The sequence below is a fragment of the Mytilus trossulus genome, chromosome 13, assembly GCF_036588685.1.
Source record: "Mytilus trossulus isolate FHL-02 chromosome 13, PNRI_Mtr1.1.1.hap1, whole genome shotgun sequence".
NCBI lineage: Eukaryota > Metazoa > Mollusca > Bivalvia > Mytilida > Mytilidae > Mytilus > Mytilus trossulus.
In genome coordinates, this window is record NC_086385.1 from 25,216,347 (window position 1) to 25,288,435 (window position 72,089).

Genomic DNA, 72,089 nt, shown 5'->3' on the forward strand with positions numbered 1-72,089 from the left:
TAGGAAATATCCGTATTGAAATTGCAAAGAATATTTCCACCGTGAGTAGCATAAACATTTTCATTAGTCTCTAAAGAAGCAATTCTATCGGCAAGAAACTTGAAAATTCCGTTTTGTTGTCATCTTCACACAGAAAAGTATTCCAAACCCTTGGCGTTCTACCAGAATCAACAACTTTCCGTCTAGCACCAGTACTTTCCCTTTTTCGTCCCAGCCTTTAAATAAATAATTTAGTAATCATCAAATCGATGTTTACTCTTGGATACTTATGGAAGGAAGATTTCATGTAAAGCAGTATGATATCATTTGAATAATCATCAAATATGTTTGCCTCAAGTGGTGGCAATAAATTAACCATTGCTGCCCCAGCAGCGATAAATTCGTCAGAATTTGGATCATTTGATGGCAAATCGTTTCAAGTATACCCATTTGCTGCAATTTAATACCACATCCTGACACAAAGACGGAGTAGCAGTTTGGTTTTCATGGCTAACTAAGAAATGAAAAGTCTAGAAAAGAGCTCGCAATCAGTGTTCAGGTTCTCTAGCTTTGTTTTTTTGACAAAGAAGTTTTAAGTTTCATTTAAAGGCTTTTATAGGGACACGTTCTTTTTCATCTGGGTAAAAAAGCAGATTCTCCTTTGTTTTGCATTTGCTTCAAAAGATCGTACTGTTTGGACCAAATATCTTAGAGTTTATATACATATCTTACCTACTACTATGAATCACCAATTTCCTTAAAAGTGTCATTTTTTTTTATAAATCTGACAACTCTTCTTGAAATGGATTTCCAAACTCGTTCATCCTTTTAGAAAGCCGTTAAAGTGTTTCGAAGAAATCCTTTTGTGTTTTCGTATAGTTTTCATGACGTCGTTCATTTGTTATAGAAAGACTCAAATCACTAAGTCTAAAACTAAAACTACTGACTTCTGGTCCATCTACCATCCATCGTCTCGAAGTGATCTTCGATTAAATGTATGGTACCAACATCGCCGTTCACGACTCATTATTTTGTATTTGTGCCTGATCAATTGTAATATAAGAAATCAATTGCAACTTGCTGGTCTTGCGTACAGTAAAAATTACAATTTGCAAATTGCATTGCCACCCGTGGGGGATATTTGGGAAGGGAAGCAATATCTTTGAGATAGATCGGTAACCATCGAGCATTATTTACACAATCAAGACCAATATTGGTATTATGCTTGACATGGACTGTTTGTAAAGAACGATATATGACTCATGAAATCAGCGTAATTACTGCACATGCATGACATGTCTAGGCACATGAAGTTCTTAATTCATATGACTCTCTTTCCTTTCACCCGTTGATCACAAACTTGAACATCACACAGTCATGAACTATATTTTCTGTGTTTACGCTTTCAATACGGCTGACATTATCGATTCTTGAAAGCAAACCACATGCAATTATCTGATGTGCTTGTCTATTTCGAATTACATTTGAACATACATGAAAATCATTTGTCATTCTAGGTGTTGCAATATTGGCTTCCGTGAGGGCACATGTCCTTCCACTTTCACGCAATATATCACTCAGAAGCCATTTTAATGTACACTCCACCAAATATGACGATAAACTTATGTTCTCCGTACAAATCTTGCCATTCCAACTGAAATTGCTAAGCCAATATCAAAGGGTTTATCTGCAGCTATAATTGATGTTTCTCCGATATTTTAGAAAGTTAACCACCTTTTTCACCTTATCCATTAAATGCTTGATCTTTGCAACTGAAAGGGCGTGTTTTCAAACAGTGACATCAAAGAAGTAACACTTTATACTCAAACAGAAGAGCATAGATGCTTAGAGGAATGAATGACGACAAAGATATGTTTAAAAAATTCAAATCCTTATCTGTTAGATGTACTACGATTTCCATCATTGTGCCATTATTAATAAAAGTTTGCGCATGCGCGAAATTATTAAACGCATGTGTATCATAACCTTAAAAAAATGTCATCAAACAAATTCATAACATCATTACAAATTCAAAAGCGATAATTATGTAATAAATAGTTCAAATGTGAATTTTGTAACATTGTCACGCATGTGCAAACCCAGAACATGTCAAATATTCATTTCTAGTATACACGTCACGTGTAAAGAAGATATCCACCAAACCTGATGATAAAATTACTGAAAGAAGGTCAAAGAAAACCTTTTCTTTATAATTTGAAAAAAATGAAATTTTCTTATGGCCAGCATTTTTTTCTCAAAAAGTAAATAATAATGATGCTTCGTGCTAATTTTCATGCTTGTATCATCATTTGCACAATTCGCTTGATTTTGCTTGCTTATATCGTCCACTACAATGTCCACGAGATGATGAATTATATGTTAAAAATGGTTATTTTGAAATCTCAGGAAGAGATTTTGTATGAATTTATAGGGTTTGCTATACTTACCATGAAATTACATTAATATTATAAAGAATATGTTTGCTTTCACAACATGTTCTCATCGCAATTGACTAGGTGATTAAAAATTACCTCCATAAGATGTACTCAACTACGCCATAATTTACCTGTGTAAAAGAGGGACGAAAGATACCAGAGGGACAGTCAAACTCATATATCGAAAATAAACTGACAACACCATGGCTAAAAATAAAAAAGACAAACAGACAAATAATAGTACAGAAGACACAACATAGAAAACTAAAGACTAAGCAACCCGAACCCCACCAAAAACTGGGGGTGATCTCAGGTGCTCCGGAAGGGTAAGCAGATCCTACTCCACATGCGGCATCCGTCGTGTTGCTTATGTTATTACTAATCCTGTATATAAGTCTGATTCGGTAGGTAACATTCGTGAAAAGGAAGGGTATTGTAGTTACGACATAAGGAACATATCCGATATCATCTGTGAAACGGTTATTCCATAACGGTCAACCAACTCGTGATGGCGTCCGTAAAATTACGAAGGGATGATTTCAACTTCGCCACTTGGAACTCTTGGTTTAATAGCTTCCTTGTGAGCAGCAATCCTCTATCAAGGAAATCATGATAGGAAATACAAGCCCGGGAATATCATACAGTAACTTCAGTTTTAATTTGTCGTTTAATTAAATAATTACAATTGTGTGAACAAAAACCTGAGTTTATTATAGGGTTGGTGGTAGATTGTGTTAAGTATATTTAACCCTATAAATTCATATAAAATCTCTTCTTAAGAATTCAAAAATAACCATTTTATATGAATTTGGTTAAATATATTACCAATGTTATTTCAACTGATCGGGCGGAGCTTACGTTTTAATTTGCATAAGGACAGTATATGTGAAGATGTGTGTGATAAGGATGATTACCGTTATAATTATTATTGATTTCTAATCACCTATCAGTGTCATCAAAGGAATTTACAAAACAATGACTGTACACTTCATTTTTGAGTTTATCCTTAAACCCCTAACTATAGATGGACTGGTTTATTATGAGCGAACCGGTTAAACTCCGCCCAGTCAAGTGAAATAAATTGAGTAATACTTACTATGAAATTACATTTATATTATATAGAATATTTACTGATTAACAATTAGAATTTCATTTAGGTGGAGGGTGAATTCTCTCACACATATACAATTTCCAACATACATGTATATAAAAATCTATGTCAAAATTGTTAAAAAATAACTCGACTTAATTTTGTAAATACGGAAGTTATTCAAAACCGAAGTTACTAAATTTAAATTTATTACACAAAAAAGTTATGCTGTATAACTATATGTACCAATGGCAAAACTCTGTAGATTGCATTAATAAATGCAAAAATAGACTTGAATAAATAATCTGAAGGCCAGTATGACAATTATTTCATTGAAGCTCCTTCATAATGAGTTAAATGTGTTGTAACATTATTGCAACAGTAAAAAAACATTTTTTTTTAATTTTTTTTTTTAATTTGTCATGTGAATAGGTTGTTTTTATTGCTTGTACAAATCGACAAGAACTAATTCAACCTTAGTATCATTTACTTTTCATCTTTGAAATATTAGTTTTCCAAACTTTAGTTTATTTGAAAACAATAAGCTTCTCTCTCACTTTCCATTGTTTTCTCTAAAATTCTAATATAATAACAGAGTTTATATGATTGCTGTCATCTTTTGATAACCTGATCATTATCAATATCTTTCAAAATAAATTCTTTTGTTCTTAAATGTCAAAGAATTATCATCAATTAAAATAGTCTTTGTAAATCAGTGTCCTTAATACCAACAAAGTATAATAAAGACTCAAGCAAAAGTTGTTTCATGATTATGATAAATCTGGATCAATCTATAAACATTTTTTTGAAGTTATAGTCCCCTTGAGTACTATTTTTTCTAGATATACTACTCTTGTTAAAATTTAATAGATTTAGGTTGAAAATATTTTTGTCAAGAGAAGTCCTTCATTACAGGAATGACATGATAATTTTCCAAACCGACTAAACTTTAGAGTCTGATAGAAATTTCTATGAATGGTAGAACCTTTGAATACAATGTCCACCAGTTCAACAATGAACAAACATTATCTTTGTGTTTAGTAAAAAAAAGAAAATGGACAAATCAGTGGAAATGTTTAAGTATACATGTTTTCAAATGGTATCATATTGCTTCTACAGAGCATTTGGATGTTGAACAAGCCAAAACTGTTGTCCTAATAAGCCAAAAAGAATGCTGACAGATGATTTTCTCCAACTATGAAAAATACGTCTGTCAATTGTGTTTTGATATTTCTAATTAAAATCTCACAATGGTAGACTGTCTACAATATGAACCTTTAGGCACGATTGATTATAAATTATAAATTGCCATGTACAGTTCCAAATTTAAAGAAACAAAAATTTGACATATTGAACAACTCTTGAACTGTTGCTCTTGACAAATTTTTTTTTCATAAATTATTTCGCAATCAGAAATACTAACATGCAACTTGTCAAATATAGTTCTATACATGTATTTAAAGAAAACACATGTTTGACAATATGGAAAACACTTGTACTAACTTGCTTTTGATAAGTGTTCTTAGTTGTTACATAAATGGTTTCACATTCAGAAATGCTCATTTTATTTCTCTCTTAGTTCACCTTATCTGAATTCTATACATTCTGATATGGTTCCATATATACCAACCAAAACACTTTTGGTAGTAATTGTTTGACTTCAACCCAGTCATTTGGTTAAACTAAAAGTCACTCTGAAGAATTTTGTATTTGTCCACAGATTTGACAAAACAAAATAAATGGTATTTATATAATCACATCTTTCAAAACAGTATTGAATCAAAATTCAAAGTAACTGTTAATAAACATAGTTCAATTTTGTCTAGTATATTCTTGCATAAAATACTAACTCTATGCTAGATATCTAATATTATTTCTGCAACTGCAGAAAAAGACTAAGAAATGTTGTTAGATAATTGTCTGGTCATTATGAAACTTGAATAGTGAATACCATCAATTTGGGAATTAAATCACACCCAATCTATTTGGAAACCTTCCTACATGTAGATAAGTCACAACTTGACTTTAACAAATCTTGACAAGACTAGATTTTTTTTGCACTCTTTGTTAATAATGAACAAAAATAAAAAAATAAACAGTGGCATTTAAAATTTAGATATTAACAAATGTCTTGCACTTATAATCATGGAATTATCATATTGCATTTTACTTCCATGTACTAACAGACTATTGAATGTTAATTGCTAACTTTGAATCAGTCTTTTAAATACACTGCATTTCGTATATTTTGCTCTTAGATTAATTGCTTCTACAGGTGCTAAGATTTGAGAACCAATTGCAATATATATAATTGGTACAATGTTAGCCCAAAATACCTCTTCTTTTTTTCTGCGTCTTGTAAAGACTGGCTAAAAAGAAGCTTTATATAAAGAGAGCACTCGCACCCGCAAAGTGGAGAGGGATTAATATAAGTTGCAAAACTTGTTTCCCAATCCACTCTAAATAAATATGTTTAAACTAAAGAGATGTATGAGATAGTTCATTTCTAAATCTTGTAAACTACTCAAATCTCCACGTCCATGTCTAGCATTTTAATGAATCTTGCATCAACAATGCTTTAAATTTGGTTTATTTACTAATATTTTACTAATGATATCTAATTTTTGCAAAATCTATATGATATGCCTTTATTCTGAACCTAAATTCTCAAAAAAACAAATTCTAATGATAATCTATTTTTTTTTTTTTTTTTTTTTTTTCTTATATATCAGTACCTTTGAGTCCTCTATAGTTCAGCTTTCTGATTCAATATAAACTCAAGGAAAAACTTGCAGCAGTTTGATTAGCTGTTTTAACTACCAATCTCACATTAAGATTGAAAACAGACCCAATGAATGAATACCTTACAGCAGAATCTTGCCAAACTTGTCAATGCTTTAAAAACTTTTAAAGAGCTTCCAAAAATCTCTTCCTTTCATGATTAGAAGATACATGTATTATTTGACAGTGGTTCTCATATAGTGAGAGTAAAATATACCCTTAAGTCTTATGTTATCACCTTTTTGTGTATTTAACGCAAAATAGATCAAGTACATATAATGTTATATGCATTGGCAATGTACACTCTGATTTATGTAATCAAATTATATAAGCTATTTCCGTGAATCGAGTCTTTGTGAAATGCACCATAATGGCATACCTAAACTCTTCTTAATCCAAAAGACAATCTAATGTTTACTTAAAAACGTATACATCTTTTTTTTCGGTAATGCAGACAAACAACCAATTGGTCATAGCAGTACATACTGATAATATTAATGTTCTTCTTGTCAGTAATTAACTGACCTTGAAAATAAAAAAAAAGATAATATGAGTTGTCACAAGCTATCAACAGGTTTTAGAACGGTGCTCCATTCTTACTGACTCAACATATAAGTAGTGTCTTAACATGTGTAAGAGAACAATTTATCAGTAAAGAAAAACTTAGAGCAATTTCCTGCTTCGAGAAAAGATTTCAGGCTAGAATCTTAGAAATTACTGTCCTGGTTAAATCTGGACATAATTATAAATTTTGTGTATTGACATGTTTTAACTTCATACACATTTGTAAGTACTAAATAACTCTGTACTATTTTAGAGATTTGATCTGTCTTGACCATTTCCAGACACTCTTTCAATATATTATCAATATGAGTATATATACAATTGACTGAACTGTTGGTTCATCACAAAAATCAATGTGCAACCAAAAATCAGCAAATATAACAATGTGTGTTGTACACAAAACATGCAACCTGTTTGTGCTTGCAGGTTGTTTTAAATACAATAAAGGTAGACCTACGTTTCCTTGATGGAACAATGTCTACAATAATCAGATAGACCTGGACTAAAATTCACTATTCTGATTCGAATTTATTTTATTTCAGTACGTCAAATACTAAAGTTTTTATTTCCAATAATGATCTATGCTAAATATCAATGTGCAATCAATTAATAATTATGATTTTTAGGTAAGATCAAATCTGTATTGTAGAATGCATTCAACTTACTGATCAAAAATCATGCATGTTGTTCTAGTTCCTACGTTTCCTGGATGAAACGATGTGAACATTAATCAGATAGTCTTGGGCAAAATCCCTATTCTAATTTTATTTTATTTGTGTTGCATCAACCACTTTCTATTTTCAATAAATATGGTCTCTGTTCCCTAAATGGAAAGTTAACCAAATAAACATAATCAGTTCTGGGCAAATTCCCTATTCTGATAGTGATTAACTATTAACTTTTAATAGTATCAATGTTGGTCTACGCTCCCTGTATGGAACGTTATCCAAAAAAAACAAGCAGATATTGGCAAATTCCCTATTCTTACACTTGAAGTTCTAGTGACAATAGTGGTCTACCCTCCCATGAGGACATTATCCATATTAAAATAATCAGATCTGGTCAAAATACCTTTTATGATTGTAATATAGTGATGTGTTTACTCCGTCTCGTGTACCAGCTGTGTAAAGACTGTAGACAATATCAATCCATCCGAACTTTCCACTCAACCCGTTTCGTAGATTGCTCTAAACAGCTAAATTTCGGTCAGCGTGGCAGAAGATTTAAAACATCCGTTTATTTTCAAAAACGGAGCACTCATGTTACATGTCGGATTTTTACAGAAAAAAAAACTGCCTTTCCTCGCAACGGACTGAATGTTTGAAAATGGCGGCTCAACAAATGTTAATTTCTAGGTCGTCGTTGTAACTCGTAATCAGCACAGTAGTGTTGACGACATGTGCATATCAGAAACTTGACAAGAGCGCTATATGAACTTTAAATTAATCGTAAAACGATATTCCAAAAACAAATAATGTCTTTTATAAAACATTAGGATTGTCAACAGTAGACTGTTAAAAATCCTTGTCGATGAGAAACATGCGTTCACCTGAACGCAAAAAATAAAAACTGAAGTTACTGTATTTTACACAGGTAAATTATGACGTAGGTGAGTTCATCTTATGGATGTTATTTTCAACCACCTAGTTAATTGCGATGAGAACATGTTGTGAAAGCAAATACATTCTATATTATATAAATGTAATTTCATGGTAAGTATATTTAACTAAATGCATATAAAAATGTATTTCTGAAAGCAAATGATCGGGAGAATATCAATTAATCATCAAAACGTAATGATGTATAAAACATCTAAAAATGGTAACAACTCCTAAAAATTTGTATTATCTGACATGTTTTAAAAGATTTCTTATATTCTATTAAATAATGAATCTCAGAATAAAAAGAGTATGAATATATTATCAATTACATAATAACATGACCAATAAGAAAATCAAAATCTATAAGTTAATAACCCGGATATTACTTGTATTTGAATCAGGGAAATGGTACGACGGGTTGTAATTTACGTCCATGACCAGCACTGGGGCAACCAGGAATATTTCGTTGGTCAGTGATAAATGTATTGGAGAAGATATATATTTCAGGATCACGAAAGCCCGAAAAATGTAAAATTGTAAACAAAATTCTCACAGCCATTAGACGAGAAAAAAATAGATTGTTTGCATTTAATTATTCTTACAATAGCGGAAAAATACATTGGTCTTGCAATCGGAAGTATTCTGAAAGATTTATGTATAGATGTATGCACTTTATTCAGTTGTTTACCATATTGTTCAAATAATAAATGTTTTTTTCTCATTTATTAAAACATAAAATAGTAATCATCCTTTAACGAGACGTTCCGAAAATAAATATAACGACGTGAATATAATATTGTTATTGTTTTGACTAAAAGTTGAAAGTTGTTTCACTTGTGTCAAGATTTGAAATGAAACAGGCGACATGGTTTATTGTATTTACAAATGATTTTATTGATCGACCTGTATATTCGATGTATGATGTCAAATTTAATTAACCTGTTCCTTCCTGCAGACCACAGCAATTGATTTTTATGAAAAAAATCTTCCATCGAAATAATTCCTTACCTTTTTTTGTCAAACAAACCATCGTGAGGTAAAAAAGAAATCAACTATAAGGCCAGTACACATGGTACAAGCATATTGTATGAAAAAATATATTAGCACTTTTTATTGTTTTCGACATAATCATTACATGTGTTAGTAACCATTGACTTAAAGAGCTCTCAATTATCCATCCTGCGGTACAAAAAGAACTGGATTCTAATGCTGTTATTCAATATTCGGACAGAAGGGAATTTTACCAAATATTGATGTTGACACCAAATTGTGCAATTTTTAACTTTATATTCCTTCCCTTTAATGTAAAAATAAATCCATTCTGAGATATAAAAGTTCTCAATTATCATTCCAGCACACGAAAAAAAAAAGAGACAGAAAAACATATGGGCACTTTTAATTGTTGTCGACATAAATTTTAGTAACGGTAGATTTATAGAGCACTGCATTTGTGTTTAATTTTCCACCCTGATGTACAAAAAAATTAATGCTGTTAAATAATATTCTAGAAAAAGGGAAAATTTTAGCACTTTTTATCAAAGCCGGCAACAAATTTTGAATTTTAAACTTAAAATCCTTCATCTTCACACTAAGATATTAAAGTACTCAATTTTCAGGCCAGTAAATATTATAAAAAAAGACAAAATACTGATAGTTTTATGGTTGTCCACAAACGTTTTAGAGACCGTAGACATTAAGTGCTTTCAATTTGTGTAAAACTATCCATTCTGAAGTGAAAAAAATAAAATAAATGCTGTTACATAATATTCCAAAAAAAGTAAACAAATTGGCACCTTATATTAAAGCCGACAACTAATTTTGCAATTCAAACTAAAATTCCTTTCCTTTCATGTAAAATTATCCATCCTGGGGTATAACAGTACTCAATTATCTGGCCAGTACATGAGTATTATGAGAAAAAGAAATATTGGTACTTTTTATTGTTGCCGACACAAGTTTTAGTAACCGTAGACTTTTAGAGCCTTCAATTTGTGAAAAAAATATCCATCCTGAGGTACAAAAAGAATATTAGTTATATTACATACAGCATCAGGAGTAAGTGGTCAACACTCTCTAGGTCAGATTATAATGAGTCAGGCTTAAATTCATAAATAAGAAAATTATGTTTGTGGATAAATTAATATCTAAAAAAAAACGATGCCATCTCACGAAAAGGAAATAATTTAAATATTTTGTACACAAATTCATGGGCCAAAAAAGTGACCTCATCATGCTCTATTCTTTCTGAAAATAATTGTTTGTTGCCTCATATAACACATAATATACGACCATTACATAAGATTCTATGAATTTGCACAGAACAATAATTGAAAAAAAACACCAAAACAATGTATGGTCGACATAGTTGTAAAAATCAATTCTAAGTCTAATTTACCTTATCCAAATAAGAAGATGTTGTATGATTGCAAATGAGACAACTCTCCAATGACACATAAATTAACAACTATAGGTCACTGCACGGCCTTCAACAATGAGCATAGCCCACACCGTATAGTCAGCTATAAAAAGCCCCGAAATGACAAATGTTAAAAATATTTTAAACAAGAAAACTAACGGCCTAATTTATGTACAAAATAAAGAACAACAAACAAATATGTTACAGAGTAATAAACGGTAACCACTGAATTACAGGCTCCAGACTTGGGACGGGCACATACAGAATGTGGCGGGGTTAAACTCGTTTAAAGGCGCCAACCCTCACCTTAACATGGCACTGTGGTGCAACAGTATTACATAAGAACACTATAAAAATCAGTTGAAAAAGGCTTAACTCATCAGATGGATACATATAGAAATACATCTAACAAAAACACAAAGTGGACGTGGACGGGTACTTATACATCCCCACAACAAAATGACACTAAGTACAGATCTGAGAGTACTGGCAGTTACTGACAGCTAGTTCAAAGCCAATATATAAAAAAGAAGATGTGGTATGATTGCCAATGAGACAACTCTCCACAAGGGATAACAACTAATAAATAAAATCATGCATCTAAGACTAAAATATCAATCAGTACACATCCAATATCCAATGGATTTAGTGTAAAGACGTCAAAAACAGTTTGAGAAAAACATGACCTTGTGCAATGCTAAGATACGGGTATCGACAGACTGTAGAACTGTGAAGGTGCATATGTATATAAAAATAATATTAAGTTTGATTTTAATTTACTGATAACAAAATCAATATCAATACCAATAAAAACAATATTCAAAGACTAATAACAGTGTTGAATTGGTAACCTTTTAGAATAAGTTTATTTAAAGGATCGATAAGTTCACCTGGATCGTTTCTAAATTTCCGGGCTCGGTAAACAACCTCTCCGTAAAAATTAGGATGTGTTATCCCGTTTGAAATAAGTTTTCTACAGGTACAACCAAACTCCAAAACCAAATCTTTATATCGTTGGAAGAATTTAGTAAAGGTTTTAAGTAACTTGTGGTAACGATATCCCTGACCTTATAATTTACCAGTATTACACAGATTACGTTCATTGAAATCCAAAACGTAACAACAGACACAGGCATAGCAAACGAGTTGTGATATATAAACACCGTAATATGGTGCCAAAGGAACATCACCGTCCAAAAAAAGGTTAATTAACAATAGGGAACGAAAAATCTTCCCATTTGTCGTAAATTTTAGTGTAGAGTTTTCCGTGTAAATCTGAAATATCTAAATCTAGGAAAGGACAGTTATAACCGTTTATATTTGATTTATTCAAAGTAATTTCCTTTAGGTAAATTTCGGCAATATATTTTGAAAGTTATTGTTTAACTAACGACAAAAATATCATCAAATTAACGTTAAGTGTTGTGAAATTTATAAATTAAATGTCATTTAGACGGGTCTTTACTGAGTTTGGTCATAACCTGTGATTCATAACAGTACAAGAACTAATCTGTTATGAAAGGGGCGCAACTGGTGCCCATAGGAATACTTACAACCTGTCGATAAACTTCATTACCGAAACGTACATAAATATTATCAAAGAGAAAATTAACAGCTTCAATCCTCTTATCACACCCCTAGTAAGTATGTCTAGCATATTTACATTTCTCATTTGAAAAGAAGGCTTTAAATGAGTTGCAGCAAATATATTTGCATTCAGATTTACCAAAGGAAATTATCCAAAACATCCAAAGAATTGTTTACACTCCAAAAATAGTAAATTCCACTATTTTCATATATTTTATTACAAAAGTTAATGATACGTTCCTTGATAGCAGTTAAGGAACTCGTTAAAAGCACTGAAACATTAGTTGAAGAAGCCGAGATGAAACGATATTTAACTGGTTTTTTGTGTAGTTTAGGTAACCAATACATAGTTGGGACCTTCAAATGTTAAGAAGAGGCTTTAAGCTGTGGTTGTGAGATGTTTGATATATGACTCTCTGTGGAGCGTACGGACTTGAATGTAGTAGATTTAAAATGTCATTCTTAAGAACGTCCTTGTAGTATTTACGGCATACCACCACCACATTGTTGACTGCTTTATCGACTGGTACAAACACAAACTGCTTTGAAAGTGCATGAAATTTGTTTCTTATTCTAGAAATAGGCGAATTTTACGTATTCTTTTATTTATTTCTGAATTATTTTCAAAATGTGATTTTCGAATATCCACAATATTCATACATTTATTTAAAAAAGAATCAAGAGATTTCTTATCAGATTTTCCCCGTTTACACCAATTATTACAATTAGATGAAAGAGCCTCTTTTGTGACCTGACGACAATGTTTCCAATCTATTTAAGATGGAGGACAATATTTTGGTCCTATTTTCAAAAAGTGTTTAACCTCTCGGTCTTGATGAATATTGAGGTCCCCCGTAATAAAATGGCCATAAGGATCACATCTTAAATTTGACGGTTTACAGTGTCAAGTTAGAGGAGTATTATTTTCTACATTGACGTCTGATGTTACTGTAGTGGAAGATATAAGCAGGCAAAATCGAGGGAATTGTGCAAATGATGATACAAGCATGAAAATTACCACAAAGCATCATTATTATATACTTTTAAAGAAACAACTGCTGGCCATTAAAAAAAATCATTTTTTCAAGATGGCCATCGCCGTTTTCTAAAATGGCTGTTTTTTTCAATTTGAAAATACTGATTTTTTCTGGAAAACTTTTAGTTTACCTTCTTTTAGTGAATACCAGCTATCAGGTTTGGTAGCTACCTTCTTTACATGTGAATAATTCACTAGACATGAGTATTTGACACATACAGGGTTTGCGCATGCGCGAAAATGTAACAAAATTAAAAAAAAATATTTTAACTATTTACTATAAAATAAGTTATTTGGGATTTTCAATGATATTATGATTTGGTTTGATAACATTGTTCAAGGTTATGACACACATGATTTAACAATTTTGCGCATGCGCAAACTATTCATAGATATAATGAGTGATTTGTATACACTACCAGGGCAAACTGGTATAAATCGTAGTTCATCTCATTACTCTAAAAAGCAAGTAAGTGTAAAATCTATGATGCCACTGTTTAAAAACAAGCCAATTCAGTTGCAATGATCAGGTATTTGATGAATAAGACGGAAAATGTGGTAAAACCGAGAAAAACATCAATAGTAACGGCAGATCAGCCACTTTTGGTAATGGATATTCAGTGGGAATTGCCTGATATGTACAGAGAAGATAAGTTTATCGTCATGTAAGGTGGATTTCACATTGAAATGACTTGTTATAAAACTCTGGGTGATATATTACGTGAAGGTAGATGGACACATGTGTCACACATGTGTCCTCACTAAAACCATTATTGCAACACCTAGAACGGCATATTCTTGTATGTATGTTCAAATGTACCTAGGACTAGACACGCGCATCAGATAACTCTATGTGTTTTAGCCTGAAAAGTATATATCGGCTTAAGAAAGCTAAACACAGAAATTATAGTCATGTCATGACTCTGTGACGTTCAATGATTTGATAGACTGAAAATAAGGTCATCTCTACCACAGTTCAATTCCTGGCGTTCAATTATAAAATAAGAACTTCTTGTGAACTTTGTAGTATGCTTATTTCATGAGTCAGATTGTGTATTAACAGTCCATATAAAGCATGATACTGCATTCACTTAGGTCTTGATCGTGTAACATATTCCCGATCGCGACCGACCTTCTCCGAGATATGGCTTCCCTTCTCTCAAGTCACCCACAGGTGGCAATTGATTTTTAAAATGATAATTTTACTGTACGTAAGAACAGAAAATATTTTTCTTATAACACAATTGATCAGACAAAAACAGAATAATGCAATTGTAAAGGGCGATGTGTTGTCATAGGTTTAACCGAAGATCTCAGTAAGACGTATTGATGGTAGCTAGACCAGAAGTCAGTAGACTATCAGATAAATTTGCAAGATCTTGTGGTTTGCGGCATTCTATAATAGATGAACGACTTAATGAACACACAAGGGTTTCTTTAAAAAGATCAAAGGCAAATGATTTGAAGATCGTTTGAAGCAAATACAAAACGAAGGAGAACCGGTTTCTTATAACCAGATTAAAAAGAACAACTCCTATAATGTCGGTAAAATAAAACTGAAAACGTTTTTGTAAAAAACAAAGCTAGAGCTCTTAGATATCTTTTCTAGACTCCTATTTTTTGTCGCAGTGGACAAATTGATTTGGAATATTTCTTAATCCATAAAGACAAACTGCTACCCCGTTATTTTCTTCGGATGTCATTTAAAACAGTGGCATTACATCGGTGCAAATGGATAAACTTGAAACATTTTGTAATTTGCAGATCCAAATTCTAACGCATTTATCGTTGATAGAGCAGCAATGGTTATTTCCAGGCCACCTTGTAGGATATCAATATTGGATGATTTTGCAATTGTGTTATACGGCCTTAAATAAAATCTTGCATCGATAAGTATTCAAAAGTAGATATTGTGTCAGATTTACTAAATGAATCATTGAAAGGCTAGATGTGAGAAGACAAAAGTTGGGTTCTGGAGTTGTTTTCTCTTTGACGATGACAACGAAACGAAATGTTTCAAGTGTCTGGCCGACAGAAATGCTTCTGTAGAGACTAATAAGGATACTTTCCAGCTACCCCTTGTAAGCATGGAGAAGCAGATATACGAATGTTTGTCCATGTTCGGCCTGATTATGGAAATTGCTGTAGGACGGTAATTTAAGGTAGCACCGACACAGATGTAGTAGTATTAAGAATTGCAGCACTCCAAAAATATGGTGGAACAAACTGAATAGGTTTTGGCAGGAATGAAGACTTTTGATGAATTCCTGAACGTGAATATCAAATGCGTTTGGTCCTCGTGTAGCTACTCTTCCTTTCATTCATACATGCAGTGCATGTGACACTAAGGAAATAGGTCAGTTTGGATGACATAGGAAGTATTTCAACATGTAAGGGACGTACTTATTTCTTTGCTGAATTATAAAGACACATACAAGAACATAAAAGAAGCATTTGTTTGCATCATGTATGACAGAACAAGATCACTATTTGCTGTTAACAAGGCACGATGTACATTTTTACCCAGGAAACAGCGGCATTGTGATGTAGTTCCGCCTACAAGAATTTTTTTTCGGAGCACATCCAAAGAGCAGCGTATCAAGGAGGATAAGTTTGGGCTCTGCCAGATTTATGTACCGATTCATGAACACTGGGGTTAGATGAAAGAAAAAAATCGAGGACTTCTTCGGCTACCGTTAAAGTTGCATCCTCCTGTCGGGAACTTTTGAGATGAGGAGGCGAAAAATCCAGTTGTGTTGGTGACTGTAAATGCTACCGTTCTGTCCTTCCTTGCACGAGTTTTGTTATTGGCTACTGTCCGATAATTTTAAGATAACGAACCTGTCTTTCTAATAAAACTTGGCATTTGATCTTAACAAAGAATGTGATATCACTTGTTAAGTTGATGAAAATTATAAAACAAAATACATTTTCAAAAATTTTGCCGCCATTTTGAAACCGGAAATCAATTTTTTTGTCATTTATGTGTGGTTTTTTTACCGTACTTTAGGAACTGTAATTTACGCTTAATAAAACCTTACATTGGATTATACCTATAACACAACTTTCAAAGATTTACAACTGGATATGACACCATATGCAAAATGATCGGTGGCCATCTTGAAAAAATGGAAAATTTTGATGGCCAGCACCTGATTTCTTTTAATTATCGTTTAGTCCACCTGTATACCAAATTTCATGCTTGTATTTCATGCTTGTGTTATTACTTGTTAAGTTGATGAAAATTATTAAAATATTTGTTACGTATTTGCATCTAATTTGGAACCGGAAACCACTATTTTTCCTCAGTTATGTGTCGTTTTGTCGTACTAAGAAACTGTTTTTTCATATCTTACATTGAATTATTATACATAACACATATTTCAAGGATTAAAATCCCTTGTAAAATTTCTTGAAAGTAAAAAAAATCAAAATTTTTGACTCGTTAGCCGACATTTTGAAACCGGAAGTCACCTTAAGTTTCATTAATGTATTGTCTAGTCGTTATTTATGAACTGTCATTTTCTTTTTATCATATCTAACAATGGATTTTACATATAACACACCTTTCAAAGGATTAAAAAATATTGGCTAATTTGTTATGACGCCATTTTCAAAATGTGTGGTGTCCATCTTGAAAAAATTATTATTTTTTCTGGCCAGCAGCGATTTTTTTATAAGTATCATTTAGTTAACCTTTATAACAAATTTCATGCTTGTATCACGATTTGCACAATTATGTCCATAATATCTCCCACTACTGACGTACAATTAAAAATTTAAATTCTGCTGTTTTTTTTCTGTATGTATACGAAATAAAAGGGGGTTCTGTGCTATCAAAATGGGGAGGTATAAAGTTTTGAATGGTAGCGTCATTAAATATACTCGATAAATTGATGAAATCAATACATCTGTTAGTATATTTAATTTTCAGAAATTTTCGTTTATGATCTATAGGTTTATCGATAAGCATGAACAGCCTATGGTGACAAACAACTGTAATTATACGCGAATATTCACAGAATGGGCTGAAGAACGAGATTGTGTATCACTCATTGAAAATATCATGTAATTTACTAATTGGTATTTAACCAAGTGTACATGATTATTGATGCCTACCATGTTGGACATAGTTGTAAAAATCATTTCAAAGTTTAATGTACATGTACCTTGCAGGGATTTAAAAAAATCATAGTCATTTGAAATAATGTTCAAATATAAAACACGAAAAACAAAATGCTACCACGACCTTAGACATTAAAAATCAGAAACAAGTTATTATTTTTCATAACTTTTTTAGACCGTTTTCTCCTTTCTTTATATTATTGTCCGTTATTTTCTATTCTTTATCTTTTAGCCCCTCCTTATATCGGTTATACTTTTCATACCCGATTGTTTATAGATTGTTCTTACGTTGTGCTTTTACCCAATTGTCCATTGGAGGCGGATGACCGTCAGCAAATATGTTCAACCCGCGACATATAATATGTGACCATCCATGTTGAGGAGCCAGTCATTCGATGGTAGTCGTTTGGGCATCTAATCACATGTATTTTTCTCTTGTTGTTTTGAACATAAATAAGGCCGTTGGTTTTCTCGATTAAATTGTTTTAAAGTTAATCGTGTCTAGGCCTTTTATAAGCTTGATATGCAGTATTGGTTTTACTAATTTGTGAAGGCCGTCGTAGACTTTATGTGACAAACATCTACGTTATCAGGTCTCTAATGAATTGTTTGCTCATTGGCAATCATATTAATCTCCTTATTTTATATACAGTCCTGGAGTAACACATTATATTCTTAATTAAGTTTAATTGACGTCTATCACCCGGTTTGAAAATATTGATGATTAAAGTTTTTATACAACGTCATCATTTACACTTTACTTTTGAATTACTTAGTATACATAAAGACCTTTTTATACAAATCGATTTTTACTCTTAGTTACCTAAACTTATTTTTAATCGACGCTAATGCATCCATTACACAACCAAATGAAGAAAAAGCAAAACACCTTAGTAAACACAAAGACATTTATATGTAGAAAAGAGGCGAAGGCTACCACATGGATATTTAACTCATAAGTCGAAATTAAATCGAAAATGGAAACAGGGAATGTGTCATAGAGAAACAACCCGACCAAAGAGCAGAAATCAGCCCAAGTCCATCAATGGTTATTAAACAAAACGAGAAAATCTCACATCCGGAGGCGGGCTTCAGCTAGCCTATAAACAATGATGGAAATTAGTTCAGGATGGACGTCACATTTTACTTCGAAACATATTCACGAACTAACATTAGAAAAAATACAAGTCTCCTGACTTACGAAAGGCGCACACATGCGGTGGGGTTGAACATACTTTGTGAGATATTAACCCTCTTCCTGTACCTTTAGCCAATGTTGAATAAACACACAAAGAAATACACACAGTTAAAATCAGTTTAAAATGAGTTCGAGTCCGATGTTAGAATTGGTAACAAAAGTAACTTAGCAAAATGACAATGATGATCATAAATTAACAAAGGACTGCTAGCAGTTACTGATATGCCAGCTCCAGGCCTCAAGTAAACTGATCAAAAGAGTATATCCTCATATGAAAACAAACTGACAATGCAATGTCAAAAAAACGAAAAATGAACAAGGACAAACAACAGTATGAAGAACACATGAAAGAAAACACAAAACTGAGCAACACAAACTCCACCAAAAAACCGAGGTGATATCAGGTGCTCCAGAAGTGTATGTGTTGGGATAACAGGGAAAGTGAATCTCTCCAGTGAAACATTGAGACAATCTTTAGAATAGAAGTACAATTGTCAATTCAACACAGCTTATACCGTTATTTCTTTCGATTTGTTCACTTGAGGAGAGTCTGTATAGGTATGGAACTAGACATGAAAACAAAAAGCTAAAACTTAGCAATTATTATAACATATTAGGCAATATACGTTCTATATAACCATTTTGGTGCTTGCTTCAAGTGAGGAAATAGTGGTTTTGTTCCTAGCCCGGTCGAACCAGAGACTTTTAAATTACTACATCTTTGCTAAGTACAAGGCATTTGGCTGAAAGAGCAATGACCACAGGATCGGGGTCAAAATAGTGATGCGAGTAGAATACCATGTCCTTCTGTGGCCTGTTATCTTGTTCTCTAAACCAATGATCATGGAGGTTGCTGGTCTTGTTGAATTACATTAAGAGTACCAATTATAACCCTAGTTTTTGGTAGGGTTCGTGTTGCTCAGTCTTTAGTTTTCTATGTTGTGTTTTGTGTACTGTTGTGTGCCTTTTGGTCTTTTTCTTTTTCTTTTTTGCCATGGCGTTGTCGGTTTATTTTTTCGACATTATGAGTTTGAATGTACCATTGGTATCTATCACCTCTCTATTACTGCACAAGATGCACATTTCGACAAATATTGTGTTTTCAATTATAATCAAGGAAAAACTATTTGAAAGTCCAAAACTTGAAATGCTGACAAAACAAAAATGGACCAAACGTTTAAAATTGGACAAGGAATCAGAACTATGCTATGCAAACCAAGGTTAATGTCATATCACATTATTGTGTTCAAGTCTTGAATATGTTTTCGATCATGATCGTCATCATCATAATCATCATCCTCATCATCATATTAATGTATTGATATGTTTATTAACTATAAAACATTCTTTATGTAATTTGCGTCTCGTTATCTCATCTCAGCCTCGCAATCAGCACTTATCAATAACAGCTATTGTTTGAACCTCTATTTGACCGCCCTGAAAAATAAACAATCGTTTTAATAATAGATTAAATGTAAAAAAAAAAAAACATTTAAAAGACCTGACAAAAAACTTAAATTAGATACTTATTTTCAGATATTTATTTTGATTGCAATAATGTAATGCATAATGCTTAAACCGGTCGAAATACAGACAAATGGTACAACTATGCGTAGTGTATGCCTTTTTTCCCTTTATTTATGCTACAATATTGTAAAGAAAATTACATGTTAAAAAACATATGACCCGTATTTTAAGACCGACATTAAGGTGGTACCCAACACCTTGACTTAAAGTATTTTGGCTCGTTTAATTTACATAAAATGTTGACAAAATATTTACTTTGACCCTTTGAAAAAAATATAAAAATTTCAAAAAACTTGAACCAATCTCTTTCTCGGAAAAACATGGTTGGATATGTAGCAGTTTGACGAACACTAATTTTGATCACTGAGAAGCTTGATATTCCCTGAACATAACAACATGATTGAAACGTTTAGCTGATTTTACAGAGCTATCTCCCTGTAGTGTTAGGTATAACCGTAAATATTAGAAAAAAATAATATCAAAAGAGAAAATTAATATTGACTGACAATAACCTTGCAGACAGAACACTAATTGAAAGACGAATGGTAAAATATTAACACAGATAAAGACAGATTGAATGCCATAAAAAAGGAAGGGCTTACAATTGTTAAGGATGATACTCATCCTATTGAAAAGTGGTAAATGTTTAGGTTTAAGACGCTGCAAATCCATAAAGTATCGATACAACTAAGTAAAAGATCGATTCATGACATTAAAAAAGTGAAACAAAAATACCGAACTCAAAGGCAAATTCATAAAGGGGAAGTCCATAAAAAGTGACAACGCCATCAATAAACGGAACAGGTGAAAAACAACTTCCATTTTCCTTACAATTCAAACGAGTAAACAAACGGTCTAATGTATATGCAAAACGAGAAACGATAAACACCAGCAAACGACAACCACTTAGCAACAGACTCCTGACTTAGGACAGGTGCATATAAAATGCATCGGGTTTAAATGTATTAACAGGCGCGCCAACCCTAACCCTATTGGCTAACCTGACACAGTCTTGTAAGATAACATCATGACACTGAATACATAATTACATTCTGTAAAAAAATATTGAAAATAATTTAACTCAACTAAAAAAATCGATTTAAACTACCCAATGAAAGCCTTATACATGCTCTCACACAGAACATCCTGGGACCAAGTAAATTTACATGTACATATCTTTGAAGTCTTGTATATCCAGTTTATGTTTCTTGAATCAGAAAGTTATGCTGATATTGATTTTTTCTAGTGTTAAGTGCATACACGAATAGTGAGCCAATAAATGAAATAACGGTCAAATGTGGAATCTGCATGACACCATTTTTTGTAGAAGGAGACAGAGGAAATTCTGCCAAAGTGGCATATTTCAAGCGCAGCCAGTTATATAAAAAAAAACATTCATTATGACATACATGTTTTCAATTTCACTGCTTTGCTATCAGATATTTGAAATTCAAATAATGCTTTTCACAAACCCAGTAATGGCAGACCCGAGAGGAGCTGTTGCGTATTTTGACTAAGGTTTTACTTTAAATAATCTGGTCAGAGATTGACAGAATGGATACAAATATATATATATGATCTTCAAAATGAGATAAATAGTTGATATCGGTTTCCTAAAATTGAAAGGATATGTACTATACAATAAAAATAAAACAACATCAAACCTAGTACACACTATGAGATCAAAATAGAATGGAACACACAATTATTATAAAAATACTACAACATTTGCAAATAACGTGGCACAAATACATATTGTAAATAATTAAGCTATTGTTGTCCCACTTTGACGGGCAAGACAAAAATATGTTGTTCCTGATGGCGTCGGCGGTCAATACGTCAACAATTTGTTAAAGTTTGTGATTAGGCCAGTTTAAAATGAACCACTTATTGTAGGTCAATGATATCTGGTGCGCAGTTGTATTGGCACACCTCATTTCTATAGAGACAATTTGGCCCCGCTCCTTCAGTCATGATATATTGACTTTGAAAGTTTTCCATAGCGTCGGCACATCGTTTAATGACTTTGGATTTTTTTGTATGGCTTAACTGTTAAAGATTATTGTTAGGTTAGTGCAAGGAGAAACTAATAATTTTACGTCAATAATATTTGGTATGTATTTATGTTAGCATTCGCATATATCATTTCCAACACGGCTGTTTTGCCTCTCATCTTCAGTCATGGTTCATTGACTAGGAACTTTTCCGTAGTTAACATATTAATATTTCTAAGTTATATTCTTATAAATTGGTTCTTTTAAATGAAAATTCACATTAAATATCTGCATTCCTGCATCAAATTTTGCTTACTTGATAGAAAATATGGACCTAAGATTCTCTGTTTTTTACAATCCAAGATGGCGAAAGACACCCATACCATCTTAAGTGTTGCAATTTGAATTTATACAATTGCATACAACTATCAAAATTCCATTAAGGTGAGACATATCTCTGTGTCAACAGTTTATATACACTTTTGGGTGAGACATATCTCTGTGTCAACAGTTTATATACACTTTTGGATGAGACATATCTCTGTGTCAACAGTTTATATACACTTTTGGGTGAGACATATCTCTGTGTCAACAGTTTATATACACTTTTGGGTCAGACATATATAGCCGACATGTTGGACAGTATGTGACACTCTCACATATATCTATTGACACTCTTTTTGGAATAAATTATATAACACTGTTTATAAATAATAATTGTTATATTGATCGTTATTATAAGTTTACAAATATATGAATAAAACAATCATGTTTAAGTAACTGATGAGAATTAAACTATGTTCCAAAACAAAAATGTTGAATAAATAATGACTGAGACAGCGAAATAAATAAGTTAGATGAAGATGAATCATCCCGTCAGCAGATTAAAGGGGGGGGGGGGGGGGGGGGGTATTACAGCTGAACCTAGTTGTATTTTGCCTGTTAACACGAAGGCCGTGAGTTCGAACCTTCTTAATAGAAATCTGTCGAATTCAGTCTTAATTGGTAACAATTGCCAGTCATTCCCCAGAGGTTATACTTCATCCACCAATTGAGAGTGGTCACCATGAGATAGGCAATCAAGATAAATATGGCGTTAACAATCAAACAAATTTCGGTTAATGGATACAGAATCCAAAGATTGTTTGGCTTGAATTTAAAGATATGTTTAATTCCTATAAATGAACAATAGGAATGCATTCTGACTATGTAAGCACCTCAGAATATTGTATTATAAGAAATTATGAATAACTATAAAATACAAAATGTACAGTCATGAACATAAAAAGCGTTTCAAAAGAAACTCTCTATTTTCTAAATTAAATATAAAAAGACAAGCCGAAAATATTTATAAAACAGGCAACATCACACAAAAAATACGAAACAAACATGACGTACTATGGCCTAATATATGAGGTATACGTCTTTCAGATACCATCCCTATTCATTTGAAAACAGACATTAACTGTTCAAGCACTAATACCAATTTTGACTAACTGCATATTAATAAAAAAGAAAAAAAAGAAAAAAAAAAGAACCCAATAAACTAATACAGGAAAACTGTATACAAAAAGCACACACAAGTTTTTAAAAGAGATTCAGGATAGCCTGACTTCTAACTGTGCTTACGTTTCATCAAAAAGTGTAGCAAAAAAAGTGAGCAATCAGAGTTAAATGAAAATACCTTTAAAAGAATTGACCAAAAAGTATAAAAATGTATTTCCCAAAACCACCTGAGAAGACAGTTTTAATTCATAATTTAAATAAACACACATAAGTTTTTTTTAGATCATAATTTTAATTGAATAAATTTCTAAGTAGCAAATTGATGTGCTTATAAAGTTGCGAATGTAGTTCATACATTTTTTGCAGCAATGAAACAAATCCAGATGAAATGGACACCGAGTTGTACGGTTTATCAAGTACAGTGGTCGCCTTTAAGTATTTCGGATGAGCAATTAAACAGAGATAAAAGAAATCAACATGAAATTGAACACAATGAAGATGTTAGTTCCACTGAATCTAATGATCTAATGATTCCGATGTTACTCTTTGTACCCGGTCTATAAGTCAACCCTAGACATGAATATGACAGTGATGTGACAGAGTTTCACAATACAGTGGAATTTCTTGGGGGAAGACAAACAGCAAATTTCATTAGAGGTCCCATGTGTCATTCACAAGAGTCTGCCTATCAAAAGGACCTGTCAAATCACAAGATGAACTTAGAAGGACCAAGTCGTTCAGTAAGACAGTTAGTGAAAGGGGACTTTACAACCTCAAATGGAGTAATTGGTAAATTACTGAGTACATTTCTACAACTTATTAATAGCAATGAAAGCGTAGAACCATTGCTCACAAATGCAATTACAAAATGTACTGAGGTCTATTCGGTGTGTCTGGCGTTTGATGGAACAGCACTAAAGACTGGATTTGAGGTCGACGATAGAACTAAACGAGCAATAGGAGGCAGTCTGGATTATGATGTAGTATACATAAAAGCAAATCCAGATCCGAAACCAGGAGATCTGAGAGGGAACATTTTCACAGAGGCTGTCGTCTCCTATTTGACTACATTATGCAACAAAGTAAGCAGTAGCTATTGATTACCTTACAAAGGCAGGAAAAACAGGAACCTTTATGAAAGAATTATTCATTAACACAATGCTCACATGCCAATTATGTCTACACTGCCTCGAAGGCGTCGAGTACGTCGACAATATTGTCAAATATAACCATGAATGCAGCTCCATTTGTGAAACATGTATACGTGAATCAAAAGTATGTGATCATTGTATCACAATTGGCAAAACTAGTATCCATCCTTCTCTGAGGTCCTGCAGAAAATTTGTAGAAGATAAAAAGGTTTGCATAAAGTGCTCAGTTTTAGCCTTGACATCGGACTGTAAATCTTGGAACAAAGTTGCATTGGAGGCTTTGAAAAAAGACAGAGGATGGTTCCGCTCACCCATTATTGTCTGTTCTTTCGATACTTCCTGACTGCGTCCATGTTGGAAAATCAATCAAATGCAGTTTTTTAAATTGTTACCTGCTTTTCAACAAGGAGAGGGCAAATCTGTCTATGCTCCACACGCTTAGATGTTCGACAAAGACTACGGAAATAGTCGATTGTGTAAGAACCAAAGACAGAATGTCTGTTGACACTGTTCTAAAGATCAGTAGTACGGCAGTCCGCGACATTCTGCGATCAGTAGATTTGATTGTCCATAACATGATACCTAAACGTTTCAGACCTACTGAGAACAACAAACCAGGAATGTACCCACACCCAATTGCCATCGCGTGCAACAACCTATGTAACATTGTGTTCTGTGACATTAACGCACTAAATAAATCATCAAGTATTTTGAAAGCTAGATTTCACAATCATGTGAAAATACAAGAGCTTCAAACAACATAAATTACTCAATGTAGAAGTTTAGTAAATTTAGCTGGTATATGTTTTGTATGCCAGTTTGGTATAAATATATTAGTTTTTGGATTAACCCGAACCGTCGGTTTATCATTAAAATCATTAAAGTCAAAAGTCAAACTAAAGAGTACGGCTGAAACCTTCAACTTTTCAACAGAGGGTACAATATTTGATTTACGCAATCGCATTGAAAACCATCTGAAAAATGTTGAACAATCAAGACCCCACAAGAATGAACTATATATGAATGAAGACATCCAGCCGGGGATTATAACAAAGGCAGCTGAAGACATGATGTTTTGCAGTAGTGATGCAAACAGACTTGTATATCAAATCAACATTAAAGCGGATGGGGTTGGTTACAAGGGATATGCTGTTAATCTGTGTACGTATCCGAACCAATGTTCGCGAATTCTTGATCTATGCTGCTCTGAAAACCATTTATATGCTTCTTGGAAAGGCTGAGATGGAAACGGGGAATTAATGGTATTCAATTTAGACGGGTTAAATGTAGTTAATGTATTGCAAAACAACACAGATGACTGTCAAGAAATTTATGGTCTAACTAAGTTCAGAAACGGAATAGCTTTTACAGATACAAAAGCAAAAAAGATCAAACGCTTTACAGCCGAAAATACAATTGTCATTGCTGGCACAGGGATCGAGGGATGCTCAGTTGGTTCGGCTTCACATTCCACATTCGGACAGCTCATGGGTATTGCATGCGAGAACGCTACACATAACCGTGTGTGTGATGGTCAATTTGGGTCGGTCAAACTAGTCACGACAATTAGTGGAACTATTCCCTTTCTAGAAAGTTTACATAAACTTTACTTTACCTTTGATATTCATGCAAAAGGAACAAAATCACCAAAAGATATGACAATAGAAAACATTGCAGGTATTAAGGACGCACTCAATTTATTTGAAAATGCTGAACAAAATGTAAAGGACCTCACCAATCTAACAACAACAACAAAATGGACCGGAGGGAACAATTTCGTTGAGAACCATGTAGTCAGTTGTACTGTCACATTCTTCAACAAAACGTCTTCTGGAAAACAAAGTTCTCACAAATCCATCATACACATCTAACATGCAGTCTTGTCTAACAACTGTTGTCGAAACCTTCATGTTGTCAGTCATGTTAAGCAGAACCTTCCAACAAAGCTCCAATACTTTAGGGATTCGGGACAATCTTTAGAGAGAGCGTCAAGAAGATAACTAAATGGTCCGCCTTCTATTTTACGAAAGAGTCCTCATATTATCCTATTCCAAAACACAGCGTAAGACTCTTATCAATTTCGTCGTTAGAAAAAACAGACCAAATAACTGTAAGTCGTGATAACCTAAATCAACTATACACATGGAAAACAGTATTGCAACACCAAATTGAAATTGAAATTAAAAAAACACTTTTTATTTTTTTGTGATATACTTTGGTAAAATAGAACAACTTAAACATCATTTAAGTATCATCTGAGTTTAATCAATAAATATCGACTCGGTAAGTTTAACTGCACATGCAGCTACTGTACCCGTAAACTGCAAAATAGATGTTTTCATCCTCATTGTTTTCAACACTTTAAATAACAAAGTTTGTGTGATTGACACCTTGTAATGGGTCCTTGTCAACTCCAAATTGTAGCAAGATGACAGATTATTATCAGCATGAAAGAAGCAGGGATGTCGCTGTAACAACTTCACGTATTGTTGGTCATCACCATTCCACTATAAGTCGTTTTGAGATTAAAAAATGGCACTAAACGATGTTAAAGACCTTCCGAGATAAAGAAGACCCCCTATACCATTTGCTAGGGAAAATCAAGCATCATAAAGGTTGGTCTGAAGGTAACCCATTGCATTCAATACAACCCCAAAAAGAGAGTGCTGGGCATACAAGAGTCTTTTAACAAGAACTGTTTGAGATCGACTCATCGCTACTAGTTATCGTGCGATAAGACCATTTTGGAGACCTTTGCTTACGAACAGACACACAGTTTTTCGTATCCAATGTAGTGCAGAGCTTACTAAAGTTGAAAATTAGCATCGTGGAGGAAGATTCAGTGTTCCAATGGAATTCGGGTCATCTTCTTTGGACGGATCTTAGCCCATATTTGAACCATATCGATCATATGTGGGACACTATTGGGTGGAAAGTGTGCGAAAGGACACCCCAATTCAAACACATCATGAAAAAACAATGCCCTTCATCAGAAATGGTTGCTGCTACCTAAGCAACAAATTAGGCCATTTTTGGCAGGAATCAGAACACGTTAAGATGCGGTTATCCGTTTGAATGGAGGCTGCGCACAAAGTACTAATTCTTTGGCGTATAACGATCAACCATGATGTGAATAGTCATCTGAAGATTAATTTTGAAATGTCTGACATTGTAAAGTTCGACTACTGTCAAAGTTGTAAAATGCATTTTTTTGGACAAAAAAACACTTCATTTTGTTATTAAAATTGTGGTTATATAAATCATTTTTTTTTCAGACATTTTTTGTTCGTTTCAATGTCAATGTTATCATAAACTATGTTTCAATAATATCATACAAATATCTTATTATATATCATCCAAAAAAAGAGGCTGATTTTTCAAGTTTTGAAAAATCAAGGTGTTGCAATACTTTTTTCCATGTGTATATATGAAAGGGCAAATACACACGGAAAGTGTGTACGACAAAGAACCGTTCGACAGGAAACGACAGCATACAAATATGGTACTCTGCCTCTTAACATGTACCAGATGTCAAACTAGACATGCACATCAATAGAAATTCATCACGAACCAACGATGGAAAGCTAAACAGAACATCCGGTTCAAAGGCATACGGAGGATGAATAGGACAAAGATCCATCATATAACGATAATGACAACGATGATTCCGATACTGAAAATGCACATCACCAAAAAAAACACCAATAAACAATACTTCAGTTCCTGAACTTAGTTTCATGGTTAAGAGAAACATATCTAGATCTGGTCGAAACCTCAAGATTTCTTGTCGATTGAAGGATTGCTATTGACGTTTTTAAAACAAGTTCATAGTCTATGAAGGAAATATTTCTGTAATGTTACATTCTTCAACATAACGTCTTCTGAAAATCATAGACATATAATCTGTCGTTCTTGAATGTATTTCAATGTAAAAAAGAAAAAAAAAAAGAAACCCTGATATGATACATTTCACTTTCGTACAATATAAAAACTAAAATACAAATTTGTAATAGGGTCAGTCGTATAAATTTTAAAATATATTAGTCAAATCTAACGTTTTAGGACAGCATAAACATCTTCACATACTTGAATTCCGATCAAGGTCTTGAGCAAAGTATGCATTTTTATTTAAATGGAGTGCATATAACGCGCCCTGCTGGAGTCATTTTCGTAATGATAACTATACTCATCACTGACTATATAACTATTGCTGTAAGTAAGCACTGGAGTTGTAAGTTAGAATATAATCGCCTTTTAAAAAGCGGACCGTGTTAGACTCCGTTCTGAATTTACAATGATTTCAGTTTTACTGTCGAAAGACGGCGTTAAACCACAACGAAATCAAACAATTAACAGATTATAATCAGCAAAGCACAAATCAAAACAAAAACTGATGGTATTTATCAAATATATTTTTTTATCTGTCGGTTACGGCTTCAAAATACAAACTTCTTTCATTACACGCATGTTACAAAGGTCATCAACTTTCTCCAAAGGCGTCACTATGCCCTTGCGTACTTACATTTTTATAGCAAACGTTAATCAAAAGACATATAAGGCATATACCGTACGGTGACCTATAATTGTTAATGTTTGTGTCATTTTGGTCTTTTGTGGATAGTTGTCTCATTGGCAATCATACCACATCTTCTTTTTTATATATAATCTGACTGAAAAAAGTATGATTGACCTGTTAATCTGAGGTAAGAGGCATTCTTCATCATTTCGGGATTAATCTTTTGTCGGGATCCGGGATTTCAGTGTTTTAAGATCGGGAATTCGGGATTTTGGCAAATAAAGTTCGATATTTTGGGATCAGAACCCCTCCTGCCCCCCCCCCCCCCCCCCACACCTTCTCTCTTACTTGGTACGGGCATTTATAAATAGTGAATATGATCGTATAAATAAGTAATATTCAGCTGTCTGTGTTTACCTAGACTCATGTCTCAATCGACATCGATACATTGTTCATCCATCTATTTATAAGTATGGTAGTATAAATAAATGTACAGTGAACATCATCGATACATTGTTCATCCATCTATTTATAAGTATGGTAGTATAAATAAATGTACAGTGAACATCATCGATACATTGTTCATCCATCTATTTATAAGTATGGTAGTATAAATAAATGTACAGTGAACATCATCGATACATTGTTCATCCATCTATTTATAAGTATGGTAGTATAAACAAATGTACAGTGAACATCATCGATACATTGTTCATCCATCTATTTATAAGTATGGTAGTATAAATAAATGTACAGTGAACATCATCGATACATTGTTAATCCATCTATTTATAAGTATGGTAGTATAAACAAATGTACAGTAAACATCATCGATACATTGTTCATCCATCTATTTATAAGTATGGTAGTATAAAGAAATGTACAGTGAACATCATCGATACATTGTTCATCCATCTATTTATAAGTATGGTAGTATAAACAAATGTACAGTGAACATCATCGATACATTGTTCATCCATCTATTTATAAGTATGGTAGTATAAACAAATGTTCAGTGAACATCATCGATACATTGTTCATCCATCTATTTATAAGTATGGTAGTATAAATAAATGTACAGTGAACATCATCGATACATTGTTAATCCATCTATTTATAAGTATGGTAGTATAAACAAATGTACAGTGAACATCATCGATACATTGTTCATCCATCTATTTATAAGTATGGTAGTATAAACAAATGTTCAGTGAACATCATCGATACATTGTTCATCCATCTATTTATAAGTATGGTAGTATAAACAAATGTACAGTGAACATTATCGATACATTGTTCATCCATCTATTTATAAGTATGGTAGTATAAACAAATGTACAGTGAACATCATCGATACATTAAAAGTTAGATTCGGATATAATTGGCCAGTATTCATAGATTTTATAATACTGCATTGCAGTTCATCATGACACATCTGTGTTATAAAATGAAAAAGAACACGCTATCAAGATCATTGCTAATATATATTAAAAAAAAAAAGAACAATACAGAACTTGTGATGAACCTAGATATGCAGTGAAATGGTATCTCAAGCTTATTCAAACTATCAGACATAGTGGACACGAGGAGCACATTTATGTTAATAAGTTGGAAATCCGCCGATCAATTACTTTAACAATACCTCAAAAAATTAAAAAAAAACCAATTACTTACGAGAGGTACGGCTACTACTTGAACAGCTACTCTAGCTTGAAAATCATTTGGAAAGACTGAAAATGATACATCATTATAAATATTTCTACATGAGTAATACTCTATAGTTATGCCATTTAATAAATTTAACTCATAGTATGACATTGAACCGTCTCGCCATATACATTGTAGATGAGGATATGGGTTGGATTTACAGAAGAGAGAAAAAAAAGGAAAAAAAAAGAGAGAATATTGACCTAAAAAATTAAAGAATACAGAAAAGAAGGAGACCCGGCAAGATCCTTATCAAAAGAGGAGCGTTTGTGTTGAAATAACTATGATAATTTCAATCCCGTCTCATTCCACGATCCTTTCTTTAAAGTCAGTGATTGTCTTTATTTATATCGAAATGTTTCTTATTCTTTAGTAGAATTGTTCCTGTATTCCGGTAGTTGATGGCACATCATAGTTAGTCTCTGATAAATTGATTCATAAGTTTTCTCTATAAACCTTATCATTTTTGTTTTTGTTTGGTGGGGGTGGGGCGGGTGGGGGCGTTGTCGGGATGGGTGGGTCACGATTGGGTTAGGGGTTGTAGTGCAAGAAACGATCTTGTATGGGGTTGTGCTACTCAATCATTCTTTTTATATTGTTTGTAAACTATCAATATTTTTTTTCTGGTCCCTATTTTTCCACACAAAAAAAAGACAAATAATAAAGGCGAAACATATATAACATACATACTTAGGGTGGTGCATACTTATAATGTATCTTGTCGTCGCCAACTGTCATCATCGTTTGGATTACTTCCTCTTGGTTAGCATATTCTAAGTTACATAATGGACCTCAATAATCCAGTTGTTACTTCCGTTCACTTTGATCTCTTAATTGACGAGAAACGATAATGAATATCAGGTGATCTTTAATTTGAATTATTCGAGTTAGTAAATGAGTAACCTCTTGTTCATGGTATGAAAGAGGGGCGAAAAATACGAAAGGGACACTCAAACTCATAAGTAGAAAATAAACAGACTACGCCATGGCTTAAAAAGAAAATATCAACATACAAACAACTGTACACAAAACACACCACAACATAGAATATTGAAATACTGAGCAACATGAACCCTATCAAAAACTTGGGTGATATAAGGTGCTCCGGAAAGGTAAGCAAATCCTGCTCTACATGTGACATCTGTCGTGTTACTCCTATAAATTACAGTGATAAGTAATATCAAGTGAATATACTTCTCGCAATGACGGGTTAGCAATTGACTCTTAACTAACCCTAATGCATATTTAACTTTTACACTTACATTTCGTATAGACTGTATTAAATGCTGTAAGGTCGCTTAATTTTGTCAGAAAAGCTGTTACTTTTACAACTGAAATCAAACAAACATAATGCGGTTCTTATTTATGTATATAATCGTTGTATTGTTATTTTGTTTCAACAAGAAAAAAATATTTTGCATTCATAAACGAATGAAATTCACAAACCAATACATGACAATAATTTAATGTACAATCAGAGTAAATCAGTATCGATGATACTATCCTGGTATCTAAAAAAAAAAAGAATCGTATAGTTACTTACATAAATATATCAATGATTCATTAGGTGCCTTCAAATATATTATATTCATATTTCTGTTCCCTACATTTTGCAGAAAAAAAACAGTTACTTGCACGTGTTGCACAACGGAACACATACATTCGCAACATTTTTTATCTGACGCATTTACTCCAATCCCGAATGGGTCCTGTCAGACTGTTGACGGTAAATTCAATGCACCATCCACAGTGAATGCCATGGTCTCAGTCCGTTTTTTAATAATTGCAACAACTCTCAGGTGAAAGGGATTCGTGGGTGTTTTTTTCATGTCCCTATCCAACATTCCCTATCATGGTAATATAAGTCCCCGTCCAGTGACCTACCATTCAGTACCTGCCTTTTGTATTAGTCTAATTTGTCATCGTCCTTAATATGCATGAACTGTGTGCGCCTCGGTGTTAAGCAAGGAGCAATCAACAATCTATAAACCTTTCCAAATAATTAATCAATTTATACTACTAAAATAATGAGCTCCAATTTGTTAGTAGACATGGCGTAAACACGACGAATCAAAGAAATCAACTTTATATATAATTTATATAGGACAATGGTGTCGATTAAAAACAACACAATTCCAGGCCCTTTTGTTTTTCACATAATTAATATAACCAAAAATTAGCAAGTTCCGGGTCCCATCCGATACCATATCAATAGTAGTTGTCGGTTGTAGTAAGACATTCAGGGTGGGTTAAAACAGAAAAATTTTGAAAGCAGAGAAAACTGTACACCTTATTATCAGTATGATCATTGATTATTTTATCAGATAATAATATAAATACTAAAAATTCAGGCTACAAATAAGGCGTAGGTACTTTTCAACTTGAAAGCCGGCATGACGTAGAAACGACAAATGCAAAAATTCAACGTTTACATATAACTTATACAGGACAATGGTGTTGATTAACATTACACCATTGCAGGCCCTTTTGTTTTCCACATAATCGATATTACCAATAATTAACAAGTTCCGGGTCGACGAGTTCAAACAGAAAGATTTTAAAGCAGAGAAAACTGTGTACCTTAAAATCAGCATGACTTTATCAGATGACAAGACGAATACAAGAAAAAGAGGCTAAAAATAAAGCGTAGGTACTTTAATTTATTCAGTCACGGACCCGCGGTTGTGCTCTATAACATATTATAATTTATATAATGTAGAGTACGTATAGGAATCACTGTGTATAATTGATTTTGTTTATGGCCTGACAGTTTCTATAAAATATATTATTATTTTTATTATTATTATTATTATTATTATTATTATTATTATTATTATTATTATTATTATTATTATGATTATTATGATTATTATTATTGTGCATACTATTATTATTATTATCCTTATTTTAGTTATTATTATTTTATCATGATTAGTATTAATATTATTATTTTATCATCATTAGTATTAATATTATTATTATCATTATTATTATTGTTATATTATTATTTTTATTATTATTATTATTATCATTATTATTATTGCTATACTTGTTATTATTATATTATTATTATTAATATTATTATTATTATTATTATTATTATTATTATTATTATTATTATTATTATTATTATTATTATTATTAAATAATTGCTATTATTTTATGATTATTATTATTATTTTTATTATTATTATTATTTTTATTATTATTATTATTATTATTAATTAATAATTATCATTATTGTATAGTAATATAATATTTCACACAGAACGTAACCAAAAGTTAGCGTGCAATAAATTCTAATATTGCACTAGTGCAATAAATCTTCAAAATTCATGACGTCATCAACGTTTAAATCTTAGTTTAAACCAATTCTTACTTTCAAATATTATATTGCTATACAATAAAAGGGTTATTGCATGAGTATTGGGGAATATTGTCCCTCGTAGAACATATATTGCACTCGCAAGCTCGTGCAATATAAAATTCTACTCGGGACAATATTCCCCAATATTCATGCAAGAACCCTATATTATTATTATTATTATTATTATTTTTATTATTATTATTGTTAAATAATTACTATTATTTTATGATTATGATTATTATTATTATAATTATTATTATTATTATTATTATTATTATTATTATTATTATTATTATTATTATTATTATTATTATTATTATTATTATTATCATTATTATCATTATTAAATATATAATATTTATTATTAAAACGAATGAACCTACCATCCTTGAAATTACCACCAGCAGCCTCTAATACTGCACCAATATTCCTGAATATCTATGGAATGAAAAGTATGCAACTGTACGCCGGTTTTGACAATGCTAAGGACATGTCAGTGTAAGATAAGATAAAATAAAAATGCATTTGTATTTTTACTTCGTGCTCTAGGAGGCAGGAAGATAGTCTAGGTGCCGTTGGAAAAATTTTCAGGTCACGTGGTACAATTTCAGCTTCCGTTTGGCAATTTGATATATAGTGAAAGGTCGATTTGTTCATGTTATAATATTAAATGTACTCTGATTTATAAAAAATATAGCAAATTATCACAAAGAAAGATTCATTGGTAAATGTATGTTGTACTTTCTTTTGATCAATGAATCATTCATGATTTTGTCTTGAAATGGTGGGAATTTTTTTCGATCAGTTAAATCACAAGGCAAATTAATATTTCCTTAGTTCTCAAGTAAATTGATATTTATTCTAACAGATAAAGAATGTTGTTCTTACAGCCTGAAACATGAAAGTATCCTTAAGGCTCCATCCCTTGCATAGTAAGTCGATAAAAACAACATGCAATTTTCAAATAAAATGATCCAATATGTTGGTGCAATATAACTAATACGGGTTGTTTACAAATAACCAGTTCACAAACGTAATATGTCATTGTGCTTAAACTAAGACTGCAAATCCTTAAATCAATGCTACATTAGACGGTTCAGGTTGTTCTAATTTGGCTATGCTTGGTTTGGTTTAAGAATGCTTTTTTTTAATTTTCGGCCTTTCGACCACGAGGTTAATAGATGATTAAAAATATATCTACAAACATGTGCTATAGGTATTGGTATTTCATTTGTAAACAAAGCGTACATTTGTACCAATCACATAAATTATAACCGGTATTGAAATATAGGCTACTAGACGGATGGAAAGCGGATACAGTTCTTTTTTTTTGTATGTAAGTTCGTCAATTTCTTTTCCGTTTTTCGTTTTCAGTAATAATACAACTGGAAACCAAGTCGATAAGCGATCAAGCAGTTGTTGTATGGAACACGTATCCTATTTACGTTTTGTGCTCACCTGTATCGTTTCCGGAATTATACCGCCAGGAACCAGTTGAAGTGTAACAGGATCTCTTCCTATTTGTCCAGCCAGGTATAGAGTATTTCCAGCCAACACAGCTTGACTAAAAAATTAAAACATCAGAATAAGTCATCAGAGGAAAATAACAAAATTACAAAATTACAAAAGTACATTTTTACTTTAGATAGATAATCATTGATATTTTTTTAAGGGGACAAACATTACAGGGTCATTGTAAATTAATTACAACTGTTGATTACAAATACTCTGCCAGGACGGACTGGTAAAATTTGATAACATACACATGACGTATATTTGTTTTGCTGCTTTTTGACATGATGTTGAAAATACTTTAGAAAACTTAAATAATAAATTTATCTTATTCAAACTTCCACCTCTTTGGGTTAAAGAAACGGCAGAATGCTGCGCATTTATGTGTATCAAAATTAGTGCAAGTGATCCACTTTTAATTAGTAGAAAAAAACACTTGGTCAAACAATATAGGAGAATAAATAAAAATGGCCGACAAAAATGAAGAATAAACAAATGAAGACGAACTTTTGGAATATTCTATAATTTATTCAAATCTTCAAAAAATATACTGTTATAATTGTAATTAGTGTCTTCTTGTACTTCTCCGACAGATGTTCTATATTGTGTGCATTAAAATATGACATTTCTCGTTATATATGCGGTATCACTACACAGCGCAAACTCGAAGGGAAACCCCGTGATAAAAGAAACGGTAAACAAACGCGAAAATAAGATGCCCATCAGTTCGACACAGAACATAAACAACTTAAACATGTGCAATTATAAAAAAAATACTTAAAATTTACAATGAAATAATTATTAAACATATGAATCAATAAATAATTGACTAATCAATTGTTACTTGCATCCACTGGCAAACATTTTAATGCACATACAGGTCGAAAACATATCAACAATCACACTGTAAAGTGGATTTGGAATTTCGGCAGCACCTTTATTTACATGCATACATGTACGCTCCCAGCAACCAATGTACGGGAGTATTCTCCCCTGAACCCTGTTCCCCAAAGAGAAGTGTCAGTAAAGATTTGTTGATTTTGTAAGCTTGCCTTACACAATTACACTTTTTAAAGTGACAAATCATGGTACATGTGGTAGTGCATTTCAGTTTCACATTTACTTCTGAATTATTGAGTCTCCCTTGACTCTCAAAATACCATTAACCCTACTTCCCCAAGTGTTCGTATAACAATACCTGAAAGGTAAATCTAATATAGGAGCTTTGTCAGTTTCAATAATCTTCTTTGTAACAGGTATACATGATGGTCTGTGTCTCGAATATGGTGTCTGAAATACAAGAAGGAACAGATGAAAACGAATAGTAAACCCGCAAAAAATCCTCCTGGCTTCCCCCTCAAGAATGTCAAATGGTTGTCCTCTTAGATGATTTAAAACAACATCCATGAGTAATTTGATATTAAAATCACAAATGTATGGGTTAAAACGAGATAAATTTCAAAAGGGCCACGAATGTCAATCAGTTGAAGAAAACTGATAAAACCATCATACAAACATAGGTCTACAGAACATTTATAATTTATACAGAGAACTTAGTCTAATGATTAAGCAAACTGCGCTGCCACACAGTAGGCGCGGCAGTCTTTGTTTCAATACCAAACACATCAAATTGATAAAGTGCTTATTTTATTTTGGGTAGTGGTGCTTAGTGACAAAGAAAACAAACATCATTCACTTCATAATTACATACCTTACGTCATCATTAGGTGATTTGATATTGTCATATATTTTTAACAGTATGTTTGTTGTATATTGCCAATGAGACAACTATCAACCAAAGTTGAAATGAAGTGGATGTTAGCAATTATAGGTAACCACGACCTTCAACAATGGAAAAATCACATACAGTATAGTCGGTTATCAAAAGCCTCGACATGAAAAATATGTAACAATTTAATTGAGAAAACTAACGGCCTAATTTATAACAAAACAATTTACGAAAACCAAGAATGACCGACATGAACGTACGACAACAAATGAACAACGGGTTCCTGACTTGGGACAGGCACATAAAGAATGTGGCGGATTTAAATATGTTTGTGAGGGCTCGACTCTCCCCTAACCTGGGAAAGTGTGGTTACATCAGAACATACATGTAGGAACAAACTTTAAAAATCAGTTGAAAAGGGCTGAACTAGTTGTCAAGTTATTTTGTTAAGTTACAAGTTTTGTTAAAGATTTCTATCTTCATTTCTGAATACAACAGTTTCCACTTGAATTTATGCAAGCAACATGCAGCCAATCAATCAATATACTAACGCTTCTAAAAACAGTCACCTTGCTTCTCATGGTCAGGTATGGATTGTATGCCTGATAAGAAAATAACTAGAAGCAAAACTACTAGAAAAGACCTCATTGCTAAAGTTTAATAGATTTTTCGACAACTTACAACTTCAAAGATATCAATGCTAGTGTTTGACAACTAATTCGACAACTAAGATATGCAAACAGATGTGACAAAGATTGATAAACAAGTTATTTTTAAATGATGTGTTAAATGCAATGATGTGCAGAATTTAAATAATCAAAAAAATTATCCCAAAAAAATGTGTAAACCTAAGGGAAAATGTTTCATCTTGATACATGTTAATTGCTATAAGCTGAAAGAAAGATAAAGTAAAATGCATATTAAATTTACAGCCTATATTCTATTTTGAAAAAGGTCTGATGTATAACCATGTGATACTCCAAAATCCATTGAGATAAAGTTAAAAAACAAAAAATTACAAACTCTTAGGAACAATTAAAACGGATAGTCCTAAATGGCAAAATCAAAAGCTCAAACATATCAAATAATTGAAAAGCAACTGTCATATTTCTAACTTGGTACAGGCATTTTCTTATGTATAAAATATTGTATTAAACCTGGCTTTATAGATAGATAAACCTCTCACTTCCATGAAATTTGCATAGAATTCCATTATATTGACAACAATGTGAGAGCAAATCAAACCGACACGATAGGTAAAAGTGTAAAAAATTGGGGAACAGCAGTCACTAGAAAAATAATCTTTAGAAATTACTTTAGAAATAATCCACAATTTATTCTTATTGATTCCTTTATAACATCACACATATGTTTTATTGCAAACTACAAAGGAATGTTTTGAATTGAACCCTATGAATGCGACGTTTTTAGAAAAACCAAATATTGTACATTGTTTTATTTAGTGACGGATCAAAGACATTCAAACAGCGGATCCGGACGGCCCACGAGAAAATGCAAAAGTACAAATGATCGGTCGAACCCCCCTGTCATGGATCCTCCAAGAGTTACGGAGGTCACACATTTTGTTGACCAGAGCAACATATCATTGACTGTTGACTGATTCTGATCAGTTGACCACCCCATACGTCGGTCAAATGATTAGAGTTGTGTGGGATTTGTCTGTCGTCCTAAATGTGGTTCAAGGCTATGATCTTTGAGTTAGGAAGATAATAAGTTTCTTACACCTTTTCGAATATGTTTTTCAAAGATTTTTCTTAATTTTCCTTGGTTAATATTCTATTCAGGGAATGCTTTTGTTTGTCTTCTTCTTAACTTTCAGACTAAAATGAAATATCCTTTGGCAGCGTCCAGATCTAGCAGCAATTGTTAAATGTCGTAACTGTGTTTGATATTTGCCACATTAAATGAATTACATTAACTTATGGATAAAGTACTTTTCTGGAAATCAGACATGTATGTAAATAGATTATCAGAAAAAAAGGCAATTAAAGCACTTTCAAAACTTCCTCCCATTAAACCAAAGTTAATACTCATATCTGACATTAAATTAAATTAAATTACATTTAACGGACAATAATTGTAACTTAATGAAACGCACAAAAGAGGCTTCGGTCTAAGATCATCAACAGATCAGCATCGTCACAATTTTTTAGGATACATGTTTCGTTATTATCAACTACAAACTGTTTTTGCTGCCGTCTTTGCTAGATATAATAGTAGATTTGTTTTGTTAATTTTATTAAAGTTCTGTTGTATACCATTTATTTGTGTTTACACAATGTTGTCTCCTAGATTCCAATTATTGTCATGATATCCTTATATGTTTGTTTGGATTGCTCACACGATTTTGTAAATAGGACGGAACTATAAAAAAAACTGGCATGCAAGTGAGAGTTTAACCTGGCTATAAACACTAGATACCAGGCGTATAATTTGGTTACGCCATATATGCGTCTCGTGCAAATTAGACTAATTAATAGCGTTCAACTCAACAGTTTAAGATCGATTCAAATACGAAGTTAAGGAGCATTTTAAAACGACTAAGGTTATATATTCCTTGTTTCGAATGATTCAACATTTTACAAAATTACAATAAATGTACAAAAACCAGGGTTGACCGACCATATTGTGAAAACGCCTGCAACAATTCAGGAATATGGCGGTTGTTTTCCAGTTGCTAGTCGGTTTTGGCAGGTTTTAAAGATAGAATAATCCTGTTTTTAATTTACGTTGAAAGTCGGAATTATTGTTCATACATTTTTCGCTATGTCACAAAGTAACTTTTGTCTTTTATGTTTGTTTTTTTGTTTTGTACCAAACTGTTAAGTTTATCTATTTCCAACTGTTGTACAGTTTGTGTTTGTGTTTTTTAAACGTCTGCTCTAGGCTAGTTTGAGGGTTTAGCGCTGTCAAACATGTTAAAACCGGACGGATTTTATGTACCAGTTCAATAATAGAAACCTGTAAATCGGTGGTTGGCGTTGGGTGCTGTCTGTCATATCTGTTTTCGTTAATCTTTTTATCCAATGGCTTTCTCGTTTGCATAGTTTTGTATTTGTCCTTATGAGGCTATATAATGCTTATTATACAGTATTTGTTCTCCTCATTGTTAAAGGAAGTTCGGAAACCTATAGTTTTTCACATTTAATACTAGAAATAATAGTACTTATGAACTGGAAATGAACATCCAAACAGTCCAATGGCAGCTTCTTTGAATTCATGCGCCGATTCAACAGTTACATCCTATGTAAAATTTGTTTCCACTTATTATGATGCATATCTTCACATCAAAATAAGGAGATGTGGTATATGATTGCCATTGAGACAACCATCCACAAACGTTCATATTAAGTTCAGTGGATGTAAACAGTTAAAGGCTCCGTAGGCCTTTAACAATGAGAAAAACCCATACCGTATAGTCGGCTATAAAAGGCCCAGACATGAAAAATATGAAACAATTCAATTATTTATAACAAAACAATTTTATGAAAAACAGATATGACAGACATGAATCATCGACAACCATAGACCTACAGGTTCCAGACTTGGGACAGGCACATACAGATTGTGGCGGGGTTAAACATTTTTCATTTTCGAATGCTTCAACCCTCCCTAACCTGCGAAAATGGTGTAGCAGTACAATATAAGAACAAATTATGAAATGAGTTGAAAAGGGCTTAGCTCATCAGATCGATCCAAAGTATATATGTATGCTTAACATATTTACATCATCCATGTTTTGAATATTGTCTAAAGTGTCAGCGTTGTAGGTTTGGAAGATACCACAAATAAATTAATATCTTTTTATGCTTTTTATGCTTTTTCATGATCAAGATCATACTACATTTCTATACTTAAAGTGTTGAATTGATCTACAAATAATCAGATCTTGATACTCATAGTTACTTTTCACACATCATAGGTTGTGATATACATGTCAAATGACAAGTGTTAAAATATATTTAGTTTATTCAGCTATAGTATCATAATATGTTGACAAAAAAATTGAAAATAGCACGTTTAATAATTTCAATGCGTCCGAAGCGCTTTTCTGGATTTGCCTTCATCAGGAACGCTCGAAGCCAAACATTTGAAATCCAAGGATGTATAAGAACCGAAACCGTTGAAGAGCAATATGACAAACATACCTAAAATTGATTGCCAACTTCATCTAAAGTCAACTTTGCCTGAGGGAGTTGAAACCTTAGTTTCTTAACAATTTCAAAATTTATAAACGGACAATTTTAGAAAAATTTGTTAAATCCTGTCAGTACCGAAGTGCTGACTACTGAGCTGATGATACCCTCGGGGACTGAAAGTCCACCAGAAGAGGTATCGACCCAGTGGCGTAAAAATATGAAAACAACACGTTTAATATTTTCAATGCGTCCGAAGCGCTTTTCTGGATTTTTTGTCATCAGGAACGCTCAAAGCCAAACATTTGAAATCCGAGGATGTATAAGTACCGAAACCGTTGAAGAGCTATATGACAAAAATACTTAAAATTGATAGAGCATTGCTTTTTGTCTTTTTACTAGTTTCACATATTTACTGATCTTCGTTAATTTACCTAGCAAAGTGTTTTGGTAACTCTAAACTTAATCATTATAATTGACTATTCAAAAATATAAAAAAAAGAGACAAAAGATACCAAGAAAACGATCTAATACGTAAGTTGAAGAGAATACAATAGCCAAAAAGATAACCAGACAACAGTCCACAAACACTACACAATACACTAAAGATTGTGCATTACTAATACATGTACGACAATAAAATTGAAGGTAACCTACGAAAAACGTGAAAAAAAACAAAACGCAATGATTATAGAAAATTTCATTCAAATTTTAAAATTCAATTTACAATTTTAACACGACATGCCGTGTAATGAACACAATACAATTGCAAACTACAAAAAAAGGAATACATAACAAAGACGATTTTCATATATTTTAAGGATGTTCACTGTAGCAAATACAATTCAAAATTCTAAATGCAATCGTTTTGTATCAAGGTTTCCGATCAGATGACACAAGCGTAAAATTATATTTCTACCTGTCTGTTACTTAGGGAAGCTGACATTTGAATTCTGGAATATAATGACATATTATTTCGTCAATTAAAAATAAACATTACATTTTCACCTAACAAAGTTCTTTTAATCTAATCGTGTTACATTCTGAGGCATACAAGAAGACCAAAAACGACCGGTGTTAACATTTGACACTGGAAGCATAGACATGACGTCATCTTGTTTAGTTGCCAAAGACATTAATACCATTTCAAGGAATTAACGTTTAACATGTTTTATTACGTTTATTAAATGTTCGTCTGTAATGTGACCAGGACGTGATTGAAAGGTGAATAGAGGTAAAAATAGTTAATCTGAGTGATTTGATGATTAGAGGTAACAAAAATAAATATATTTATTAGGACATCAGAGGTAAACAAAATAAACATTTTTGGAAAGGTGGCTAATAGTCGAGTGTAATATTTGAAAAAGACGTCTAGTAAAGGACTTTAATGCACCCACCTAACACACGGCTAATTTTTGCTTTAAATAAAAGAATAATGATTTAACTTTGATTTTTGCCCGGTCGTCACAAAATCGTACGGTGCAGTTTTTGTAAAATTGATGTTTATTTCAGAAATTAGTTGAAAATTTTGACATAACGACATATTTTTCAAGCAAAAGAAATAAGTAGTATGTCTTCTTTTAGACAGAATAATTAAGTAAATTAGATTCTTAAAATAATGAAAAACAATATTTACAACTGTAAGTCCGCATGCTTTTGCATTCCTTCTAAATATTTGACATTTTGTACAAAAAATTTCATAATCCTGAATTTTTCGAATCTACAATTATTTTTTTATTAAATACTTTTGCACTGTATCCGTTTTAGAACACACCAAATTACTCATCAGTTATCGTTTTTTCATTCAAGATCAAGACTTTATCTCAACATTTCTTAAAATCACGAATTTCTGTAATTTTATGATGTTGGGTAAAATCACTATCGTTTCTGGAATCCCTTATCTATTTCGTTGTCGGTTTTTTACTGAATATATTAGTCGATTTCCGTGTACTAAATAGTGCTATTAGAGTACGATAAATCATATTTAAAGGGTTCTATTTCTATCTTTAACTTCATTGTAGCTTAAATAGATATAAAATCGTCCGAAATTAAGATAAAATCAAAGTAAAACATAGTTTTTGAGTTCTGTAGAATTCACCCCTTTCTAAATAAGGAATCGTATCGGAAAATTGTCGAAAATCTTCCGAGTCGTGTCAAATTTTCACTGTCCAGTTCAAAATCAAACCCTTCCTATGCTAAAAAGCAAAAACGATCCATTAATTGACACAGATACATAGTCTGTCATATATTTACTACAGAGAAAATATGCAGTTAAACACTTAACGAAGATACAGTTGTATTGCCGCAGTGGGAAAACGAAAAGATGAAATTTACAGAAGACTGGTCGATGAATATAAAAAAAATGAAAACATCCCATTTGAAAATTCAAAATATCATAAGAGTTGCTATAAATATTTCAAAAGTAAGTTTTGTCTGTACAAAGACTTTGTACTACATGTACCAATTCTAACGACCAGTCTCTTCTCATATACCAACGAGGGCAGTAGATCTACAACTTATTCTGATTTTTCTGTTTGTATATTTTGCAATTGTATAAAGACTATAAGCAAGTTACACAACTTCATAAGGTATCCTCTGAGGAGCAAACTTGTATTGAGTGTTACTACATATATCTCCTACAATGATCTGACTTACAAAATAACTCATGATAATTTTAAGATTAAATCTTTATACCATCGAGCTTGCATCGCTAAATATTTGCTACACAATTTGAAATCAGAAAGTAAAGAGCTATTTAATTCTGAGCATAAAACAGCTTTTACTAACATTTCAACGATTAAAGACGACGTGCATGTATACAAGGAAGTATTCTGGTTAACAACTTTACTGATTACTTGATCAGTTAACCGGGCTTAATTTCTGCTCGAGGATCGCCGCCGAGAAAACTACACAACATATTATCAGCTTCAACAAAACCTATACAATTTTAATTTATAGTTATATGTAAACAGCCTCAACAAGACCAAGGTAAATCCAATATTGTATACAGTATCTCTATAATGTTGTCTTATGCCGTAATGACGGAAAACTACCCGTTTAAAATGACTGTGATATATAGTCTGTCAATTTTAAAGATCTGAGCAGTGACTGCGAAACTGGTTGTAAGCACTTTATGCAGCTACTTGTATTTTACAGAAGCAGATAGAGGGTAAAGTTGTAATTCAATCAGATGAATATCCATTATCTAAAAAAATTTCACTGGACTATTCAATTGAAATTACGGCACCTGCTTTAAAAATATTTCTGTATTGTCTTTTGGATGATGGCACATCTGCGGCAGTCAATAAAGCGTACAATATTCCTATTGACAAAGTTCTTAGATGTATGGCTTTAGTAGAATGTATATAATCTTTATTTTCTTTTTACTCTAGTTCATTTATGTTTATCATTACAAATGCACCGTATTTATGGACACACCTTTGATAATTATTAAACAAGTTTGACTGATCAGGAGATTAGAAAAATTGAAAATGGGGCATATATTCTACATGGCATTGTTTTTCTACTTGGGTACAAGTTTTATCCAAGACAATGTCGACCTAACAACAGAAACAATAAGTTCTCCGTATGACTTTGGTTGGCTAAAAGGCAACATCGGTCCGGTATGATGTCATCCAATTTTCTACAAGATTTGATCTGTTCACGCATTGGTATAGGTATAGGGGAGGGTTGAGATTTCCCAAAACATGTTTAACTCCGACACAATTTTGCGCCTGTCCCAAGTCAGAAGCCTCTGGCCTTTCTTAGTTTTGTAAGATTTTTTATTTTAACTTCTTGAGTATATTTCGAAGCTTAGTATGACGTTCATTATCATTTCAAACTAGTACATTTTTGTTTAGGGGCCAGCTGAATAACTCCTCCAGGTTTTGAAGTTTCTTGCTGCATTGATGACCCATTTGGTGGTCTTCGGTCGTTGCCTGCTTTTTGAACGGGTTGGTGTCTCTTTGACAAATCCTTCATGTTCATTTCCCAATTTTTATTTCAATCTGTATATAGTAGATCTTATGTCCGCTTTAAGCAAACCCTCTGCTGTACTGATATATACCCATACAGTGATATTGTTGACTTTTTTCAAAACGACCTCTACCCTTTTTTTGGGGAAAATATGCGCAATTTTCATCAAATTGTGAAATTTAGAATAAACCATGAATTTGACTGAAACTTCGATTTACAGACCCCCTTTCAAGAGTCACGTCCTACTTTGGAATGAAACTCCTTTTTGTCAGTAATGATACATAGTTAGATCCTCATATCTGCACATACAGTCATTTTAGGCATGAAAAATGTATAAATGAGTGGTTTTTAGTTTGAATTCATGCACAATAATTACTGAGACTGCTCTGTTTGGGAAAAAAGTTGTATTTTTGGGAATAATTTTAAGCCATTTTTTTTCAAAATTGGGATTCTTATTCAGGGGGAAAAGCCTTTATTCTCCACTGATAAAGGCAAACAATATCATTGCCATGCCAAGGAAGTTGTCTTTGTATGGACAAGTTGACCGTTAAGAATGATGAGATTACAAGATAAAATGAAGCTATAATATTCCGATATCGCAATATTCTATACACCTAAATGGTCGAACATCTCATTGGTCCGACGTTTCGATCATTTAGGTTACACGCTAACGGAATTTTAGCAAAAGAAAGCCAAATAAAAGGTTCAGTATTAGGATAACCTTGTCCTCCCTTTTGAAGCGGTGAAACAAGATATAAAAAAGTAATACTTAGTGCCAAAGTAGCCGAACCTCATCACTAGCGTAATTTAAAAAAAGTACAAACTACTTTGTAAAGTGTTGTTTGATTAACTAGATATCTCAAGATACACGGCGGCCGACTAAAGTAAAATCAAACACAGTTAGACGTACAATGATTAATCATATTTTCCTTGTGATGTTTTATATTAAAATTGTCAATTTGTTGATATAAATATACTAGTAGCACTTTACTCATTTTAGTAATGTTAGTACTCTTATCATATCTGAGTTAGTGATGTAAATGGAATTGCGGTATGATCCAGACTCAACATATTGCACTACAATAATAAAAAAGAAATTTGCCCTATTGTTGTCTCATCTTTAAGCAATTGGCAGGCTTTCAAACTAACAGGAGACAATTCGCTTCCTCAATTTTATTTTATTTTACAGCTCATTATGGGACTTTTCTAACCAATTAAAGATACGTCATATGTTATATTTTCCCCTTGCTTCAAATATTTTATTTCGGAATATTTATATCAAATTTAAAGATATATGTTTGTAAATACGTGTAATCAAATGATATGGAGGAATTATAAGATTTAGATGATGCAAGGGTGACTATAGATACATTTGTGTTACTTAATGATTGATTTTCAAAGACTCCGAGAGAAAACGTTACGTAAATGCGTTACCGTTAAAATCAACCAAAATTAATTAATATTATGATAGAAATATATTTTCCCAACAGTAATACAGCATTTCCATAAAATTGTTTTGTTTTTGCATTTGTTTTGACTCGATTTTTCCACTGGAAGTATCCGAGAATTGAAATTGCACCAATGACCTTTGACCTCGATTTAAAAAAAAAAATGCACCATAATTTCTTTTGACGACCGGGATATTTAGAAAGTACACATTCTTAGCTTTCCAATGATATATAATTTAGCCGTGTGTTAGATAGGTGCATTAAAAATGTAAATTTGGCTCTCATATCACTCGCCTATAAACAAAACCGACGTTTATATCTGTGTAAGGTAACCAAAAGACATTTTAGTCAATATATGTGTAACATAACCCAAGGTCACTAACATCAATATATGTGTTTGGTGACCAGAAGTAACCAAAGTGAATGACTCTATTATGTGAGCATTATTGTAAGGTGACCAGAGGTCAAAATAGTGAATAAATGTACATGGTGACCAGAGGTAACCAAATTAAATGAGTGTGTAATGTGACCATAGCATCATTGTAACATAGTCACTATGTGTCCAAGTGAACAGCGGTAACCTTAGTCAATATATGAACAGCGCTGTAATGTGACCAGAGGTAACCATAGTCAATAAAGATCCGGGAACACAGGTATGGTCCCTTGATTTTCGTTGTCTACACATATAGTCCCTAGTCTGAACAGTGTGTTACTTGCTATTTTTTTTTACTCTTTCCAAATTTATTCCTTCACGTTTTATGCCTGAAATAACAAGAAGGGGGATGAAACTAAACTGTAAAAAAATTTGGGTCATGAATTTTAAAGTAAAGTAGTGATTTGGTCCAACTAAAAAAAGGTTAAAAGTTAGGATCACGGAATATGTCAAAAGAATTAAAGACCCTTTTAACATTAAACTGTCCATATTTTTAGTTTTCTATAATTTTGCTATAATTTGTCCCAAAAGTAGTACACCACACTGTGAAACTATTATTGAGAAAGCGCAGGTGGGATTTTTTTAATTCATTTATTGTCTTAAAGAAATGCACTACGAAATAACTGCGTTCTCCGGCTTATTAGTTGAAATCACCCGAAGTAACCAGCGTCAAAATATGTGCTAGGTGACCAGAGTTAACCAAATTAAATACGTGTGTAATGTGACAACGACATGATTGTAAGGTGACCAGAGGTAAACATAGTCAAGAGATGTCCAAGGTGACCGGAGGTCACCAAATAACATTTAGATGTTAGGTGTCCAGGGTTACCAACGTCAATATGAGTGTAAGGTGATTAGAGGTAACCAAAATAAATATATTTCTTAGGAAATCAGAGGTAAACAAAATAAACATATTTGTTAAAAAGGTGGCTGGACAAAACCGACGTTGATATCTGTGTAAGGTGACCAGAGGACATTTTAGTCAATATCTGTTTAAGATTACCCAAGGTAACGAACATTAAAATATGTGTTTAGTGACCAGAAGTAACAAAAGTGAATGACTCTGTTATGTGAGCATTATTGTAAGGTGACCAGAGGTCAACATAGTGATTATTTGTAAAAGGTGACCAGAGGTAACCACATTAAATGAGTGTGTATTGTGACCAGAGCATCATTGTAACTTGACCAGAGGTAAACACAGTCAATATGTGTCCAAGGTGAACAGAGGTAACCTATGTCAATATATGAACAGCGGTGTAAGGTGACCAAAGGTAACCGTAGTCAATAATGGTCCAGGAACACAGTTATCGTCCCTTGATTTTCGTTGTCTCGAAAATAGTCCCTAGTGTGGACAGTGTGTTACTTGCTACTTTTGTTATACCCTTTCAAAATTTATTTCTTCATGTTTTATGCCTGGAATAGCAAGTAGGGGGATGAAAATACACTGTACAAAAATTTGGGTCATGAATTTTAAAGTAAAGTAGTAATTTGGTCCAACTAAAAAAGGTTAAAAGTCAGTATCACGGAAGCTGTCAAAAGAATTCAAGACCCTTTTAACATAAAATTGTCCATATTTTCAGTTTTCTATAATTTTGCTATAATTTGTCCCAAAAGTAGTACACCACACTGTAAAACTATCATTGAGAAAGCGCAGGTGGGTTTTTAATTTCATTTATTGTCTAAAAGAAATGCACTACGAAATAACTGTGTTCTCCGGATTATTAGTTGAAATGACCCGAGGTAACCAGCGTCAAAATAACATCTAGGTGACCAGAGTTAACCAAATTGAATACGTGTGTAATATGACAAGGACATGATTGTAAGGTGATCAGAGGTAAACATAGTCAAGAAATGTCCAAGGTGACCGGCGGTCACCACAGTACAAATAGATGTAAGGTGAATAGGGTTGCCAACTTCAATATGAGTGTAAGGTGATTAACAAAAATAAATATATTTATTAGCAAATCAGAAGTAAACAAAATAAACATATTTGGTAATAAGGTGGTTAGACAAATTCGACGTTTATACCTGTGTAAGGTGACCAGAGGACATTTTAGTCAATATCTGTGTAAGATGACCCAAGGTAACTAACATCAATATATGTGTTTAGTGACCAGAAGTAACCAAAGTAAGGTGACCAGAGGTCAACATAATGAATATATGTACAAGGTGACCAGAGGTAACCAAATTAAATGAGTGTGTATTGTGACCACAGCATCATTGTAACTGGATTAGAGGTAAACATAGTCAATATGTGTCCAAGGTGACCAGAGATAACCTAAGTCAATATATGAATAGCGATGTAAGGTGAACAGATGTTACCATAGTCAATATTGGTCTGGGCACACATTTATCGTCCCTTAATTTTCGTTGTCTCCGAATATAGTCCCTAGTGTGGACAGTGTGTTACTTGCTATTTTACATACCCTTTCCAAATTTATTTCTTCATGTGTTATGCCTGAAATAGCAAGTAGGGGGATGAAACTACACTGTAAACAAATTAGGTCATGAATTTTTAAGTAAAGAAGTGATTTTGTCCAACTGAAAAAGGTTAAAAATTAGTATCTCGGAAGCTGTGAAAAGAAGTCAAGACCCCTTTAACATAAAATTGTCCAGATTTTGAATTTTCTATAGTTTTGCTATAATTTTTCCCAAAAGTAGTACACCACACTGTAAAAATATTATTGAGAAAGCGCAGGTGGGATTTTTTTAATTTCTATTTATTGTTGAAAAGAAAATGCATTGAAATGAACAGGATGGTAATACAGATTAATGTTCATCAAATTGTGTGTGTATGTAGGTTGAAGTGATCTGTACTTGAGGTTCGATTGATGTGAACATCAAGTAGACATAGAATACTGAAAGGTTTGATTGTAATACAGATTAATGTTGATCAAATGTTGTGTGTATGTAGATTGAAGTGATCTGTACTTGAGGTTCGGTTGATGTTAACCTCAAGTAGACATAGAATACTGAAAGGTTTGATTGTAATACAGATTAATGTTGATCAAATGTTGTGTGTATGTAGATTGAAGTGATCTGTACTTGAGGTTCGGTTGATGTGAACCTCAAGTAGACATAGAATACTGAAAGGTTTGATTGTAATACAGATTAATGTTGATCATATTTTGTGTGTATGTAGATTGAAGTGATCTGTACTTGAGGTTCGATTGATGTGAACATCAAGTAGACATAGAATACTGAAAGGTTTGATTGTAATACAGATTAATGTTGATTAAGTTTGTGTGTATGTAGATTGAAGTGATCTGTACTTTAGGTTCGGTTGATGTAAACCTCAAGTAGACATAGAATACTGAAAGGTTTGATTGTAATACAGATTAATGTTGATTAAGTTTGGGTGTATGTAGATTGAAGTGATCTGTACTTGAGGTTCGGTTGATGTGAACCTCAAGTAGACATAGAATACTGAAAGGTTTGATTGTAATACAGATTAATGTTGATTAAGTTTGGATGTATGTAGATTGAAGTGATCTGTACTTGAGGTTCGGTTGATGTGAACCTCAAGTAGACATAGAATACTGAAAGGTTTGATTGTAATACAGATTAATGTTGATCACATTTTGTGTGTATGTAGATTGAAGTGATCTGTACTTGAGGTTCGGTTGATGTGAACCTCAAGTAGACATAGAATACTGAAAGGTTTGATTGTAATACAGATTAATGTTGATTAAGTTTGGGTGTATGTAGATTGAAGTGATCTGTACTTGAGGTTCGGTTGATGTGAACCTCAAGTAGACATAGAAAACTGAAAGGTTTGATTGTAATACAGATTAATGTTGATTAAGTTTGGGTGTATGTAGATTGAAGTGATCTGTACTTGAGGTTCGGTTGATGTGAACCTCAAGTAGACATAGAATACTGAAAGGTTTGATTGTAATACAGATTAATGTTGATTAAGTTTGGATGTATGTAGATTGAAGTGATCTGTACTTGAGGTTCGGTTGATGTGAACCTCAAGTAGACATAGAATACTGAAAGGTTTGATTGTAATACAGATTAATGTTGATCACATTTTGTGTGTATGTAGATTGAAGTGATCTGTACTTGAGGTTCGGTTGATGTAAACCTCAAGTAGACATAGAATACTGAAAGGTTTGATTGTAATACAGATTAATGTTGATTAAGTTTGGGTGTATGTAGATTGAAGTGATCTGTACTTGAGGTTCGGTTGATGTGAACCTCAAGTAGACATAGAATACTGAAAGGTTTGATTGTAATACAGATTAATGTTGATCACATTTTGTGTGTATGTAGATTGAAGTGATCTGTACTTGAGGTTCGGTTGATGTAAACCTCAAGTAGACATAGAATACTGAAAGGTTTGATTGTAATACAGATTAATGTTGATTAAGTTTGGGTGTATGTAGATTGAAGTGATCTGTACTTGAGGTTCGGTTGATGTGAACCTCAAGTAGACATAGAATACTGAAAGGTTTGATTGTAATACAGATTAATGTTGATTAAGTTTGTGTGTATGTAGATTGAAGTGATCTGTACTTTAGGTTCGGTTGATGTGAACCTCAAGTAGACATAGAATACTGAAAGGTTTGATTGTAATACAGATTAATGTTGATCAAAGTTTGTGTGTATGTAGATTGAAGTGATCTGTACTTTAGGTTCGGTTGATGTGAACCTCAAGTAGACATAGAATACTGAAAGGTTTGATTGTAATACAGATTAATGTTGATTAAGTTTGTGTGTATGTAGATTGAAGTGTTCTGTACTTGAGGTTCGGTTGATGTGAACCTCAAGTAGACATAGAATACTGAAAGGTTTGATTGTAATACAGATTAATGTTGATCAAATTGTGTGTGTATGTAGATTGAAGTGATCTGTACTTGAGGTTCGGTTGATGTGAACCTCAAGTAGACATAGAATACTGAAAGGTTTGATTGTAATACAGATTAATGTTGATTAAGTTTGGGTGTATGTAGATTGAAGTGATCTGTACTTGAGGTTCGGTTGATGTGAACCTCAAGTAGACATACAGATGGGTGCAGTCCTAACCTTGACACTAGTTAACTTAAAGCAGTCCTTATGACTGCTCTATAGGTTAACTTGGGAACAATTTAGCAGACCTGTAAGTTAACTTAATCCCTAGCAGACCAGACCTCATGTCTACTTTTTTAGGACTGCTGCAAACCAGACCTGAGGACAAGTTTGATAAAGCAGACTTGTTCACAGGACAGGTCAGCTAGACCAGACCAGACCTGCGAACAGGTCAGCTTGACCAGACCAGACCTGTGGACAGGTCTGCTTGACCAGACCAGACCAGACCTGTGGACAGGTCAGCTTGACCAGACCAGACCTGTGGACAGGTCTGCTTGACCAAACCAGACCTGTGGGCAGGTCTGCTTTACCGGACCAGACCAGACCTATGGACAGGTCTGCTTTGACCAGACCAGACCTGTGGACAGGTCTGCTTGACCAGACCAGACCTGTGGACAGGTCTGCTTGACCAGACCAGACCTGTTGACTGTTTTTTAATCGTTCCTTATGAATATATATTTTTCCACGTTGATACAATCATGTATCTGTAATGATTACAATTTGTAACCCCTTAAGTTGTATCTCAAAAGAACATTTAGCATGATGATGTTCAGATTAAAAGTACTTTTTTTAATTTGATTTGTTTCAATCTTATCATATCGTGATTTTTTTTCTATTTTAAAATTACCGGTCTCATAAAATATTTTACGAATCCCTTTGTTCAAAGACAAATACTGAATATTATTCAATAAACATCAATAAGAATTTTAACTGCATGCATTACGATATATTACTGCTCAGCTTCGTGGGGATGGAGCAATCCTCCTACACCTCTGCTTAGAAACACAAAAGCACTGCCCGTTTTCTATTTTGTTTAAAGTTTATATAAGGACCCTATTGAAAATAATTTTCAATAACTTGCGTCGGTCGTCCTATGGTATTGGCTTCACGGAAAGTCGAGTTCATTTGAATTTCACTTATTATTGAATTTAGACTTTTCATATTATCCAATTATCATGACAATTTTCATACTGTTTTTTTTTCTATTTTAACATGTTAGTATTTTGCATGTTTTTAACGTGCAAACCATTTTTAAAGTGTTTATAAACTACAGATCTAGTGCTATATCTGTGTCATTGTAATTTATTGTATCCGTCAAATTCATGACTTTTATCTTGAATAAATATATACATTTATATTACTCTTTTTTTCACCGCCAACATGACCCGTGTTTTAGCGACTTTCGACATTAACGTTATTGAAGTAGTTTCTCTCCCGTTCCTTATAAATGCTCCCTAAACACTCGAAACTTGTTACCGAGCTTGTTATGTATATATTATGTTGGATGTGTTTGTCTCGTGTATGTGGTATATCAGTCATGATGGTCATGTGTGTATTAATCACAAAACACGGGTACAGATAACTATTAAGAAATTAACGGTAAAGGGTTCTCGCTGTTCTAATGTTTTGGAATGATTGTCCGATTTCGGATGTCATGTTTTGGAATACTTTGTCAGATTTTCGGATCCTCTAGCTAGTTTTATCGACTTGAATGCCTTAAAACATTTTACCTCAGGATTACTGGATTGATCCATTCAGGTTATGGGAACTCTTTTTTAGGATGTCAGGATTTAAACAAGAAATTCTGGATAATTCATCTATTTAAACATGCTAAAATAGACAATTTTCTAAAGGTAAAAGAAATGAAAAAGAAATCCCCCTGGACACTCTTTCTCCCAGAAACAAGATGTCAACTGTTAGAGTTCACTGATCAACAATGATCAATATTTAATTATCAACAATTCTAATTGTTTTCTGTGAACATGGTGAGTTCATAGTTAAAAAAAGTCAACAAATAATAGAATGAACACTGTATTTATAATCATTTTATATAGAGAACTGAACATGAGATGACCACAAGTTCTTGTGGATGGTCCCAAGAACTTGTCTCAGAAAAAAAATCACATCTTTATACCTGAAAGTGAAGTTTAAAATATCCCGAGACAAGTTCTTGCTTGACAAATAAATTTAAGTGATTTCACCACTACCATAATAACTTATACCAGTATATATTGTAATGATACACATCTGTATGCTCTGCTTGATATTAAATATTGTATATATTTAACAGTTACATGGTTACATGCATATAGTTTTGTCCGTTTATATATCTTCTATTCTACTAATTAATAGTGCAGTGCAAGTGCATGGTTGACACTCTTCTGTAAGAGTTAAAGTTAATTAATAGGTTTGATTAGGGTCAGCATTGATATTTACATGCTAAAGGAGAGAGCAAGGACCGATAACTCAGCATATACATCAGTATATATTCTTCACCTTCTTTATAGAAGATTGTGAAGGTTCTTGACATATATTCTTCCGCATGTGTGAACACAATTTTTCTGTACATGTGCATAAATATTAATGATTTTTTACTTCCATATATATATATATTTAAAATCAGTCAGCTAATGAACAAACATTCCATATACATATATATTCTCAAGACGGTTTATACTCAAATGTTTTGACTTCTTAAATTAGTTGATTAGTTTTCTCTGTAAACAAATAAAAATGTGCTGTTGTTCACACTTTTAATGTTTACTTGCTTTACTAGCTTGTTTTTCAATGTATATTAGCTAGTGTGTACATTGATATGCAATTGGTCTTAACATGCTAAACATGCTAAATGGATAGTTGACTTGTAAACACAGTTAAAGCAATGAAACACGTCTCATTATGTGCATATAGACTGCATGGTCAGCATGGACTTACTTGGTATTTTTTTTAAAATGTTAAACATGTAGAAAGTGCTTTAGTTTTTGTAGTCTATACTTTAGTACATTGGTCTGTCTGTTCTCTTCGAGGTTAAAGTTTTTGTCCCAATTCATTTTTTCTGACTCTTTTCTTTATTTTTACTAGAAATGTTTGTATTTTTCTTGAACTTTTGTATTAAAAAAACAACTTTGTAAAAACAAATAAAAAAAATTATCAAAGATTATTCAATAATTGTTAAAAACCAAAATGTCAAAGTGGCTATTAAATTTACTAAAATCGCTCAGTGCGAAAAATTATTTGAATGATTAAATTAAATATAATCTTCCTTTTCCAAGTATAATGACACATTTCCTAACTTTAATACGAATATATGAATTAAAAAGTTAATATTTAAGGATATTTCTATAATATATATTAAATCAATTGTCAACAAATTATTTGTGACTTTTTGTCCTGTGACTTCCTGTCCGTTTACTTAAAATTATTACAATAAATATTGAAAGGGACTTTTGAGATTAATGAGAGGCTTCTTTGTGACAGTCTTTCCCCATTTTGTAGACCTGTAGACTGGAATTATCCAGTTTATAGTATATTCAAATTTCATGTGCATTCCAACAAATTCTTGTAGATTGATTTCCTTAAGGTGGTACCCAACACTTGAACTAAAATTAATTTGGCTCGTTTAATTTTCTTAAAATTTTGACAAAGTATTTACTTTGACCCTTTGAAAAAAATATAGAAATTTTAAAATTTTTGAACCAACCGTTGTATCAGAAAAATTACACTGGTTATTTAGCATTTTGATAAACACTCATTTTGATCGTTGAGAAGCTTAATATCCCTTTAACAACACAACGTAATTAAAATGTTTAGCTGATTTTACAGAGTTATCTCCCTGTAGTGTTAGGTACCACCTTAATCATTCATTTAGACTTTTTGACCTAGGGATGTTTTACACTTTTTTCTGTTTACCTTTTACTGTAACACAGTAAATTTAGTTTATAATCACACTTGTAATCTAAAGGTTAAAGTACAGAATACAAGTGGTTTTTTTTCAGAAATTAATTATTGTGTATTAACATTTCTTAAAAATATGGAAGAATTATATTGATAATATTATATAAACTTCCATGAATTGAATAAAGAAAATGTTCTCTTAAATGCTTAACTTTTAAAAAAATTCAGGATTTTATTTATTTACTGATCAATATATTTTAGATTTTTTTTGTTTGATTTATTGATTGACAAATTATTTCAGAGTTGAATATTTTGATGAATTTCACCTGTTGGCTTAAGGTTGCATTTACCTGAGAAATTTGATTGATCAATGCCAAAATGTGAAACAGGTGTGATAATCCCCTATGCATGTATTAACTTTTGAAGCCATAAACCTATAAACATCCTGTAAACTGTGTAATGTCAAAGTTGACAATTACCAGAACTATGTATTTTTGAGTTAAAATTAAATGTTTGGTACAACAATCTTCATTTGAATGCCTACTGACCAACACAACACTTCATTTGAACAACAATACATTTTGCCAGTTGCAATGTCATCCAAGTCTAGAAAAGCTACTAGTAAGTATTTTTCTAATAACTTTTTTTTATTGCAGATTGTCTTAGCATTAATTATAAATATAAAAATAAATATTTTTCCCTAGACATGCTATTTTAATGTTTTATAAGATATATTGACCATTTTTTAAATATTTATGCAAATACTCTTTATAATAGATTGTATATGAGTATGTGAACAGCTTACATATGTACATATCTCCTTAAATATTTTTTTGCAGTTCTATTTTCTTTTGATTTATATTGTAAAAAATATAATCAACTACATATTTTTCAAGCAAACTAAATTTCCAGTTGGATGATTTTCCTTCATTTCTGATATTAAAGATATATAACTCTGTCATGTCTGTAGAGCCAACAATATATAAATTTTAACTTTTTTTTAACCTGATTTATGGGTTTTTTGACTCCAGAAGAAAATATTATATGGCAGTGCATTTCTTTTAACCCATTTTTCATCATTTTTATAATTACATTATATTTCACCTAAAAATCTATGCGGTATTAGAGATGACATCAAAAAATTAAAGAAGAATAAACAAAAAATTAACATGATTAAAATACTTTGGGTAGGGGTGGGGAGTCAAAATTGCTACAAGTTTTGTTCAATTGGCAACATTTTTTAATACATATCCTTATAGGTCAAAAGATTTTCCCTTAATTTTAACAGGGGAAGTGGGGGGGGGGGGGGGTTAAAAACAAGACAGATTAAGCTTATTTAACCTACATAGAACTTTTGATGTTGTCACTTAATATTAGAAAGAGTTATATAATTGTGTTGCTTTTTGGTGACGAATTGAATTTTGATTTTTTCTGAGTGCATCTCTTTTCATGATATCTTTTCATTAAATTTTAATGTGATATATAATTTGAAATAAGTTATATTAAGTTAAAACATTATAACATGTCCTGTATCAAACAAATTGATTTGCATAAAAGTGGATCTTGAACTTAAAATTTTACTTTTTGTTCCAGGGGCTATAATCTTTTAAATCAACAAAATCTTACTGTTTGTTTCCAAAACAAATTAATGAAAGAACTTTTTAATAAGCTTAAGCTGATTCAAAACAACAACAAAAATGCAAGAGATTGATCTTCAAGTGATTAATAAACTCATAATTTCATTTAAAAAAGAGCATGTGAATTAAATTTTTGTTTAAATATATTTTGCTTGCTATATTGTACATAGAGAATATCAAATTCTTATTTACGATGACACCAATATAGTATAAAGAGCCCTGCTCAGTCTCATTTATTTACAACTGAAAAATCATCTTAGTAGTAACTGAATCTTAAAGCAATCAAAATATAACAGTTGAAAAGCTAAATGAATTGGCATTGAAAAGACATGAAAGAAATTGTTTTATTATTATTTTTGGGCTGATATGAACATTTAGATTGCCTCTAGCATATATTATTGTCCATGTACATGTATCGGTTTAGAAGTGCATGTTTTCACATCATAACGCCTATTATGTCCAGAAATTGTTGTAGTATTTTTCAACCAAGATTTGACCCTCAAACGTTTCAATTCAATATAATCATGATTATGGAAAAATGAGCAGAAATGTATATGATTTCTTTGGACCTCTTGATACAAAAATGTAGATAAATGAGTATTATGTTTCAGGAAAGCTACCCTTAATAATGGATTGAAGCTTTTCTTGGTGACATTTGCAGCCCCCCTTTTATTTTGCTTTTTTTCTGTTTTGACCTGCCTACTCAAATATCCTTTCGCATATTTACATAAGTACTGATCATAATAATCATGATAATGGTAGGTAAGAGTTAATTTAAATATAACAACCATTTTCTATTTTCACTCATAGACATGCTCACAGGGTCAAAGACTAAAAGTTATTTATTTCTAATGAAATTGACAGATTAAATCATTTTAAATCTGGCATGCTTTCGTAAACCTTAGCAGGAAAGGACCCCTCTAACCCAATACTTGTAGTATGAAAAGAATTAAAGCATTAAAAATATAACAGATAAAATGATTACAATGAGACAACTATCCAACCATGTTAAATAAAATATAGTGAATTATAACCCCCACCTTTATTTTGGACGACCAATGCATTTGAATGGCGACATGTATAAGACCGTTGGTTTTCCCCGTTTGAATGGTTTTACACTAGTAATTTTGGGGCCCTTTATAGCTTGTTGTTGGTGTTGAAGGCCGTACATTGACCTCATTGGTACTCACACCAACCACATTTTCCTATATCTACATAGTTGGAACCCCCCCCTTTTGTCCTGGGTTAGGACCCCTTTCAAATGGCTGGACCCGCCCCTGCAATGTAAACAATTATTGGCCTGTAGCCCTCAACAATGAGGAAAAAAAAATACTGCATGGTTTTATTATTGCTATTAAACGCCCAAAAATATGGAATACTTCGATTGTTAAATAATGACCTAGCTAACTTTAAACAAAGCAATTAAAAAAATAAAAAAAAATAAAGAGATATATATATAGGAAGATGTGGTGTGAGTTTACATGTAGTATGTTAATTCGAAGCCCAATATAATATAGATTTATTACCCACAGTTATTATTGTTAAGAATGTCTTAATTCTTTCAAAGTATTCCAGATAAATAATTAAATACATGGGATAGAAAACAAGTGCACTGAACAAGTGCCTGTGAAAATAATTAAATCATAAATCTTAGAAGTTCAAGAATGGGTTGAACTCTAGTTTTAAGCGAAAAGGTAGTTTTTTCTCACTTTACAGTAACTTTTAGTATAAAAATCATGCTTCATTAGTAAAAGAAAGTTTTATAGTTTATTTTTTTGTAAATTGTGTTGACCAACCAGATTTTTCATTTTCGACGCGAATATACTAGTTACACTTCCCTGCACTCATTTCCCCCTGAACAAAACGGAAAAGTGGGACTTGGTCCATCATCGACGTCATTGTACATGTTGTAGAGGATTATATTTGCTTAATCGGTATTCCTTTAGTCCTGTAAATTTAATTATGGAAAGATTTGATAAACGATTGAATGAATTTTCTACGCATTTATTCCACGAAATGAAGAGCTGTTAATTTTTTACACACCTGAAGGTCAAATACTGTGGCTACGGTTTTCAAAGGGTCAAGTGCATTGATTGTCCTAAAAAGAGTTGGTTCCAACCCCAAGAACCGTCCACTGGATCTGCCACTGACGGTCCCCCTCAAACTAATTGAAAAAGTAGGAAATAAAAAAAAAAGTGAAAGACCCCAATTTGGCAATTTTAAAATATCTAACGTGACGGTACCCAAATTGCACCTATTTTAACAGTTTTTTCACCTTCGTTTTTTTATGATTTAGAAAAAAATGTCCATACTGTGTTTATTTTGTAGCCCTATCCTTCTTTATTGTATAGTTACACCAATTTAATTTTTAATTCATATTGAGTCATACAAAAATGGGTTTGAATCAACCTTCAAACTATCCATGATTCTGTAATGAGGAGTACCCAAATTGCATCTATGCTTAAATTCACATCGTTAAAAGTCTAAAAACCGAGCTTTTGTTTATTTTTTTCAAATATTTTGAACAATTGGATATTGGTCCATGCTTACTCTTCATATTTTACGAAATGGATACTCGTAATATATTGTATTTACTAATTTTAGAAAGATGACGTTTTGATGACGTCGCATGATGACGTTTTCGAACATTTTTCTTTTTCAGTAAACAGTCCATCTGTTGATAAATACTGTGCACGTTTTGTGTTTATCTAAATATGTTTACCTATGTTGAAAGACGTGCATAGTATTAAATAAAAAAAATACAAATTGTTTAGTCTCTAGGAAATCTTGTAAGATTATCGTTGCTATTTTTTCTAAATAGGTGCAATTTGGGTACTCGGTGCAATCTGGGTACCCTTATGTTAGAGTCATGAGAGTGGGGTGCTCATTTTCGCCATATCTTTCCATGTTTTCTTCAGTTTATGTTTAAGTCTTTATGTTTTTGAAGTATACTGATATTTTTATATGAAGATAACTTCAAATGCAAATTATTCCTAGCTTAAAAACGTGTTTGTTTTGAGAAAAATCATTGGAAAAGTGTGATTGAAGGGTGTTTGAAATTTCCTGATTTTTTGTCAAGGGGGGACACATATTGGCCGTTTTTGCATCTATTTAAAACCAAAAAACTGCAGCTTTAAACAAAATTTATCAAATAAATTTCATTATAGATTAATAGCAAACATTTGAAAGGTGTAAAAAACTGAAACTTTGGGCAATCAGTCAAGAAAATAACTAAGAAATACTTCTTAGAAATTTTTTTTTCATTCAGGAAATTGGCTGAAAATTGTTGTCCGTTTTTTTGGTCCTTTGCGGTTAGAGCTGCAATTTTGTCTCATTTTCAAAAATAACCATATATATCATGTATATATTTGTTACAAAAATATAATTTTACCAGCATATTTCTTCCATTTCAACCATCCTTTGAAGTTTTTACACCTCAAAATCATAAAAAGGCGAAATTGTGTCAACGGCGGATATGAGCGCCCCACTTTATGTTGTATATTCTACTAGTGACGTCTAAATAATTATAACGTCTGGCAAGGCTATAATTTTTTTTTCTGGGACGCCTTCCTATGTTTTTCTATGACGTTGGAGGAAGGCGACCTAGAAAACAGAATAGCCTTATTGCCCAACGTCATAATTATTTGGACTTTGTCATGTTTGTACAGGTTGGGAATAAACCCTCTATATGGTGATTATACCTGTATAGAGGGATAATCCTTCTATAGAGGGGTAAAATTATCCTATAGAGTGGTATTTTTGTTTTGACTGGATACAAATCAATATAGGGCAGAATGGCATTCTCTACTTATTATGGCAGTAACCATGGTAACCTAGAACAGTTGATGCACCAATTGATGTATTTTATTTAATATACACATGCCCAGTTTGATCTGACTTAATATGAAATCTATTGTTCACCCTGATCGAAAGCTGTGATGATCAGGTAAATTCAAAGTCACTTAATGCCTTATCATGCCTCACTGAACATAATTTCTATTGTTGGATTCAACATAAAATTTAAAGGTCAACTATTCCTTTTTTGTTGATCAGGTGTTAAGACAGGTATACAATAGATTGCAAGTTTTGTCACTTCAGCAGAAAACTTGTTATCCCAATTTTTAGTAAAGTGCATATGTATTGTGATGCATATAATGATAGAGATTATAGCCAATATAACTAGAAAATGCCATTCTACCCTAATTTGATTAAATACAGTGCAAACAAAATACCCTTCTATAGAGGGATAATTGTATCCCTCTAAAGAAGGATTATCCCTCTCTACAGGTATAATCACCTTACAGGGGGTTTGTTCCCAACCTCTTGTACTGAATAATTGCTCTATCAAATGGGGTCTCCCTGATATTACGACACTCCACTAGTCATGTTAGTCCAAAACCCGAATAGTCGGACAAGGTTAATATCTGCCTTAATAGAAAATTTTCCTCTTGATGGTGTGGTAAGGGTGTTATTATGGGGAAAATGGTACCATTTATTCTGCCATAGGCGACAAAACATGTACTAACATTTTCTAAATATACCACTTTTTATAATAAAACTCGTATAAAACAGTTATGTGTGGTGTAACTTCTATATTATTCTGTTTAAAAATTGAAGCCAAATCACATGCAAAATCATGACCAACTTCCAATGGAACTTGTTTATGTTATCCATGCCCACCGTCATTTTACATGAAAATTGTGAAATTTTAGAAGTCTTTTCGAATAATTCTCTAAGTCTAAGAATATATTTCAATAGGTTTCAAAATTTATATTGTTAATATACACACTAGTCATTTTTTCTAGTTACAGTTATTCATAGATAAATGAAAAAAATATATTGTACCCTAACATCCAATCACAGCGCTCCTAGATCGACTTCCTAAGCACCTGTCTTGGCTACACAAAAGGGCCAACCTAATGCTGGGAATTTGTAATAAAATGTACTACCGTTTTCCATATATATACCGTGACACAAAGCTATATAGAATTCTTATTACACCACCAATGCAATATTGGTTTTTTGTGAAAACCATGACTATAATAAATCACATGTATGTCGGACTATGTCCCCATTACTTAAAGAAACCCAAAATGCTGATTAACCTCTTGCTCTACTAATTTCATAAAGGCTTAGTAAACAACCTGTCTCCAATTATATCTTATCTTTAATAAGAATAATTAACAGTTCCATCTAACATTGTCTAATCAAATAAAAACTACCTTGCCATTCAATATTTATTCATTTTATCCAAGATTTATAACATCAGCACAAATTCAAGATTTTTCATAACTAATCACCATTCCATGCTTCAGTCATGTAAGTCATTGTTAGTATATATGCCATATTGTGGTTCAAAATTTTAGAGCTTGCTATAAAATCCATTATTCTATCTTTAGATGATAAAAACAAAGATATTAGACACTTAGAACATTGAATATTAATAAGTTTAGTTTTAATTTATTTTATTGTTTAAAAGGATCAGAGATAAGTTTTACAACTTAGTAACATCTTGTCCAAAAACATTAAATATGCAAACAACTCATCTGTAAACATGGTAAAGTTACCTTTGTTGCCTGTATTAAACTATAAAAAAGCTGAATTATGTCCCTTGGAATTATTAATTTCCAACAAAAGTCCTGTCAAACAGTACAAAATGAAAGATATATGCCTGATAAAATAAAAGATTGAAACTACAAAATGAAGCACTATTGAAACATTTGCTGCATGAATTTCCAACCATGTGAGCATTTTTTTACACAGGAGAGTATAAATTCTATCTAAATTTAGCCTCAAGTGGGCCTCTTTTTTTCTTAAATGGACAATTTTAAGTTTAACAGTGAAAAAGCTTCTAGTATGATCAAATACTGCCTTCCTACATGAACCAGTCAAAAATCAGTTTTAATATATTGTGTCAAGGGGTTATACCCAGTTGATACATTTAAGGAATTACACAGCAAAAATTCAAATATTTCTTTTGAAGGCATATTTGAATTGTTTTAGATTGTCTTATCGGGGCCTTGTATAGCTGACAATGTGGTTAAGACTTTGCTCATTGTTGAAGGCCATAAGGTGACCTATAGTTGTTAATGTCTGTGTCATTTTGGTCTTTTGTGGATAGTTGTCTCATTGGCAATCGTACCACATCTTCTTTTTTATATATGGTGCCGACTTTAAAATCATTGAACCTCCCTATGCCACATTTGTTTCTGTGTATTACAATTTAATAACAACTTCTAATTCCTGACAAGGATATTTACACATGATTAAGCATCTGAATAATTTTATTTGTAAATTAGGATTGAAAACAATCTCATGAACATTATTTGTTTACTTGTAACTGAATGATTTTACTGTAGATATTTGTATTACACATGCATGAATTTGGTATCAAGACAATTTGCCTGTTTACATGTTCGCCCTCGGTCTGTTTGTCCTGAGTTCTCGCGTCTGTGTAGTATATTCGCCTTGTGCTTATTCTCTTTATTCTTACAAATATGTCCTTGCATTTATCAAAAAATATTAATATTAAGGGTATCACTAAAAACTCTAAAACATGCATGGGTTAGTGAAAATCATCTGTTCCTTATTTTGTTTCCAAGTTGCTCAGCCAATCAAATTATGTGTTTCTCATGATCAGTAAATAAGCCAATAAAAAACATTTTCTCTTAAGATTATTCTAACATGCTAGAAACAAAGAAGAAGATTGAGATGTTTAGCGTGTTATGGTTATGCATGATTTATGAATGAATTGTTGATTGATCAGTGTGAAACACTCCTGTAAAAGTCCAGTCAACTTAATTAGGAAAGATATTTTCAAATGATTTTTGTGTTTGGCAATGATGATGCTTTGAGTCTTGATTAGCTTGAATAGGGGATCAGGGAATGACCATTCAAGTAAAAAAAGGGTGTTTGTTATTTCCCATAAAAATATTCTGTTCAAGGAGTTAAAAAAATATGAATCCTGATTTTCCCTATACCTTATAGGTTTATAGTATTAAATTTTGAACAAAATTACTTATTTGACATGATTGGTAGGTTAAAAAAACTTGATAAAAAAATATCTATGTCAAACATAAATAAACCATTTCGATAACCCCCTTCCCGCATGTAGTATATGGTTGCTAGCTATAAAGCCTCCCTTATATGATATACCAAACCAATTAATATATATTGAGTTTAGACAAAATTATTTTGGCAAAAAAACTACATAAATTATAAATAATTGTTATAAAATCAATTTATCTCAAAAACTACATAAGTAATTGTTATAATATCAATTTTATCTAAAAAACTACATAAATAATAGTCATCATGGTCATGATAGTTATAAAATCATTTTTATTAAGAAAAACATTTGTATATAATTGCAAAATAATTTTTTTTTGTCATTATTGGTATCATGTTGTCGTCCTAGCTAGTCTGCATTGTCCAAAGACAGAAGGTTTCTAAATAAATTGTAAATTTATACATAATAAAATGATGTTCAGTAAAGGAAGATCTACAAATAAGTTAACATTACCAGAGACATATAATAAATGTATTATATGTCTCTGACATTACCAAAATAGCCCCTCCTTAAATAGTTATTATTCTTTATAGTCAATTTTTCGTTAATTTTTGTTATCTGTCACACAAATCTTCTTCTCAGAAACTACTTGGCAATACTCATCATTAATTTAGGGTATCTAATGATGTAAGCTTTGTTGATTATAAAAGTGGTATTTGATTTACTGCAGTATTTTCTTGTTTATCATGTTTATTTGAATTGTGTTGTAGTCAAAGGTATGTGAGACTACTTGTTAATGTTTTCGAAATGTCATATTTTTACAAAAAATGTCATCTTTTTCTTATTCTTTTTCAGAAAAAGTCCCAGGATTTGTGGCACTCCATTTGACAGATAATGATAGTTCTGCTATATCACCAGTTTTCCGATTACTTGGCAATGCTGCTTATTACATCAACAACAACAATAGTAGTCCAAAAGCTAAAGTGATATTGTGTGGAAAAGTCAGAGATGCCCTCATCATTAAATTTTCAGGTAAGCATTTATATCTTTCATTGTCTTTTCATTAATAGACAGGCGCAGTCTTTAGAAATTATCACAGAACAATAAGACAAATTAAATAAATTATGGAGCGAGTCCCTGGGGGTCAGTCCCACTCTCCTTTCAATTTGAGAATGTGCTAAACCACATATATATTCTTTGTTTGGAACAATAAAAAAAAACAAATGAAATAAAAAGGATGTCCTGGGGGATCACCCTTACCCCTATTACTTGAAAAATGGAAACAGTAAATATCCCCATCCCTAAACCATATATACTCTTGAGTGGGACACATCTAATGAAATATAGGGAGAGTCCATAGGGCTCACCCCAATCCCTGTATGTTTGAAAACTTGAATTCCACCCCTAAACTATATATATTCTTGTAGATACAACTAAACAAATTAAATGAAATATAGGTGAATCCCTGGGGGTATTAATTTAGTCCACTCCCTCCTTTTTGAAAACTTGTAAATAGTCAAAATCCCTTAGGCTAAACTATACTTATTATCAAATCAAAGATTGGACCATGGGAATGTGATGTGTTAAAATAGCGAATATGTGTCCCCCATTGACAAAACATCAGGAAATTTCAAACACCCTTTAGTCTAACTTTACAGATGATTATTTTCAAACAAACATGTTTTCAAACTTAGAAATGTTTTGCATTTGAAGTTATCGTCATATAGAAATATCAGTTACTTCAAATAGACCTGAACATAAACTATAGAAAACATGGAGAGATATGACGAAAATAAGCACCCCACTTCATACATGTGTATGTATGAATAATGTTTATTTCATATTCAAAAGAGAGCATCAGCATTGTCATACAACTATCTACTTTACAATGTCTTTTTGTATTTATTAAGACCTTTTATTGCAAAATTAATATATTGAGAATAAATATATATCTTTGGTACAAGTGCTGGTTTTATTTCTACAATGATGGGTGGTTGATACCAGGGGAAAATTTTGTATAATTGTGTATCATTAAATGTCTTAATAACATGACTACTTATTTATTTTATAATTCAGATAATAAAGCTGAGTTAAAGTCTGCAATTGACAAGTATTTTGGAAGAGATGACGATAAGCCAAATCCTCCACCAGCAAAGAAAAAGAAAACAGTGTGTACAAAGGTATATATGATCATGGGCACTCACATTTTAAAAGTAGCAAAAGATTTATAAAGAAACTGCAAATCATGTTCATTCCAACTCAAAAGAAATTTTATGGTTTAATTATGAAACAATAAGATGTGATATGATTGCAAATGGGAAAACTCCCCACCAGAGACCAAATGACATAGAAGTTTATAACTTAACATTAACAACTAGAGGTAACCAAATGGCTTCAACAATGAGCAAAGCCCATACCACATAGTCGGCTATAAAAGGCCCCGATAAGACAATGTAAAACAATTTAAACTAGAAAACTAACAGCCTTATTTATGAAAAATATGAACAAAAACAAATATGTAACACATATAAACAAACGACAACCACTGAATTACAGGCTCCTGACTTGGGGCAGGCACATACATAGATAATGTGGCGGGATTAAACATGTTAGCGGGATCCCAACCCCCCTAACCTGGGACAGTGGTATAACAGTACAACATAAGAACGAACTATACAAATCACTTAAATAAGGCTTAACTCATCAGATAGACAAAAATTACAAGTGGACATGGCCGGGTACTTATACATCCTGACACAAAAAGACTCAATGAACAGATCTGAGAGTACTCACAGTTTTCTGACAACAAGTTCAAAGCCTCTGACAACAAATAAAAAATCATGCCTCTAAGACTAAGCAATCAATCCGTACAAATCCAACATACAATGTATTTAGTGTAAAGATGTCATAAACAGCCAGAGAAAAACATGACCTTGTGCAATACCAAAAGGTCACTTTATGGCCTTCAACAATAATGAAAACATGAACCTGATATTCAGCAATTAAATGCTCTAGATTACAAATGTTATACAAACTATTGCTTATTAGCCATATTGAATAAATGGAATCAACAAGATCATTTAAATTGAAAATGATCATCAAGATAAGTTATTAAAGGTATATCATTAGTAAATGAATGACTTTGAGACAGAATTTTCTTATAATTTGCCAAAATGAAGATTTTACTATACTTTTTTCAAAAATATAATAAACATTTTGGGTCTGACACCGTGCTATTGTTTAAGCTATGAGTCTTTGAAAATTCCAAATTTGGTTAGTTTGTTCATGAAAAAACACATAAGAGTGCATAAAAAAATTCTATGAGATAGAATTTTACAATAAATTTTCATAAGGCCACACCAATTTGTTTCCTTGTTTGATGGACCCTCCCGCATCTATTTTTAGCTCACCTGGCCTAAAAGGCCAAGTGAGCTTTTCTCATTACTTGGTGTCTGTCGTCCGTCCTGTAAACTTTTACAAAAATCTTCTCCTCTGAGACTACTTGGCCATGTTGGCCAATTTTAACCAAACTTGGCCACAATCATCATTGGGGTATCTTGTTTATACATTGTGTCCACTGACCCGGCAAACCAACCAGGATGGCCGCTACGGCTAAAAATAGAACATAGGGATAAAATGCAGTTTTTGGATCATAACTCAAAAACCAAAGCATTTAGAGCAAATCTGACATGGGGTTAAACTGTTTTTTAAATCCAGATGTATCTGCCCTGAAATTTTCAGATGAATCGGACAACCCATTGTTAGGTTGCTGCCCCTGAAATGGTAATTTTAAAGAAATTTTGCTGTTTTTGGTTATTATCTTGAATAATATTATAGATAAACAGCGATAAGATTCGGCAAAGTTAAATCTACAAATAAGTCAACATGAACAAAATGGTCAATTGACCCCTTTAGGAGTTATTGCCCTTTATAGTAAATTTTTAACCAATTTTTGCAATCTTGATATTTCATGTATTTTTATTTAAATTTTCAAATTGCACACTCGCCCCAAATTTTGAAGTCCAAAAATCTGTAGAACAAGAAATTAAATTGGTGTGGCCTAATGAAGTGAACTGTTTAACATACATTTGTTGTTTAGTTTGAGTTTGACTTGAGAATTCAGAACTTTTGGTTGTAGAAACATGACATTATGTTCTTTTCATTTTCTTGTAGGAGAAGACTGAAAAGAAAAAGACTAACATCCTTGCAACAACTGCTCCACCTAAGTCCGTCAGTAGTACCAACAGTGTAAAATCAGCCAAGTACCTTGCATCAGAAGAGGTGATGAAGCAAGTTATGAGCTTTACGTCAAGTTCAGAAGAAATGTCTCTTGAGAACTCACCACCTGAACAAACCTTATCATCTCATATTCAACCAACACCATCTTCAATTCCAGTGTTTACTCATTCAACTAGTCATTACCAGTCATCAACGCCGTCTGATATTCAGCCAGCCATTCTGTTGAAAACTCATTTTCAGTCTGCCATATCTCCTGAGTCAGTGTTATCCACAGAAGCTAATCATGATATATTGTCATTGTCACCACCTCTGTCAGTACCTTCAACTCATCCAACTTCAACTCAACCATCACGACATGCATCAGTTCAAGCAGTATTGTCACCACCTCTGTCATCTTCAACTCATCCAACTTCAACTCAACCATCACCACATGCATCAGTTCAAGCAGTATTGTCACCACCTCTGTCAGTACCTTCAACTCAACCAACTTCAACTCAACCATCACCACATGCATCAGTTCAAGCAGTATTGTCACCACCTCTGTCAGTACCTTCAACTCAACCAACTTCAACTCAACCATCACCACATGCATCAGTTCAAGCAGTATCTCAGTCATCTTTTCAGTCAGCAACACCTTGTTATTATGATTCTACTCATTCAGCAATGTATAGCAAGCCATTTATTCAGCCTGATATTCCAAAATCACTGATCAACCCAATATCTGACATAAAGTCTACATTTCTCAGCCAGTCAACTACATTCCATACTCCAGAATCTATACAGTCATCAACATTCTCTACTCAGCAGATATTTGTAGCAGAACCACTTGTACCAATGTTAGAATTAGAGAACACTACTACTCAATCATCCCTTTCATCAGCAAGACAAGGAACCAGTTTCACAGATGATCCAACTGATATTCTATCTAACAGCAATGTTCAGCATATTATTGCAAGCCCAGAATCAGCACGTCTTCTACAGAGCATTATGAAGGACAACATCAATACAACCCCATCCTGCCAAATGGAACACCACTGCAGTTGCCTTGACAGAATTGAGAAGACAATGAACGAAGTTCTAAAAGTTTTGATATCAATGCAGTCTCTTAATCCGGTACAAATTTCGGTCGTTGATGTTATGACAAGTAACACAGATTCCATCCATCCTCAATTATTCAGTGCTGCTCCAACATCAACAGAGACAGATCCAGTTATTACTGCATTACAATCTTCAATTGAGAGCTGCATTCCAGAGCCATTACCCAGATATACAACAGAAATATCAAGTTCAACTCTGCCATCAACTATCACTAAAGTAAGAAATCCAAAACCATCATTGCCATCAGCTACAAGTAGCAATATTTTGTCAACCTCATCAGCCAGAGACATCTTAGCTGAACTGAACTGCCAGAGCAACATTCCAGATAAAGAACCTATTTCTCCAATTGCTCTCAACATTAGAACACCAGTGATTGACCCACAGTTTTTATCATTGAGTTTGACAACAATTTTACAAAACAAACCTTCTTGTGTGAAAACCAATTTGCACTTATTTCAACCAGCACCTACTATATCACCATTCAACCAGATCCCTGACAACCATCTGCAAGACGCCAAAATTTCAGCAGGTGATTCTAGTAGACGATTTGCTGTCAACCTCTTCAGGAATATTTGCTCTGTAGACGATGTATTGAACAAAAATGTAAAAGGGAAAGTATTTCAAGGGAAAGCTTCTATAAAGGGACAGATATCAAGTGAGAAGATAAATGCTATTCGCTTAGCCTGTCAGACCCATTACCCATCGCTACCATCACTTGCTGAGAAGAACTGGTCAGTTGTTGTGAGAGCAATCGACAAAGCAAATTGGAACTTTCACCAGCATTTGAGGAAATCCTTTGACCTCACTGATCTCAACATCTAAAACTCTATGTTAAAAGCACTAATAATTTAAATTGTCTCCAAAAGCTTGTTTTGATTTTTTTGTGGACCTCCTTGCAGTGAAACTAGATTAACATTTAAGAGTTTTTTTATATTAGTAAGAAACTTTAAGATGGTTTGCTACATTTAGACAGTTATTTAACAATTATAATATGTTTTTGTTGTTGCAAATACTAATTTAAATTTTAACGTGTGAATGTGCTTTGCAAGTGGTGTGTAAAAAAGTAAAAAACTGAATTTTGTGTTCAGTATATTTAAATATATTTGTTGTATTAAATTTATTTGTAACCGTCTTGCAACGGAAATGGATAGACATTGAATTTAATATTTAAAATGATTTGAGACAGTTTTTTTGTTTTTTTTTTGTTTTTACATATGTGTGAATGTGTGTTTCAAGAGGTATTGCAGTGAATTGATTTATGTGTTGTATACAATGTAGTAATATTAATATATATATATGTATGTTGATTTTCATAGTTTTATTTGAATATTCTCATGTTATCTGACTGTTTGTTGATGTTCATAGTTTAATTTATATATATTCTCATCTTCTCTGAACATGCATGACATGAGCAAAATTTTATGAATAAAACATTAGTTCTCACAAGTTCATTTTTTTTATACTGAACACACACATATGTTTATTCCAAATATATATATCCAGACTAAATCCATTTAATAAATATAC

The 72,089-nt window shown here is 32.4% G+C and overlaps 2 protein-coding genes across 2 annotated transcripts; one reads left to right on the forward strand and one right to left on the reverse strand.

Moving 5' to 3' along the window:
* Positions 1-30,518: 30,518 nt before the first annotated feature.
* On the reverse strand, positions 30,519-49,886 carry LOC134694186 (2-iminobutanoate/2-iminopropanoate deaminase-like). Its single transcript, XM_063555183.1, has 7 exons — positions 49,863-49,886; positions 37,291-37,382; positions 36,039-36,144; positions 34,964-35,018; positions 32,476-32,544; positions 31,181-31,236; positions 30,519-30,551 (listed from the first exon to the last, which is right to left on the reverse strand). Exons 1-7 carry the CDS (start codon positions 49,884-49,886, stop codon positions 30,519-30,521), a joined length of 435 nt encoding a protein of 144 aa, XP_063411253.1.
* Positions 49,887-57,132: 7,246 nt separating this feature from the next.
* On the forward strand, positions 57,133-71,957 carry LOC134694991 (mucin-2-like). The gene is made up of 4 exons (XM_063556116.1): positions 57,133-57,200; positions 66,081-66,257; positions 67,302-67,405; positions 69,399-71,957. Exons 1-4 carry the CDS (start codon positions 57,173-57,175, stop codon positions 71,382-71,384), a joined length of 2,295 nt encoding a protein of 764 aa, XP_063412186.1. The 5' UTR covers positions 57,133-57,172; the 3' UTR covers positions 71,385-71,957.
* The last annotated feature ends 132 nt before the right edge of the window (positions 71,958-72,089 follow it).

Coding starts and splice junctions, on each gene's coding strand:
- LOC134694186 (XM_063555183.1), bottom strand. CDS start 49,886: ATGTCCTCTGGTCACCTTACACAG. Junction 35,019..36,038: donor TAATTCCGGAAACGATACAG/GTGAGCACAAAA, acceptor TTCATTCCATAG/ATATTCAGGAATATTGGTGC. Junction 31,237..32,475: donor TAATACAGTCTATACGAAAT/GTAAGTGTAAAA, acceptor TATCATTTTCAG/TCTTTCCAAATGATTTTCAA.
- LOC134694991 (XM_063556116.1), top strand. CDS start 57,173: ATGTCATCCAAGTCTAGAAAAGCTACTA. Junction 57,201..66,080: donor CAAGTCTAGAAAAGCTACTA/GTAAGTATTTTT, acceptor ATTCTTTTTCAG/AAAAAGTCCCAGGATTTGTG. Junction 67,406..69,398: donor AGAAAACAGTGTGTACAAAG/GTATATATGATC, acceptor ATTTTCTTGTAG/GAGAAGACTGAAAAGAAAAA.